Source organism: Aplidium turbinatum, chromosome 10 (genome assembly GCF_918807975.1).
Source record: "Aplidium turbinatum chromosome 10, kaAplTurb1.1, whole genome shotgun sequence".
Taxonomy (NCBI): domain Eukaryota; kingdom Metazoa; phylum Chordata; class Ascidiacea; order Aplousobranchia; family Polyclinidae; genus Aplidium; species Aplidium turbinatum.
This window is the reverse complement of record NC_137481.1, coordinates 10,394,370-10,466,458: the sequence shown is the minus strand read 5'-3', so window position 1 is coordinate 10,466,458 and position 72,089 is coordinate 10,394,370. Positions and strand designations below refer to the sequence as shown.

At 37.9% G+C, this 72,089-nt stretch overlaps 3 protein-coding genes across 4 annotated transcripts in view; all 3 read left to right on the top strand.

The window, feature by feature from the left end:
* Window positions 1-14,729: 14,729 nt before the first annotated feature.
* LOC145778500 (uncharacterized) lies at window positions 14,730-49,413 on the top strand. 2 transcript variants are annotated; one of them, XM_082589988.1, is made up of 16 exons: window positions 14,730-14,855; window positions 15,121-15,193; window positions 15,676-15,737; window positions 19,478-19,562; window positions 20,251-20,331; window positions 21,748-21,807; window positions 26,304-26,354; window positions 27,004-27,052; window positions 39,677-39,765; window positions 40,380-40,447; window positions 40,569-40,608; window positions 40,859-40,907; window positions 42,611-42,675; window positions 42,923-43,078; window positions 43,417-43,557; window positions 46,014-49,413. In XM_082589988.1, exons 1-16 carry the CDS (start codon window positions 14,788-14,790, stop codon window positions 46,131-46,133), a joined length of 1,257 nt encoding a protein of 418 aa, XP_082446114.1. In that variant the 5' UTR covers window positions 14,730-14,787; the 3' UTR covers window positions 46,134-49,413. The 2 variants fall into 2 exon arrangements, with proteins under 2 accessions (XP_082446114.1, XP_082446113.1); XM_082589987.1 differs by having other exon boundaries at window positions 46,008-49,413.
* A 1,861-nt stretch (window positions 49,414-51,274) lies between these two features.
* On the top strand, window positions 51,275-56,527 carry LOC145778733 (uncharacterized). Its single transcript, XM_082590293.1, has 4 exons — window positions 51,275-51,390; window positions 53,976-54,144; window positions 55,012-55,216; window positions 55,486-56,527. Exons 1-4 carry the CDS (start codon window positions 51,302-51,304, stop codon window positions 55,602-55,604), a joined length of 582 nt encoding a protein of 193 aa, XP_082446419.1. The 5' UTR covers window positions 51,275-51,301; the 3' UTR covers window positions 55,605-56,527.
* A 3,365-nt stretch (window positions 56,528-59,892) lies between these two features.
* Window positions 59,893-72,089, top strand: part of LOC145778948 (fizzy-related protein homolog) — a 15,926-nt gene continuing 3,729 nt past the window's right edge. The window contains exons 1-8 of the mRNA XM_082590536.1: window positions 59,893-59,956; window positions 61,078-61,202; window positions 61,945-62,239; window positions 66,554-66,684; window positions 67,505-67,581; window positions 68,245-68,379; window positions 71,121-71,235; window positions 71,445-71,681. Coding sequence (XP_082446662.1) covers window positions 59,893-59,956; window positions 61,078-61,202; window positions 61,945-62,239; window positions 66,554-66,684; window positions 67,505-67,581; window positions 68,245-68,379; window positions 71,121-71,235; window positions 71,445-71,681 — 1,179 coding nt within the window. The remainder of the gene's footprint in view (window positions 59,957-61,077; window positions 61,203-61,944; window positions 62,240-66,553; window positions 66,685-67,504; window positions 67,582-68,244; window positions 68,380-71,120; window positions 71,236-71,444; window positions 71,682-72,089) is intronic.

The window sequence follows — 72,089 nt, the reverse complement described above, 5'->3', positions numbered from 1 at the left end:
TTAACGCCCGAAAATGAAAAAGGCGAAAGCGCGTGTCAATTACGCTGTTGAGAGGTCGCCTTTTCTAGATATCCCTGCTGTGCAGCTAAAATAAGGTCTTGAAAGTGGGCACTCCTAGGCATCTTCCCTAGCAACGCCCATAGCAACAACTAATGGCTGGCCTTGTCTATAACTTAAGATCATCATTTTAAAGCAAACTTTTACTGTTAGTCATCCAAGACTATTGAGTATTGAACACAGCTTTAGTTTTCATATTTAATTGATTATTGCACTTTTGGGCAAGTTTTAGTCATCAAAAATAGAAAATAAAAAAAACATGAAAAAAAGTAAGAAAATTCAATTTCGTGGTATTGCTAAACAAAGAAAGTTGGATAAGGTTGGTTGTAAGTCTAACAATGGTGGTAGACTTGATGAACTGTTACTGAAACACAAGTGTAACCTTTCCTGTAACACCAGAAAGCCATCAAACAACAGAAGATCAAAGCCCTTTTTGCCAACCTTCTACTTCAGCAAAAATTTAGGAAAACAAGACAGTGGCAAAATCTGCATATTCAGAAATCTGCCAAATACTCAACAAGTTTTGACTTGACAAATCAAGAAAAAGAAGCTTTGACACATCCAAGGCCAGGAGAAAAACATTAAAAGCACTTAAGAAAAAATTACAAACCCAAGCAGAGGCAAAAAAAGGGTCTAATTATGATAAAGGAGGCTTTATTAAGGCGTTGAAAATCTTTATTGTTGTTTTTTGTAAAATGTGATTTTTGACCAAGTACCAAAATTTAATCTCAAATATCTCTATCATTTATTTGCCAATCGCTTTCAAATTTTTAACACTATCAGACAGAGTAAACATGCAAAGCCTCTGGTCAAAGAATTTTGGAAATTTTGTCCATGATGCTGTCGGCACCCATTTGTTTCATGTCCGAGGATCAAAAATTTTTGAAAAAATGCAATAATTCAAATATGATAACTTTTTATTTTCTCAAAACATCTTCATTTCCTTCCGTACAGTTTCAGTCTTGATACTTATAAACATTCTGTTCAAATTTGATTCAAATCCAGTAAGTGGTATTAAAAATATTTGTGTTTAAAATTTGTGTATTTTTCACCACTTGGTGGCGGTTTGGGGAAAAACGGCCACATTTTCAAAAATTGTTTTGCTTTTTTTAAACTATTTCATCTTCAAGCATCATTTTAAAAACAAGAAATGGGTTGTATGTTGAGAAATCCACATTTTAGTTTGTGGAGTAATGATGCAGTAACCCTTCTATTGTCCACTTCAAAACAGAGTCAGCAATCCCGTTGTTTTCTAGATATCCCTGGGCTGGATTTAAGGAAGCTTGAGCAATGGAACAAAGCTGTCCAAATCATCCACTTCTCACACTCAAAAGCATGGAGCACCATTAACAATCTCACTGGGCGTTTGCACACATCGACCCGCTCCTTCCAAAGGAGCAATATGGGTTTTGGCGCGGGAAATCCACTGTGATCAATTCACCCTCGTCTTGACTTTGGAATGCGAGGACTGTTTTGAGTCTAAAAGAATGCAGCAGACGCAGTCTTTCTTCTTGCAGACCTAAAAATCACCTAAGATATGCATCGCGACCTTATTTGAAAGCTGCTTTGCTTATTTCAAATAGACACATGGTCCATATGATTATAGAGCTTGCAGCTATAGAAACTTTATCATCACCATCGGAAACTCGCGGCAAAGCAAACTTAGACTCTTGCAATATGGTGTCTCACAGAAAGCAGTCTCAGTTCCATTGCTGCAATACATCCATCTGTTTTTTTTTTGTTTTATTATCTTTATCCTGCATTGCGGGAAAGCGGACTTGAGCGCTATGCATCGGTGTACGCCTTCCGACGTACACCTGACCCACGCTGCAGCCGACTGCAATGTCTGTTTCCGGTTGTCTACTCTATTTATGACTTAAATTTGGTAGGCCTACTACCCATTACTCGAAATCGATCACTGGGTAGAGGCAATTATCGTAAAGTTTCTTGCCCAGAGAAACAACAGCAAGTGCGGGTGGCTGGAGTCGAACACGCAGGCTCTCGACTGCGAGCCCAACGCGCTAACCACTCGGCCACTCCTGCCGACATCTGCATTTAGCGTGACTTACCAAACACAGTCTCCACAAAACTTGGCAAATAGAACTTGGCAATTCTCCATGGCGAGACGTCGTTAGAAAGTTTAGAAGACACCCTGAGCCAACACAAAAACAACTTTCAGCTTATTTCCAGGAATGCCAACTAAACTGTCCGCCTCGATAGCTCAGTTGGTTAACGCGTGACTTCTGGAACGAAGAAGTTTCAAGATCAAGCGGCGCTGGTTCGACTCTCGGGGTGTGCGCTTGAGCAACGCACGGGACTGCTCTCCATTCAGCGGCATCTAATGAATGGAATAATTCCCCGGCAACAAGACTTCAACAATCGGAAACTTCACTCTGTCAATCTCGGTGACCAGGCCTGAGTCAGTAATTCAAAGCCTCTACAAGTACGGTATGCGAAACTGCCAGAATTAAGCTCTGCAAGAAGCTTTCCCAGTCCGAGGATAAAGATTCAATCAATCAAAACTCAGTGAAACCAAAGTTGTGGCAGCAGCTTTCCCCTTACACAACTTGGCAGGTAATCATTAGCAGAATGTTAGGCTCACACCAACGGAAAGTTACTATCCTTATATGCCCTAAATCAAACAGTTTTGGGGTAACACAGGGCATTAAACAGATCGCTCACGTACCACCACCATCATTTGTTGTCACTGCTAAAGAAGCTAGCATCTCGCGTTGCACCACTGATGCGTCTGTCGGGCTACAGCTGGAGAACGAGGCTGACACTGTGTACACATAAGCCCTAGACCAGTGGTTCTCAACCTTTTTTCTCTCGTGGCCCATTTTTCATTGCATAAAATTTCAGTGGCCCATTAAGTTTTTATATGATATAAAAAACTACAAAATAGGTTTATAAACAAAAAACAGCAGAACATATTTCAAAGCGGATTATTTTTTTAACTGATCATTAGTGAGAGGCTTGCTCCTGAACAGCGGCGCCGCCAGACCTGCAACAATGGGGGGGCAAAATATTGGCAGTGCAAGACAGAAGCGTAGTTGACAGCCGGCGGGCGAAGCCCGACGGCGTGTTCGCCGTAGGCGACACTTAGCGGCGGGGGGTCTCCCCCAGAAATTTTTGAAAAATTACTTTCAGTTTAGTGCATTCTGAGAGCAATTTCAACAAAATTGTGGGTATGAATATTCCTGTAAAATGGTGCTGTCAGGTGGCATAGCAAAAGGATAAGATCATGTTTTCTTCGGCATTTTTCGGAAATAAAGCTAAGTCTCTGTGTTTTCTTGTTGCTAATTCCAGGCTCTGCTGAGATATTTGAATGTTTGGTATTGGCAAAACTCGCTCTTTTAATGCAGTTTCGATTAAAATTAGGCAAACTTTGTTTTGGAGACATAGGTTGATTGCTTTTTTTTGCGAGATTATTACAGTTTTATTATTTATCACTTTCTCCTTGGTTGATCCAAAAAGCGATCTTATTCCTGTAAGTCACTAACTTTTATGCTAGTCAACCCAAAGTTTAGAAAATGTAACGTCATAGAGGTCATACATCTTGATGAGTGTCAAACAAAAAGTTTTGAGACCATGAAGTTACTTTATTTCTGATATATTCAAGTTTTGTATAACGAATAGCTGTTTAGACGTTAATCTAGATCGAACAAGCGATCTCAGCAGTTACAGATGGCTTGCATCCTTGCACAGTTTGACGTGAAATTACATCATAGGCTGAAGCTTTTCTCGCAAACAATGTATTAACATCCGTTAAATTCAATTTCAAAGATTGAAGCCCCCAAGCCCCCCTCCCCTGGCTAGGCCACTGGTGCAAGACAGTGATATATTATTAATTTCTCTTGTTTTCTACTGCAATATAGCCTACCAAAAGTCCCACATTTTTGACATGTCTGCTGATCTGTTGAATAAAAAATTCAAAATAAATCACAGTTGGATTCCGTATGGGACTTGCAACTGCCTTGGCTAGCGAAATTCTGCGTTGCTTTTTTCCAGATTGAAAAACCATTTTTACAAATGCTTCACTGAAAGTAAAAATAATCAATTAAAACGCCAACCCCAGCCAGCTAAATCTGTTGATTTTACATCGATTCAACGTTGTGGGGCGTTGAATCGATGTACAAGATGCACAAGCTTGCTCGCGGGACGCAAGTCTTCCAATTTAAAGGCAATAAGCAACGCAATATCCTCAGAAATAAAAGAATGAAAAAAGAATTTTACTACAAGTGAAACGTATTTTAACGTCTAATAAAAATGGGAAAAACCAACTGAAAAAGGTGATCTGGTACTATGACACATCCTCAAATGGGCGATCTACCTAATACAGAAAGCAATATCACTAAGAAAATAAATCAATAGCTTTTTTTCCTTGGTCTGAACCTTAAAACATTTGACCAGGCTAACACACACAATAGTATTTCAATAAGATAAATTTATGTTATGGAACCGGTTTTCTTCCATTAGGAATCGTCAGCATAACTGAGTCGAAATAAAAATTAGCCTACATCAATAGATGTCAGCACAACTGAGTCGAAATAAGAATTAGCCTACAATATCAATAGATGTCAGCATAAATGGACCAAAAACAAACGAAAAATTACAAATTAATTAAATAAATAAAACTGTTCATGACCTCCAATCCTTCATATTCATTTCTTTATTTCTGCCTTTTCTTCTCTTCATAGTTTAAGCAAAACGCAACTATCGAATATTGTAATTTCAATTTGACTTAGCTTGAGTAAGTAGGCTATAAAGGCAAACGCTTGAAAATTCAAATAAAATTTACTAAGCAGAGGATTATAGAAATACTATGTCGGTGAAATCTAGAATAAATGCTTCTATTACATCATCATGCTAAACTTGCAATTGTGCAAAAATTTAAAGCAATCAATGCGGCAGAATAGGTGACAAGGTTAGGAAAAACTATAAAAACCATATCTATGATCAAAAATGGGAAAAACCAACTGAAAAAGGTGATCTGGTACTATGACACATCCTCAAATGGGCGATCTACCTAATACAGAAAGCAATATCACTAAGAAAATAAATCAATAGCTTTTTTTCCTTGGTCTGAACCTTAAAACATTTGACCAGGCTAACACACACAATAGTATTTCAATAAGATAAATTTATGTTATGGAACCGGTTTTCTTCCATTAGGAATCGTCAGCATAACTGAGTCGAAATAAAAATTAGCCTACATCAATAGATGTCAGCACAACTGAGTCGAAATAAGAATTAGCCTACAATATCAATAGATGTCAGCATAAATGGACCAAATGTTTGTAAATGGACCAAATGTTTTAAGGTTCAGACCAAGAAAAAAAGCTATTGATTTAACGTCTAATAAAGGTAGGAACATGTTGACTTTAGTTGCATTATTTCGTCATACTGCATTTTTTTGCACTTTAATGGCCTACGTATATAATCTAATTGTTCGCTCATTGTGTGTTTTAAACTTTATCGTCATTATGCCCAAAACATTGATGATGCCCAAAACATTGGGGGGCAGCTGCCCCGCCTGCCCCCCTCTGCCGGTGCCACTGCTCCTGAACATTGTTAAGCAACATATGAATTTTTGGAGAGATTGAAGATAGCGCACAATGCGCACCATGTTCCGCTTCAAGATGGTTCCGAGCCATTCAATTTAGCACTTTATCTGCACCAAAGTGGAAAAACCTGCTTTAAATAAATACGTAGACCTACTGCACTGCTGAATGAAAGGCAGCAGCATTTTTATACATTCTTTACCGATACGCTGATAAGAAGAACACACCCTTGCCCAAAATTCGCAGATTGATGAGGTCTCAAATAGGCTATGTCTTTACAAGTAAAGTCATAAATTCATGTTTTTTTTTTCGGGAGTCTGACAAGATGCTGCAATCTTTCAGACGATAAATTTATCTCCAAGTTATCTTCAATCACAGATGAAGTGGTCTCAAACATTGCAAAATCTCCCTTCACAGCTTTTCGTTTCAAGTTTTTGCACAAACGCATTTAGAGCGTCGATAAAGTCAAGTACAGTCGTATTCCTTCTTTGTACAGTAGCTTGAGGAGATTAAAACGGTTCAATTGGTCAAAAATATCAACTAGATAAGCAAGTTTAAACATAAAGGTGCCATCCTTAAAGAAAAATTCCAATTCGTACTTTCCGTGCATGTTTAGACATTCTTTTAATTCTTTCCATAATTCAACAACTCTTGCTAAACATTACCCTTGGTCAGCTATCGTTTTTTCGCTATAATATGCATCAACGGGAAATGGCATCTTGCTTTTTTGTGAATGATGTAGCCTAGTGCAGTGCTGCAAAAACAAACCGAGAGAATGCATGGCGCAGACCACATTTTCAAGATCAAATGAAGCGAAAGGCTTGCGTGTCTTGAATAATGGAACTAAGACTGGCTGGCAGCTGTTCTGTGACACTGATAGTTTTCCAGTCTACTCCGGAAACATTGTCAACCTGACATGGTAAGCTTCAATCAATTGAAATTTATTCTCCATCCAGCAGACACAGCGAAACCATCAGCCATTACAAAATTAATACGGTACCGGTAACTAAAAACTCCTATACTAAATAAAAAGATAAAGCTTTGGTAGAGAGTTTGCTTTGTTGAACCATAGAGAAGGTCGCGAGAAGCCCCCCCCCCTTTATTTCTCTAAATAAAAAGAATAACCTATGACACAACGACCACAAAAGGTCATCAAGTCTACCACCACTTTCAATGGATCTCCGCTGGGTCGCTAGGAAAATAGTTTGGGCCCGGTACCAATGCGATTCTCGTGCCGCAAATCAAGACCCTTCTGAAAAATCTCGCAATATTTAAAAAGAATATGTGGTGGTTTCTTCCAACTCTTAGGTCCCTTGAAAAGTTTACACGCCCCTAAATTTATGCTGGGTTCTGGAAAAATTTAAAAGTAGGGCCTATCTCTGGTCCAGGGCCGGATTTAGCCTAAGTGCAGCCTTAGGCAGATAAGAAAAGTGCTGCCCCCCAAAAAAATTTTTTGATGGTGCGCTACGATTTATATTTTCAATTCCTTACAAAAAAGTTATTTGCACTGTTTATTTGAATACATCAATGAATGTCATTGTATAATGAACTAATTGTTAAAAATCGCTTGCAGCGGGCTTTTTTTCTTGCAAACAAATCAATAATTTCTTTAAAGTCTGTGGAAATAAGTAAAGACGAGTTAATGCTCAAAAATGTGAGATCATTTATGTGATCATGCTTCAACATAGACCGCCGTGCGTTCTTGATCAGCTTCAAAATAGAGCATGATTGCTCTGCACTGCCTCCTAGCCTGCAACTTTTCCATCAACCTAACATTGACTAAAAACATTTTTTCTAGGCTCTTTTAAATTTACTAGCAGTGAAACAAACCAAACAAAGATTAATAAAATTGCACAGACAAAGCCTAGTACTCCATAAGCGAGACAGATAACTAAAAGAAGTGCTAAGTATTGTTGAAAACCAATCAAGCATGAAGTGCTCTAGGGGCGATGACTTGCCATACATGACTTGCCGCACTGTTTATAAATGTGATGTGATAACATATTTATTAATTGCTATATATCTGTTGTGATTTATTATTTCACGTGCAGTTATTATCAATGTAATATATTCGTATATTTTGTCGCCCCCAATAATTTGCCGCCCTAGGCAACTGCCTACTCTGCCTACTGGTAAATCCGGCCCTGCTCTGGTCTCTGGACTTCCCTGTTTACGCTACTGGTCCTCAGTGACAAAAAATTATAATAAAAAACCAAAAAAATATTATAGAAACCTCTTGGCACCAGAAGCTCACACAAAGAAGAAGTTTAGATTTGGCACTTGGCAACTCAAATTTTTTAAAGTTTAGCTTCAGATTTTGACATCCAGAAGAAACTATAAAAATTCAGGATAAAGATGCACTATTTTATCAAAACGGTAGTGAGCCAAGTCACTAGTCAGTGATTGTATGATTTTGAAATTAATTTGCAAAAAGTAAGCTTTTCGTAATTCTTTTTGTAAGTTCTGCTGGTGATCCTTGTGTATTGTGTTAAGTAATTAGCCTACTTGAATGATCATAGAGCATTCATATGTTACAACTTTTTAAAGACTGACATTTACATAAAAAGTTAAAAAATATTGCATCAAGGGTCGAAATATTTTGTTCAATTTTAATAGTGCAAGAGCTGCATACCGAGGTAGGCCATGTAGCCTATGAAAGGCATCACTCCATCAGGTATGCAAAATGCAAATGGACACAGAAGAAAAATTACACCAAAGTTGATACCGTATGCATAACAGGAAACTAGTTTTTTCATTGTTTTTGACAGATATTGAGTACTTTAAGAAGTTAGCTGTTGAACTATTTCCAACACAATGAAGATGTCTTGTTTATGTCATTGTCATTTAGTGACAAGTTGATATGAACATCCAGATATTTGGTAATATAATAAACACAGTGGCTATTCTTGTGGTAGGCCACCGTACCAGGGTCTGCTACTATTCGGTGAGTCCGATTCGGTGAGTTCCTAACCTCTAACCCCTAACCCTAAAACGGCAATGATAATTAGGCTACGGTACCCGATAATTTAAAAAAAAAATTAAAAAAATCCCTCGTTAAGGGATCGGACTCACCGAAATGGGCCATTCCGACCGTACCATATATTAGGAATATAACATTTGAGGCCATATACACATGTCCACTCGAGCATGACATATTCTTTTCTTACACTTTCTCTTTTAACAAAGAACGAGATAAGAACAACAATAAAAAAGTGGGTTTATTCAGTGGTGGCTCAATGGCTATTCTTATTATAGCCTACATTGTGAATACGGCGGCTATATGCACCTGTTCACTCAAGCACGATGCAAGTTTAGCGTGAATGTCCGTGGCTACTGGCGACTGCATCGGTCTCAGGTTCCAAAGGACGTCGGTATGGCATCACTCAGGAGCGTTTTTTTTAAAACTACTGTAGGCTATATCGATAATAATGCTTTTTTGCTACTTCCAGCTGTAACAGTTATGAATAATCAAGTTTGGTTGTTAGAATTTTTTTAATTCTCTTTGAATTAGGGAATTTCTCTTGGTAAATTTTCATTTGCCAAAAGGGGTTGACCACGTTTGCTGAACGAATAATTTGCAAGTGATCATTACTGCACAACTGTTTGCTTTGGGTCACTAAATCAAATTTCTTTGGCAATGGCTATTTCACCGGCTCCGGTCTTTTAATCCGAAACACTATTTGACCGATCATGACGTATTTTTTTCTTTTTCTCTTTTTAAAAGCAAAAGACGAGAGGAGAAGAAAAATTGCCTATATAGGTTCTAAATTCAATAGTTTTATTCAACTGAGTCAGCGACACGTACGATGTTTCTTGGGCTGGTATCCCCAAGGGTATGAGGTCGATCCTACCCAGAAGTGTTTTATTTCAAACTAAATTACCTGCTAAGAAAGGATGCAACCTAGTTCGTACTCTGAACAGTTTGTACCCTAAAAAGATCAAGAGAAAAAATTAAAAAAAACCGAAGTCGCTGATCGCAGTTTCCGCAAACAAACAAAAACTCTTAGGATCCTTACCGGAAATTTTAAAATGTTTGCGGAAACTCCGATCAACCCTAACCCTTTTAAAATGTTTGCCGAAACTGTGATCAGCTACTTCGGCAAACTCTTAGGATCATTAGGCCTAGTGGAAATTTTGAAATGTTTGCGGAAAAACGACTCTATTTTTTCTCTCGATCTTTTCAGTTTGTTTGTTTGCGGAAACTCCGATCAGCGACTTCGGCTTTTTTTATTCTCTCAATCGTTTCCTAACGCTAACCCTTTTGAAATGTTTGCTAAAACTGCAATCAGCGACTTTGGCAAACTCTTAGGATCATTACCGGAAATTTAAAAATGTTTGCAGAAACTGCAGAAAAACGGAAACTACGATCAGCAACTTCGGCTTTGTTCTATTTTTTTTTCTCTCAATCTTTTCAATTTGTTTGTTTGCGGAAACTCCGATCAGCGACTTCAGCTATTTTTTATTCTCGATCTTTTCCTAACCCTAACCCTTTTAAAATGTTTGCTGAAACTGCGATTAGCGACTTCGGCAAACTCTTAGGATCGTTACCGGAAATTTTAAAATCTTTGCGGAAAAACGGAAATTCCGATCAACGACTTCGGCTTTGTGCTATTTTTTCTCTCGATCTTTTCAGTGGGAAAATTTTAAAATGTTTGCTGAAATTGCGATCAGCGACTTTGGCTTTTTTTAATTTTTTCTGTCGATCTTTTCAGGGTACGAACTGAGGGTACGAACTAGGTTGCACCCGCTAAGAAACACTGCCTATTAAAAGTCAACTTGACATTGATGAAACCATTTTTTTAAAGAAGTATTGTAACTTTTTACAGCCACCAAACTAACTTGTTGAGAGGAAAAATGTAATGCGTCGTTCGGCAAACACGGTTACATCCTCATATGACGAATGGAAACTTACCCAGAGAAATTCTCAAATTCCAGCAAATTAAAAATACTCGAACATTATTACGGTACTCACATTTGAAAAGATATAAAAAATTGGGCTGTAGGCTACTCAAATTAAAAATTGACCACAAAAATGCAGCAACCTAACGATTGAGTCACTTCGGGTCAAAATTTAGTTAAAAAAATGCTTTCGGGTAGTATCGAACTCATTTCCTCGGGAACACCAGCCTGAGAAATATGTTACGCGCCACTGATCCAGTTGAATAAAATTTTTGGATTTACAAGTTATATAGGCACTTTTTTCATTTCTCTCCTCTCATCTTTTGCTTCGGAAGAGAAGGTGAAAGAGAAAATATGTTACGTCATGCCGGTCAAATAGTGTTTTAGATTAAAAGACCAGAGCCGGTCAAATAGCCACTGTCATTTTCTTTTCATGTTATTTGCTAACCAAGTTTATGAAAATGACTGATTTTACGTACTCTATTTTTCCTGTCAACGAGTAAGTTTGGTGACTGCAAAAATTAATACTACTTATTTCAAGAAAAATTTTTATCAAATGTATTAAAGGAAACTTTTCAGGACAGCTGATTGTAGTGGTAAACACTATGTTTTGCCCATAAGGCTAAGCTTGCCAGTATCGCACCACTAATTCAAGACACAAGGGTACTTGAATGCTGCGTTTACCAGTCAGTTTAACTCTTATCTTTGTGGAAAGAAAAGAGCCAACAAAACCAGCAAGCGCCAAAGGAGGACATTGTGATGAAGGGAGCGTTCTTCCTGGCTATCACCAGTCACCCACAAGGTTGGGCACTCACTAGTACAGCGAGCAGTTGAGATTTGCTAACCATAACGGTGTAGCTTCCCATCTGTAACAACACACCTGAGTGCATAATTGAGGTCTTGCTTAAGTAAATAATACATGGTAAATATAGCCTCTGCCAACTTCTAAACAACCGAATTTGTGTTCAAGACAACCAGCTGATACTGTAAAGCTGCTTTAAAACCAAAATAATATAAGCGTCCAGCGATATGGCGCTACATCAGCTTTCGTAGATGTGTTCAGGAAATCCCGAGATTGTAATAAAATTAATCCCGGGATCGGGATTCCACAGGGTCCCAACCCTAGTTGTGAATTGATTTAAGGACTTGGTATATCTGATGATCATCCTAGGAGTGGAAGATCTTGCACTGCTCGAACAAAGAGAGTGGTTAAGGCTGTCCGAAAAAGAGTGAGCAGAAACCCAAACAGATCCATCTGTCTAATGGCCAAGACATGGATGTGAGCAACTCTTCAATTAGAACCATTGTGAAAAAGGATTTTCAGTTGGTCCTTACAAGATGAGAAAATGGCAGTTCCTTACACCTCTCCAAAAGCAAAAAAAGACTTGAAAGAGAAGATTCTTCTCAGAGAACTAAAGGCATGCATGGCAGGGCAAGAGATCATTTTTTTTAGTCAAAAAAGTTATCACAATTAAAGCTCAGTTCAATGATCAGAATGATAGAATATATGCAAAGTCTTCAGCAGATATTGGGTCTGCTACTATATGGCAAGTTCCCTATTCGGTGACAGCCTTTTTCGGCGAGTTCCCTATTTGGCAATTTTTTGAAAATCCAACGACGCCTTCTGTTAATCCAACGATCGAATATTATTCAATATTCAGACATTGAATCAATGTAAATACGAACTGTTAAGCTGATTGGGTTCTTTGAACAAATGGAATGGCTTTTGTAAATGTTTCTCAGGTACAACTATACCTGGTTGTCAGTGGTCAGCAAAAGTTTACTTTTGTACACGATTGCAACATCTGGCGACGTTAAAACGATGTAATTGCCTTTACATTATGTTCAAAAGTTTTGTTGACATCAAAAATTCTTTGACTGTTTTAAGTTACCGGTACAGCATCGTTTTGTGAAAAAGGTTGTTTTGATGTGAAATATATTTGAAATATCATATAAAATCAACAAATAGCTTATTTAAAAAATGAATGACATGACGAATGACATAAACATGACACAAAGAAGGTGGATGACGTAGGATACATGTCAATTTTATGTGAGCGAACAGTTTAATTTAATATATAGTTCAAATATTTTTTGCTAAATTTCATTTTAATTTATTTTTCTTGGTTGTAATGCAACAGAACAGATATTGTGAAATAAAATACAAAATTCTCTAAATAAACAGAAGGCGTCGTTAGATTTACAGAAGGTGTTGTTGGATTTTCAAAAAATTGCTGAATAGGGATCTCGCCGAAAAAGGCTGTCGCCGAATAGGGAACTCGTCAAAATGGGCCATTCCGACAGATATTAAAGATTGTGTATGAACATTGAACAGTTTACCGTTGTCAAAAATTTTCTTGGTGTGGTCATGGTGTGGGCCACCTTCTGCTTCCAAGATTCTGGAGCAAGGAAATGTGGTCCCCCTCGTTGTCTGATTTGAATCCCATGGACTTCTGTGTGTGGTCGTTATTAGAGGCAAAGGCCTGTTCCGTTGCTCACCCAAGTGTTGATGCTCTGCAGCAATCACTCCTGCGGGATGGGCCAAAATACCGCAAGATGAGCTACGTGCCTTGGTCGAAAACTTTAGACAAAGAATTGAGATAGTTATCCAAGTGAAGGAGCGGCCACATTGAAAATAAATAAATTTATTTTTAGTATATTTAGCTCTTAATGTTCCTGTTTGATGAAATTTTATTTTCCATTAAAAAATCGTTTATATTGGTCCAAGGACTTTTTGTTCACCCTGTAGTATGGTGTGGTATAGGACAAATGTGTCTGTGTTAATTCTTTGTGTAGTTGCAAAAATCAATTCAGCATAATAAGGCCATGGTTTAGAATAGATGCAATAAATCTGAGGCTTGTTTTTCGGGTCTGCTACTATTCGGTGAGTCCGATTCGGTGAGTCTGATTCGGTGAGTTCCTAACCTCTAACCCTAACTCTTAACCCCTAACCCTAAAACGGCAATGATAATTAGGCCACGGTACCCGATAATTAAAAAAAAAAATTGAAAAAATCCCCCGTTAAGGGATCGAGGTGGCCCAACCTGCTTTAGCGGAATTGTTTAGTGTTTATACCAAATACCCTATCAGTACTCATGTTAGCCTAATCGATACCATAACAGTTAAACTTCCAAACTTAAACGCAGTGGCTATATTTATACCATATATTGTAAATACAGCCTATGAGGCTATAATCGTATGTTCAATGAAGCACGACACATTTTTTTTTCTTTCATTTTCTCTGCAACAACGAAGAAAAGCTGCTTTTATTGCCTGTGAACTTGTTGTTTCTTGCACCTGCTTTCGTGGCTTATGTCTTGTGTCTGCAATTGAGATTTGTTTTTTTTAACAACAACTTGATTCGCAGCGGATTATTTGATGATAGTGCTATTTTGCTGCTTCCAGCTGTCTTTTACGCAGCATTTTTAATTTTACCTTATGTTGTCGCAATGAGCAATTTTTTGTGTTTTTTTGATTATGTGTTTTGTAAGAAAGTTTAATTGTTAAGAGTTTTTTTAATTTTGCTAAAATTTGAGAATTCCACTTGGTAAATTTTTCTTTTGCCTAAAGGGGATGTGACCATGTTTGCCAAACGAACTTGCACTTGATCTTTATCACACAACTGTTTGCTCCGGTTCGGTACAAGTAAAATCTTCTTTCAATGAGATTTACTAGCCTAGTCTAAACAAATGCACTACATTTGTACTGTCAGTGTCACCAAATAAATTTGATGGCTATCTGGCTATAAAAATTAACAATATTTATTTCAAAATATCCTTCATCAATGCAGCCTATAATTTTAAGGGTTTGGTCTACCATTTTATGGTTGCCATCTCCATATGTTTATTCGGAATGGCCCGTTTTGGTGAGTCCAATCCCTTAACGGGGGATTTTTTTTTAAATTATCGGGTAGCGTAGCCTAATTATCATTGCCGTTTTAGGGTTAGAAGTTAGGAACTCACCGAATCGAACTCACTGAATAGTAGCAGACCCATGTTTATTATGCAATGCATGTACGACTTTATGTTTTGCAAAAAGATACAGAGTAAACGCATACAACATGCTTGAGCGCATATACAGATCAAACGTCTTGCTTGAGTAAACTAGGAAATATAGACTCAGAGCCGCTCAGAGGCTATATTCACAAGATGTGGTAAATATAGCCTCTGCAAAACTTAAAACTAGGTATTTTGTACCTTTCAGCTATATAATTGATTAAACCAAATTGTTCTCCAGTAGTTGAATCTCCAGTATTGGTTGACTCTGCATGATACACATCATGTACGGAAAGACAAAAAATAGTCAGGTGCCTTCAGACGCACAGGCAAGAGAAAGGTAAGTATTTTTTATATCATGCATCAAAAGTTTAACTCCTACATATTGTCATTAAGAGCTAAACTACTGCTCTGAATCTTGATGGTCAAGTCCTGGTTAAAAGCATAAGTTATGAATTGCTAATTCAGGTGATGATGAACAATTATCCAGGTCATCACTTGAGATTAGTGAAAACAACAGCCTTTGTTATGAAAGGTGAAATAGTACTTTTGACATTGACATTTTTCTGCACATTGCAATGGCTGGTACATGTTTTATTTTTCAGATTAGCGATTTACGTCTATGAATACTTAACTCATGTTGGAGCGCCAAAAACAGCTAATTTATTTCTACAAGAGGTGGGATACTGTGATAATAAAATGTTCATATTTATATTTTAAACTTTATTGATTTCCCGGTGCTATATTCTACTAAGCAAATCTTATGTACCCTAATGCTAAAGCTTTAGGAATGTCATTTGTATTAGCCTACCAAAAAACTTCACTATTTTCTTCGTAAAAGTAATGCATCTGTGTCTATATGATTGCATTGAAACTATCAGCTATGGTGTAATTACATCATTTTATTTTTTTCCATTAACATCTTCGACCTTAAAACAGCCATGTGTTGCCTGCAATAGCTATAAAAATTTTCACAATCAGTCTTTTATAGAAAGTCATTGTGTTTGGTTATCAAGTGTTTAGTGAAAGTATGTTGTACTAGGGTAGTTTTATTGACATTAACATAAAAATTCCCTAGTCTACTTTATAGCATGTCAGTGATGTAGTTAATTGTGTCTGGCAGACACTTGTTAACAGTTAAACATGCTTTGATTTTGCAGATTGGCTGGGAAAAAGAAATTGGGATTTCAGATGCACCGGGGTTTTTGCATTCGTGGTGGTGGTTAGTACGACAGGTTTTATTGTGGTTTATTGTTATTTAATGTTTTTGCAAGCATCAAGTAAACCTATTGATCCTGATTTTTGTTTTGATTGACGGTTAAGATCTTCGGCTATAGTCCAGTCAGTCCTCAGTTTCAAATTTCAAAAAGCCAAAAAAACGTCAAATGTGGTTAAAATTTTTAACTAATGTATTCCAGTCTGAAATATGTTTCCAAAGGGGGTGTTTTTTTGTCTTTAAACATCATGTTTGAACTTACACATTCTGTCCAATAGAATGAGCTATTTATTGTTGCACTGTAGATTAGACTGAAACAGAGTTTCTCACTGTAATCCGCAAGAAGTTTGCAAATGTGCTGTGAAGATTTTAACCCACAATGCAATGGTCTTGCTGGCGTTTCAGTCGTAGCGCGAAGCGAAGTTCTCGTTGTAAAGACGTTACCTAACTAACTGGATAGAAAATTGGTCAACTTCGATAACCACATTCATTGAATTGAAATCAATTGAATCGAAATATAGTAAAAACACAGAAATCGCCATCATTTGAAATACCATAGGAGGGGATCGTTACAAATTCCAAGGTTTTGTTTCTTCACTCCAAAGTGTGTTGTTTGAGCCTTAATAAAGATCTGTTTCGTGTTCCTGAGCTCCAAGAGCAAGCACTGCTCTTTCTTGCTGATGAATGGGCCGAGTTCAAGCATCATCTCGTTGATGATCACCAATAGAGACCTCATCATCTCATGATTAACAGACGTATTTCAGCCTTTGAACACACTTGGCCTCTTTGTTGAGCATGAGCTAAGGATTTTAGCCTCGAATTAAGATCAATCGCAAAAGCAGGCAGTGACTTCACATTGCAGTGAGAGTAAAAAAATTGCTGGTGTGCAACTGTGCATTGACTGAAATATAGGTGGCTTGAAATATGAACTTCTTGACTTCTGCCGTGTGTAATTCGTTTAACGCAGCATCATTTGTTCAAAAAATTTATGAAGATCTAATTTATCAAAAAGTAACCTACCGTACCGGTAATGGTATTAAGTCAATGTGCCTTGGTAGAATTTGAAATCTTTTTGTGTGCCATTCTTCAAAAAAGTTTGAGAACTACTGGGCTATATGATCAGCGGATGCAACACTTTGTAGCCGGTGTGAACTTTAATTTGTGTTCAAACAAATAAGCCCGTTGGTGTGCAAGGATTATAGCCGGCTTGGTGAATTGCTAAGTTAGTTTGAGCGTTGCTTGCATTTAGAAACTTTCATAATTAATTGCCAATGAGACTGTTTCTGTGCAGTGAGGCGTCTGCTTCGTCTTGCCGTGACTCTTGAGGTATTGCCTTGGGCAAGCGAACCGACTCGGTAAATGGTCAGAATTTAAAGGAGAAAAGCTGTGTCGTAGCTGATACCTGACAATTGCATAAAGCCACACCGGGTCAGACCTATTCCTTCGCACTGTTAGATGTAAAGAAAAAGTAATACGATGTTTAGATGATAACAGTTCGTGCGAATATTGCACCAGTAACAGCAATAGCGATACAAAATGATACCGCAAATACGCCCTCAGCCAGCAGAAGTTGTCGTTTCAACATCGCTAGACGTTGAAAGGATGTGAAAACGGCAACTGCTATTCATTGGCCTAAAAAAGTCATGTCAAGCGTTGATTCAGCGTGGAAAGAGGATCTCTGCCACAATAATCGTCAAACGTGTGCATTATGCAAACGTTAAGTTAGCTAGGAGTTTGATTTTTAAAATTCTTAAAATATCTATCTCGTCCTTCAGTCCGGTCAGAAATAACCCAAGTTAAACTCTTACTTTCTAAGTGTCCAAACACCACCACTGGCAATGTTTGTTTTAATCGAACGACACGCTACTCTGACATCTGTACCACTTTTACCGCTCGTTTAACGTAAGTAGACGTTGTTCCAGTGTAAAGTGACAGCAAAATTTGCATACTGTCACGAACTCAGCTCAGAGAACAGCGAAACCTGTCGTGCCAGACTGCCAAGGCTTGCTCAAACGGTTATGACGTAACTATAAAAGATAGTAAGGAGACATCAGCGTGTTGGGTGAACAGAGCAACGTTGGCTAAAGCACACTCGAAGCTAAAAGAAAGAGAAAGGGAATTCTTTCTCAGACGAGTGGGATTACTACACACCAGTTTTCAGCTAACAAAATCCACCCTTTTTGGACTGATTTGACGTCTCCAGACGTTAAGTCAATGTGAAAAGGATAAATTTTGTTAGCTAGCTAACGTTATGACAATTCCTACAAACTATCGCATTTCTTGCTCTCTCATGTGTTCAAGCATGATATCAATCCAGCGTATGTTATTTTTTGACGTTGAATCAACGTTGCTAGTTTTAGACCACAACAGATTGTGAAATTTGTCAACACGTCAGTTATGCGCCTGAGGTGGGAAAAGGTATTCCACTGCTATCGAACGGCTTGTATGCGCAAGCGCAAGGTGCCATGTGCAAATCGGGTCGATATTCTTTGCATTGCGAATAGAACCTTGTTTTATTTTTCTTCTGATCTTTTTTTTTTCAATTGACAAAAGTTTGTTATTTTTACATCGTTTCATCGGCTCCGTCAGATGACTGCATTTGCAGGTTGAGATGCAGAATGGTTTAGTTCCACGCGTAGTGTAACCTGATTGTAGGTGATCTGTTGACGTTCTTTTCACATTCGTGGTGAATACGTTTTCACATTACGAGCGTTGGTATTCTATAGAATGATAAATTCTGTGTATTGCACTGTCCGTGCGACAGTTAATTATCACTTGTCATATCGTCCAACTCACAGCAGTAGACGAGCACTCCCAAACGATATCATTAGTCTTTAGTTGTGACTGAAGTTTTGGTTGCCAATACGTGGTGCATTTTCTTTTAGTGCGAATGTATGATGATGGGTCATTGCTGTCAGACGAGACTAAATTGTTTTCTTTTGAGGGTTTGTGAAAGTCACTGGATAGCATAATGTCGACATGTAAGCGTGTGGGGATTTCTGCTCCCAAAACTACCATTGAGAAGTTTTCTGATTTAAAAACTAAAATCTGGTGGCATTGCCGATTGCGTGGCCGAATGTGTAATGATTGTCTTACCAATGTTCAAGTGGACATCGGTTCGACGCGCTATCAAAGCACATGTCTACGCCTCCGCAAGACACGTGACAAAGACATGTTACTTGAAGGTGGGCACAAAGATGGCTCTTGTGCTTTTATTTAAGTTCCGGTAGTTAAAAAAATTTAAGCACTTAACATAAATCTAGAAACGACTAGAAGTTGTATGCATTTAGGACTTTGGAAGTAACTTGTTTTTACTGTGTTTTACGAGCTGTACATATATGCACCCAGCCATCAAAGTTGTTATCTTGCCAGCAACTTCACCGGTTTCTCGATTGAATGTGATATCTCACAGAAAATGTGACAATACAGCTGGAGAAATTAAATTTGAAAAAAATAGATTTGCCCTATAACATGGCCCACTGTATTTACGGTATCTGTATCTATAGTGGGCCTTGCCATATAATTCAACTATGTAAAAGTAGCGGTGCTATTTCAATGTTGTTGATTTTTTCCCGCCTATTCAAAGTTGCAATATTTTGACTTTTACGTGTTTTAACAAAGAATTCTTCGTGTTTTCTCTTGTAGATCAACTATCTCTTCCAACGGTTCGTTGCGTGAAGATTTTGGGATATTTTGCTGAATCTTGAATAACTCCTTCAAACTAACAAAACTTCTTTTAATTTCAGCGTATTTTGGGATTTGTATTGCGCATCACCAGAAAGAAGAGATACAAGCGAACACAGCACTGAAGCAAAAGCATTTCATGATTATGTAATTTTTTATGATATTTTATCTTGTTAGCATCCCAGCGACTTTGTGATTGCAAGATTCCAATTTCCAATGTAACTTAAAAACGAGTCTTGAGTCATTCAATGGCCATGTTATTGCTCAATGTGTTGTGCATTTAGTAAAACACAAACTTAAGATTTGCTGTTCCAAGGTCATAGCACGCGACCTTGTTTATAATAAGATATGATGAAACATAAATAATAATAAAACAATAGGGTACTTTTTCGTCTTGTAGCGTTCCTATCACTTTTTTCGCATAATGACCCAGAGGAATATCAAAGCCCAAGAAAATTAGTACGTTTTTTTATAACTTTGTTTGGGCGGATCAAATATTTTGTACGCTTGATATCATGGTACTTTGATAAAGCGACGAAAGCATTGAACTTCACCAAAGAATTATTAGCAATATGAAAACGAAACATTTATTTGGCAGGAATACATTTCAACGTCTGATACTTAAGTCTCACCAGTCTGGAAACACCTATTTATGTTGGAATATTTAACAAAACCATGCTGCAGTATAAACCTGCGCTTTTAATGCGTTTCCCCAACAGACATAATTCTTTCAAACTTTTCTTCAGTTTTCAATTCTCTTTGACTTGCTGCTGACCTAAACGAGGTGCAGCAACGTTTGAAGACGTGAAAGTAATGCAACTGAATGTTTCGACAGAGTTCAACAAGTGTGCCTTCCATGACGTCGATGCCGGGTGACGTGATGAACCAACAGGGCGTCCATCCGGGATACTTTCCTGTAAGTGGAAAAGTTCACCTTGTTATTCTGCTTTTTTTTTTTTGCTTTAAATCTTCTCAGTTTCGGCAAAATCAACTTCACACAACGTTAATTGCGCCAAACGGAAAATTATCCTGTTCCGTATAAACTAACAAAACTATTTCTTGGCTTGTTCTTCACTCCCTTTCCATGAGCTGCATTCACAGTCGCAACCACAAAGATTTTTACAAGGCGATAAAACTTTAGTTTGCGACACAGTTGCGTTTTCAGTAGCTTTCCGAGAACCTCATTTTTCCGAGAAAGAGCATGGTTTCATTTTCATGTTTTTGGTTGTTTGCTTACTATGCTTTGCGTAGGAACACGAGTATTCGTAAGCCGTTCGTGCTTATACATTTCGTTTGGAAAGCTTTAAAGTGCAGCTATTTCAAAACGCAAAAATTTTGATTTTTTTATGTTGATTCACAAACAGTCAAAATTTGTACAAAACAATTGCACGAATAAAAACATTGAATCGTTTTTTTTCATCCCCTGAAAACTTCCCTCGAACTTCTAAAGAGTGCTTGGATCCTAGTTTGAAAACTACTGATCTATGTCGTAAGAAGAACAAGCTATAAAATACCATTGCTAGTACGTTTATAACCCTTGTTTTGAAACCCAAGAAATACCACCATGAAGTCTAGCTAACATGCTAAAGTTTAGTTTAACCTTCCATACAAAATGTTCATGAAAATTGCGAATGGTCTACAAAAAAACTTGTCAAACGGCCAAAAGTATAGAAATAGTTTTGATGTCTTGACTCCGATTTTTTTTCTAATTTTACAAGTTTCATAAAAGAATTTTTTTCACTTTTATAAAGTAGCTTCTATGAAAGGAAATTTTTTTCTCTGAAATACCGGACACAGCGAGTTTTTTTTTCTAATTCCTATCAAATACACTATAACTTTTTTTAATACTTACTTTGTCTTTGGTACCGTAGTACCTCATTTTTTTATGGCGTGCAAAATTTTTTCTATCGTTTCAAAAGAAATCCATCAGAATAAACAGCTTTTTTGAGCTTAAATGTTTTGCCACACCGTTGTATTATGATAAGCATATCTCTTCCATTGGCACCATTTCACATTTTTTAGATTGGTTGTTAATACAAAATAATTATTAAAAATTATTAAGTTAATTCAGCCACTGGATAACTAAATCACCACGTGCTTTCAGTAGGGAACGAAGCGGCTTAAACAGGCAGCTTTAAGGCATTTATACCATCTGTTGCCAAGTCTTTGAAAAAAAATCTTATTATGTAAACTATTTTATTTGGCTAAAAAGCATAAAAGTTTGTTTTATATTTTTCTGTTCGTTGGATGTTGAGTAAAGAGTCAAGATCGTGCAATTGGTCGCAACCTGTCATTGTTTACTCCAGTTTCTTCATTGTCATGTTCATTTCAGCCTGGTTCAGCCCCGTCGCCTTCCCCACACCACAATCCCAACAACCCCATGATGAGACAGGTGACAACAAGCATACATATTGTAACAATGCCTACTGGCCATTAAGAATATCTTTAGCTCATAAAAATATCTCAACTCTTGTCCGCCCTGTTAGCTCAGTGGTTACGTACCCAACAAGATCACGCGGTGCTGGTTCGACTCTCGGGACGTGCTCTTGAGCAACGTATTTCAGGACTGCTCTCTATTCAGCGGCATCTAGTGATTGGAATAATTCCCCGGCAACAACACTTCAACAATCGGAAAACTTCATTCTGTCAATCTTGGTAACCGGCCCTGTGTCAAGAGCCTCTACAAGAACGCGAAACTACCAGGAATAACCTATCAAGGCTTTGTCAGTCCGAGGATAAAGATTCAAAACCAAACCTTTCCGTGTTTATGACTTTATTTGAACATAGGCATTATATATTATCGCAAGAAAATATACTCGGCAGCGCAAAACCACCGTGCTTCGTCCGCTAGATTTTCGGGTTTTATGCAGTTTCATAATTTTCATCCAACAAATCTTTCGTTCTACCTTGTGAGCAATACTCCTCCAGAACAATGTATAGCAACTCGCAATTTTGACGGTTCCATCAGTACGCGACTTCTAATGCCGTTTGCTTCCAGCCACCTGTGCCGCCGGTTTTGCTGATTCACCTCCCACTTGCTCAACTTATTTTGTTTTACTGTTCATTGTTTATGCTTATGATTGTTGTCAGTATGAACTGAGACTCAGAAGAATATTCGTTCTGTAACTTGGTTGGCGATCGCAAGCCGCAGTGTCTCGACCATCCACCAGGTTCGGCATTGTCAAATGAAATTTGATGTTTCACTTTCTTTTTCTGACCTCAAGTGTTGTGTCAAGCTTCACTTTTTGTCCACAAGATGTCGCATCTGCGGCATATTGCAGAACTGTACACCATCTCAATAATCAGGTGTCAGGGAGAAGACTTTTTTCTATCTGAGAATTGATTGCGCTAATCAAGCAAAGCAAAGATGATTCTCAGTCAAAGAATTAAAAAATGAAACCGAATGCAAAGCCACGGAAATTGCTTTTTAGTTTACGCCAAATATTTCACATTTGAGAACACAGGAAAGTCGTACATTTCTGTACAAGGTTTTTACAACAAATGTAGCAGCAGAAAAAATGTAGCATTCCTGAAAGCCTGCATACTTGAAAGTTTAAATAAAAATGTAGAAATAGACTTATAGTCTTAGTTACCGCTTATTGAATCAAACTACACACAAAAGGTCGGTTTTAAACTGTATTTTTCTTTTCGGTGCTGTTTCGTAATGCTTTGTCCTCAGCACTGTTGTTCTGACAGCACTTTATAACTGGTAACACACGGAGCTGTGTTATGCTCAACCACCACTGAAGACTCTGCAGCCCGTTCATTCTGGCCGACGCTGCTCATTGGAGCATAACGCTGAAGTTAGTTTTTTTCGCATGGAGATAGAAATCAAATCGGAAAGGCCTTCTTGATTATCGTGTCCATAGAACAGTCTCACAAAGGTTTTGCCTTTATCCCACTTTCTGAAGCGTATGTGCTACTGTGCTAGGGACCTCTGTCAGGTGATAGTAGGCTATTGGTTTGGGTAGAATTTTGCTCCAAAAACTTGTTTATTTTGTTGTCTACTTAACTAGAACTTATTATCTGTTATATTGCTCTTTTGCACGAATATGTGATATTTACTCTAAATACAATAGCAACTTAAAAAGTACCGTGGTCTTATCCATTGTCCATGTTGCAGCTTTTCGAAGTTTTCGCTGATCGCTTGGTGTCTCCGCAGAGCAATACGATTGAGTGCAGAGCGCGGTTCATAGCAAGGTCGCATTTTTTCTTCAGTTCACGTGTTTTCTGAAGATAGGTTAGATAGCATGAATGGAGCCGTAATTAAGACAATTTTTTTTACCTTCCTTGTGCATCTGGCCATGTTTGCCCTATGAAGTCACTCAGTCAGAGCTTAGCCTCTGCATCAAAGTGTTATCAACACACACAGAGTCGTTATTGTCAAATCAGTTGTTTAAAACAGTTTCAGGCTCGTAAGTTCTGGTTGTGCGAACTGTAGCCTATCTATTGCTTTTCCAATCTGCGCACACCGACACGTACATTTGAGATGAAGGACACCCTCTTTAAATCACGGTTTCTCAAATGCATATGTTGATATTCGCGATTTGTACAAGCAGCACATCTTGCTATCAAAACACTGCGAAAACTGATTGTGTTTTCAAATCCTGTGTTTCATCAAGATTGAACGTTTCCACATGCCAATCTAACAGACACGCAGCAGAATTAACAGCATTCATAGTAACTGATTTGTTCGAGGCTTTTCCAAGTGAAATGGATTTCGATAATAATAATCGATGCATCGCGATTTTATTCGAACGTTTATGCAATAATTTCTCTCCTATCATTCATGAACCCCGGAAGCACCGACTCCTACAGAACGCAGCATCGTCATAAGCAATTTGACATATTGTTCCTTGGTCGAATTTCTTTAAGTTTCTTTCCAAGGCAGGCCACTCGCAGAAGTCCATTGAAATGACATCAGCTGTGAGGAAATGTCACTCTACTTGAAATGTCGTAAACACTGATCAGGTATTTCACTCCCACAAGAACACAGCGGAGTTAATCCATCTGCCAACATCCCTTCCATGACCACAACGGATGTAGTTTTTCAAGTCCGTCAAACATCGTTACTGCTGTTTTAGGGTATTGAAGTGTATTTTGTCTGAAGATAAGAGAAGAAATCGAAATCTTCTCTTTGCGTTCCAAACTTTTTTGTATGTTACCGAGCTCCACAACGGTTTTTCCTAGTGATTTATTCAACCTCTCTTGTTCCGATCTCAAACTGTTACTCTTCTTGAAGTGCAGTGATCCAAACTGCGTTGCGGTTTTCTAATTTAAATTTGAAGCTTTTAAAATTCCTTTTGCAAAATTGCGCAGTGAAGCTCAGCGCTTTTTAATTTCTCACCATTGTCGAAGAAAAGTATTCAACCCTGAAGCATGGAATAACAACACTCACCAGTCACCACGTGTTTAGCAGTCAAAGTGTATAAACCACTTAAACCAGTAACAGACACACCAGGTTGAGTTTTTTAGCAACCTCATCAGTATCACATTGATTTCACGAACACCAGCCGCAGCATAATGATCAGATTAGTGAAAAACAGTAGGGTTACCGTACTAGAGAGTATTCAGCCCAGTGCTATACCCAGGATTGCCATCGACATAGACCCCAAAATAAGGACAACGTTAAAATTAAATTTTCATACGAAACGAAACATACGTTTTTGAACAAATCTTTGCACTCATTCGAGCTATGATGTATCAAAGGCGATAGTTTTTGCCAGAAACGATCTGTTCCAGCAACTTCTTGTTCATAGAAAATACTTCCTGCATCTCATAACAGCTCTAGTCTAGGCTTAGGCTACCTTTACCTATAGCGGGGATTTCACTGTCATTTCACTAAGTCTGTTTCTTTTCTTGGTTCACTGAGCCGAAACAAGAGAGAACACCTGCTCCACAAACGCATTACTGACCAGAAGAGAGACGATGACGCTAACCAGCTTAGAGAGCAACAGAAAAAATTCGTCTCTAGTGAAGATCTTCATCCACTTGTCCTCGGGTTCATCCTTGCGAAACACAACATCTGGAATCTTCTTGAGCAGAGCAATGACAGCCGAGACATTATCGAAGAAGTCATGCTTCATTGCCATTGGCGGATCAATTTGTTTCGCTAACCCCTTAACTTTCTAGTTTCTAATACTCAATTGTTTGATCTCTTAGCAGGGTCCAGTTGATGTGTGTTGGAATGTTGGATGCTCCTCAAATTGATACCACTCATTGATATATTCCCAAAAAAACAAAGAAGATTTGTAGTTGTTAAAGTTGTAAAACAAAGACATTTCTTTGAAATAAAGACAATTAATTTTTCTAAGATATTGCCCTTTAAAATAAGGACAAATCTTAGAAATAAGGACGGTGTGGCAACCCTGGCTATACCTTACTACGCGTATTTGTCATCTAATCAGCTTTTATTGTAGTCATGCGGCTCATGCACGTTAAAAAGCAAATTAACTGAAAGTTTTGTCGTCACCAGCACGGCCTAGAGAATAGTCATTTCGATGGCGTTTGTTCGATTCCCATCTCTGCCATTACTTTTTTTTCGACTAAACTTCAAACCAAGAATCAACTCACTGGCTGAGTGCTAGTAGGCCAGTAAGGTCACAACGACTGCAATCAACTGGTCCATTGAGAAAGTTGTTCTATGTTTAAAGCGTCTACAGGTCTAAACACTCCATCTGCTACAGCGACCTGCAGATTACAAATACACATACCTTACACACTCTAAAACTAAAAATGTTTCGTTAAAGTATATGTAACGTTGAAAGCAAAATTGTCACAAAACGTTTGTGTTGACTTGTATACCTCGATGCAGTCTTCAATTTTCAACGCTTGTCATTTCTTTCTTGTCGCTGTTTTGAGTTGATTGATGTTTTACTATTTTCACAGCCTTTCATGTCGCCGAGATATCCTCCAGGAGCTCCAAGATCTGGAATGCAGGTGGGTATTCATTAGCGATGTTGTGCGTAGAAAAGTCGATTTTCATTAAAACCGCGCTACTGCTGACCATATGGTTACTTACAAAGTAACTCAATTTGTATTGCCCCCATGCAAAGAAAGGCACACGGTTCATAGGAACACATTATGGCAAAACAGAATCTTTAAATGGAATTTTTGCGAACTATAGGTCTCCTTTTTCATCGCTTCATTGTGTAACGGCATGGAAGCCTTGTAAGAAAGACACTTTCCGTAGCATGAATGTTGACGCAAGGCAAAACAGTACCAAAGACTTTTTGATGCTTATCTCTTTGACACTGTGATCACTACGCTGTGTAAATTGGCATTACTAAACTACTCATGTGAAATGTGACTGATACGATCTCAAATGTCAAGCAGCCAAAACTGAGTTACGTTGTCTGATTTTTTTTATCGACAAAATCTCCGGCGGAGGTTTAAGCTTTTGTGTTCCTGAAATATGTTCCACTTTCGCCCAAATGTGATGCGCGATTATGAGCTGTGCGTTGGCTTTCATTTTATTTGTCACGTGACCTTAAGGGACACCCTCACTCGCATACAACCTGCTGTTGCAAGTGATCGCGTTTCAATTGAACGTTGTGGTAGGCTATCATTTATATATATTTATGTTCAGGCACCGGGACCGCAGTCAATGCTGCAGGGCATGGATCCCCCTAGACAAGGTAATACTTCTACCTCGAAAGTAGTATAGTTCTAAATTGCAAATTTTCTTGTCGACAATAAAATATGCTCATTGTGGTATTTGGTTGCGTGAAGTGAAAAGTGAGCTGTAATTTATATCGAACTGATCTCGTTTTCTTGTCTGTTGAAAGTTCTTTGTCAACCTTTGGTGCTTCCGGAAAGATACTTTTTCACTATCAAAGCACATTGACGATGTATAATCCTTGAATAACAAAATGCTTCTATTTTGCATAAGTGTATAACAAATAAATAGACTGGACTTTCGACATCTCGCATGAATGCCGTAGATTTTGGTCAATTGCCAATCTGGTCTATGTTTTGATCGAAAAGTTCTACCAGTACGATGTGTACAATACAAACAGTCGTTCATAATAATCCGTAACTATATTGCAATGCGAAATGCAGTAGTTTATTACCAAAACATATTCTTTATCATCAACGCTTATCCTGTAGCTCAGTGAGCGCTAGGAGTTAAAGTTAACAAATTTCATTAACAAAGGAGCCACCCAACCAGCAAAACAGTCTCTATTTTCATTGAATCAACGTCTACAGCAAAAAAAGGACTGATTTGTCGGAAGGCTCACTTGCTATTACGAACAAATGACGTTGACGCTCCAACCTTCTCCAATCTCCTGTCTTAGGGTTGAGGGCAGGGTCACCATCGACATGGACCCAAAAATAAGGACAACCGAAAAATTAGATTAGCATTTAAAAAACGTTTTTGGATATACTTTGTATTTATACGAGCCGTGTCATATCACATTCCATACTTTTTACCAGAAACAATCTGCTCCAGCAACTCCTTGTTAAATTATAAATTGCTTCATGGATCTCACGGCAGCTCAGGTATAGGTTTATCTTTACTTGTAGCTGGGATTTGGCTGTCATTTCACTAAGTCTGTTCTTTTCCTTGGTCCACTGGGCCGAAACAAGAGAGAACACTCTTTCCACAAACGCCTTTAGCTTTACTGCTTTAAGTTTAATCTATGTGTCGATTGCACTGCACCCATTTCCCCATTAACAACCATTTCGCAATAAATGCTGCCTTCGCCGCAGCCTATTCTGCTATAGCCTAAACAGCAGTAACCTGGTACTGCTGTTTAGTGCTAAAATGACGTCAGCTGCTGTATCCTCGTACAGCAGCCTAAACTGCTGTACCTAAACTGCTGTACCACTGCCCTAGCTATCTCACCACTTAGAAGTCAAATCCTGTGACGTGTACGCCGTGGGAGTACCTTTCATTTATGATGTCATAAAATCTCGGCCCAAAAGCATACTTTTAGAATAGTATGCAACACCAGATACCAGAGAAAAACGATCGAAGTTCTGTAATTGTTGAAAATAAGACAAAATAAGGACGCAAGTCGAAAAACAAGGACATTTCTTACTTCTTAGAAATAAAGACGGTATGGCAACCCTGGTTAAGGGGCTCTGGTCTGGAGGTAGCCAACAATCATTGCGTACTTTGATTATGATTCAATTTACGCAAACCACGATCCCCGTTTTGGATGGGGTAGACTTTGCTGTTGATGTGGTAGTCTGCTCCCAGACAGCAAAATCCGTCATTTTTACATTAATTCAACATCTGCGGACGTTGAATCAATGTAAAAATGACGGATTTTATTGTCTGGGTTGTCACTTACAAATCTTGAAACGCTCTTTTGCCCATAATTATTAATATGTGAATCGTCGTCATTCGTGTGAAGTTCTTCCCCATTAGAATATACCTGCCCTAACAAGGGCACACGCTAAGAGGAGGCATCGCGCTATCAGATTGCTTTGTCTGCGACTGGTAGTTTCTGCCAGAGTGTGATGCAAGAGAGAGAGAACATATCAATGTGCAGAATATTTATAAATAAACCATATCTTCTCAACATTGTGTCAATGGTAATTGAAGGGCTACGTGAATTTCAAAACCAAAACGAGCAATTTAAGTGTTTTCTGTATTTCGTCAACCAGACACCCAGTGAATTTACATAACCCACTATCTGACCAACCACGCAAAACAGATTTCAACAACTTTTGAGGTGCTGCTTAAAGTTGGCCCAGTGTTACTCCTCTTTTTTCAAAAAATATCTCTTAACTGTCGAAATCAGCTTCTTCAAGTATTTCAGCCGGAAAGTGGATATTTAGCTGAAACGAAACTATATTTTGCTTGCTTTTTCACGAGTTCAATTCACCGGTTCATATAATTTTGTTAATTCTTTGATCGCTGTTTTTAAATACATTTTTCCTTAAATATTAAAACACATTCATGATTCTGTTGAAAGATATATCATGTTTGTTTGTGCTGCATTTAGAACAAACATCTGCTTTCTTGCCCGAATCGTTAAAATGATGCAACTCGTTTTTAAGATTCGGATTTTGTTTGCAAATTGACGGGTACAACTGTGCAGAGCTATACCCATTTGGGGCAATACCAAAAATTTTGGTGGAATTGCGTTTTTGGAAGATTTATCAGGTTTTCTGACCGTTCTTTCTACAAATCGGTAGATTGGGGAATGGGGATGGTCGAAATGAAAAGATAGTGTTTTGAAATACTCTTGCACTAAACACCCGTAACCTTATGATTGGCAGATTTTTGACGTGCGTTTATTTTTGTTCTCACAACGAAATCAGCTTTTCTTTGAACCGAGTATTTTTTTACAAAGTGAAGTTGACAAATCGTGTTTGTCATTACCCAAATACGGTCTTAAACTTTCAGAAACTTTCATCATATTTATTGGCAAGCTCAAACTTGTTCAAGCTGAAGGTTGACAGTTAAAAGAAAACAAGAAAAAGCGGGAGTTATTACAGGTTTCACCGAGTTAGCTCAAAAGGCTTGAGCGTGTACTGCAAAATCATAGCTGATTAAAGGACGAAAACTACTGTGATTCATATGCTAGCAACATGCTACCACTACCAGTGCAGTTTGCATCAGTCTACTCATTAAAAAAAAGGTTACGTCGATTGGAGTTATGCACAGAAAAATAATTTAAGCTGACTCACCATGAATGCTTCATTCGAACGTGTTTGCTGCTTCTCTCGGCTAGCACTTCTCTTAACGCTGTAGCCCCACGAAAAGTCACTTTCTGTTCACTTTTCAGCTTCTTCTTTGGACATCTTTCTTCGTTCTCTGGGGCCGAGAGTGTATCCTTTTACCACCCCAGAGATACCCTGATGTGTCTTGCAGAAAAACTTAAATTGGCTGGCATGGGAGACCATCCGCTCTTTGTTTAATTCATCATGCAAGGGTGCAATATCAAGTTTTTCTGTCTTTGACCATGTCCCTTCATCATATCAGCATAGCAGAGTTTTGTATTACAAAGCGTTGTTATTGATCTCGTAACAAGCCTGCAACATAGAGAACGTTGTTACCAGAACCAACCGGGCTGATGACATTTCAGAGCTGAATTGATCACCACGCTCTGACGTAGATAGTAATTATCTTTTCATCAGTTTGAAAGTCATGTCATCAACGAAGATTACAGTCATCCTGTTTCGTATTGAAAACGCTAGTCAATCTTTAATGAGATCTATCGCTACTTTTTTTTTCAAAATTTTATGTGAAATTGCATCGCAACCGTTCCGCGATTGACAAACTGCCTTCAATCACAATCTTTATGTGAACTAGTTTTATATTTTTAAGCGCTTTTCTGGCTTAGTGAGTTCAAATAGTGCCTGGATTGAGTCGGCATAGTTAAAAGGGTAGACTGTTCACTGTTCAGTGGTAGCAGTAACACTCGCTGCGACGCAACTAGAGCTGTGCTAAAATTGCCCAATTTCTTAACTAATAAACCAATGCTTTTTTACGTTATCATTTTGATGTTTTTATATTGAGTGTAGCAATTCCAGAAAAGCTTAAACGTTTGCACCTTATACGCTAAACCAATGTACACAGAACTGATTTGCTGGCTGTGTTGTAAAGTGCTGAGAATGAAGGCAACCTGAGCCTGTGACTATAGGGTTGTTTGTTCGAAACAAAAGTATTTCGAAAATACTTCGTTTCGAAATAAAATTCTTAGTCTTAATATCGTTTCATTTTGGAATGAGTGAAGAGTTTCGTTTCATTTCGAAGTCCAAGCCATTTCGTTTCGTTATGCGTTCGAAACGAAATATACTAGAATTTGGGCATTTAAAAAGTGCCAAAAACTCATACTTTAAACAAAGAATTGGCATCACGTTTTTCGAAGGTTTGATAATAATCGCAACTCACAAAGTAATCTAAGCTTACGAGGTACTCCTTTTTTCTCTTTATTATATTCGCCTCAGCCCGGTTTCAATTTTCCAATGTTATCCTCAATTTAGCGAAATTTGGAGAAAACTTTCAAGTCATCTAGAAGAAAAATTTTCAATAAAGAAATTTTCAAATCTGGAAAGTTTTATTTAATAAATATTTGAAGAAATTAAATAAAAACGAAATTAAATTAATTGCGGGAAACATCAAGCCACGTTGATACCGACAAGAGGGTGACACCAACACCCAAAAGGGGCCAACACCATTCACGACTCCGAAGATGATTTTTTTTTGGTGTGTTGGTACCATCGCATGAAATGTCGGTACGACGGTACGATAAGGTCAATTGTGAAGCTCTTTTTTTTAGACAGAATCAAGTCCTTGAGCTATCCTAGTGCCGATTTATAACGTCGCTTTATATTAAATACAACACCCCTATTCCTTCCAGTGATGCGGTGGAGAGATTTTTTTCTTGGAAAAAACGTGCTAAAGCGGACAGGACTCAGCGACTCGTATTTTAAATTTCTCGTGTTTTTGAAAGAAGCGTAGTAATAAATTTACTTGGAACGTGTTTTCTATAATGGCGTTGAAACAGCAGCGTAAGCAAATGATAGCCAGTGTAAACAAATGATAGCTTATCATTCGTTTTCAAGGTCAGTTTGACGCCACAAAGTGCTTCCTGTTTCAGTTTAAGTTAAGATAAAAGTAGCGGTAGCTCGCACTACTTTGCCCGAGTAGCGGTAGCGGGTAGCGCACTACTTTTAAAGTTACGGATGGCAACCTATGGTTGCATTGTATCACCCCACAGCTATGCGTTTAGAAAATGAATCTCTTTTATCTTAATTTTGTACGATTCTTTTGTCATAATCGGTTTGGGGTATCCCACCAGTGTTTTGGATTTTGTGGGTCATTTGACTGTTTTTCTTATAGATATCCTTGTTTCAATCCACTTTTCTGTTAATTCTACTAAAGTCGACTTGGCCAGACAACAATGCAACGTCTCCAATTACCACAAAGTTTTTAAAAACATTTCTTAAATGCTTCCTTGAAATTGAACCCAAACTTTCATGAGCCCTTTCAATAAAACAAAATTGAAGCTAAACGATGCTGACATCCATGCATCACGCAGCTACTTACACATCTTTTGCAAAACCTGTCCCTTGGACCTACCTTGTGCCTTCACTCTTGACATGAATTAGTATCAGTAATTCATTAACGTGACTCCGTTTGACAGTTTCCTTTTTCAGTACACAAGTGGTTTCAATAATAGCATTCACCGTTCCGTTCAACTGAGTGCCTGCGACAAATTAGCTCAACTCTATTATAATGCTATCAGGCGCGAATCTAAGAGTTTTTTTCGGGGGGGGCCAGAAAATTTGAAAATCAATTAAAAAGAAAGAAAAAGCTAAACAGATATGAACAATGATACTACGACATATACGATACGCTATAAAATAGACATTAAAACGACCATTTTCATCAATTGTGATGCCGAGGGACTAATATCAGCTGTTTAGAAGCATATCAAACCATATGATGCGAAAACATACAATTTCTACAATTTTTCACAAAATTTCGGGGGGGGCCCGGGCCCCCTGGGCCCCCCCCATAAATCCGCGCCTGAATGCTATCATGCTGGAAATCGCTAAGCGGCTGGGTTTGTTGGTTTAGCTTTTAACAAACGTTTGATGGACATTGAAAAGATAATTCAATCAGGATAACAATTGGTTTATCTCTCGTCAAACACATACAGTCCTTGTATTGACCTTCCTTCGAACACTTCATGCTTTTCAGGTTAAGTCTGTGATCAACGATATCTGAATATGGAGTGACGCTTTTACAAGCAGAAAATTGCTAATTTTGAGGCTTTGCCGTGACATTTTGAACAAAACACAAATTGAGTAGACAAGATACACTGATAGTGATATGCAAATGATACAGAAGCGTCAACTCAGCAATCTCATCATCGATATGGGGTTCACGCACAGACCCTTCCATTTATCAATGCATTACACAACACGCGCAGTGTTACTGTAAGTAACACTGTAAGTTACTGTAACTAACACAATATCGAAATGTCAAAATGACGACGTCTTTTGATAAAGTGGTGTTCAACAACAATTATTGTCGCGGCAGAGATGAGGCCCATAAGCCTGGCTAAATCGCTTGTGGTGGCCTTTTCCGCAATTAACTACCACTACAGTATGTCTAATTGTCTATGCTAGCGTAGCCTATTGGTATATGAAAATATCAGCTTTTCGTAAACACAAGGCTTGTCGCTCTTAACGCGTGGAAAGAATAACCAGCTATTGTCACCACAAAATTTTCAAAGCAGCACATGGTTTATGTGGTAGAGTTTACGCATGAGCGGTAGTTGTGCGTTTAGAATCGCGCACTTATTGTGTTTACCATCGCCGCTGCCTTTTATTAAGTTGATTTTAATCAGGTTTGACGATATTGCGTTCACATGATCCGAAACTCATTGTGGGCTATTTCATTCACAAAATCAAACAGAAATTTGATTGCCAAAAATTAATTAAATTCAGGTCGTTCAATACCAGTCCATACAATTACAAATTAAAATTTCATACGTTAAAATGATTGCACAGGCAAACTAACGATTTTTTTCCATTGCTACCGCCACTTGTCGTTGGTAGAACTGTAGGGTCAGACAATTTAAGTTTTTTTGTTTTTTTTTAACAAACCCACACAGAATGATGATGCTAGCTGCACTGAGCTTTATTTAGTTTTGAGTTAGTTGATTTTTTGTTGTTGTTTTAGTCAAACAATCTGTTTCTCTGATTTAAAACTGCAGTTGCTATTGAAAACGTAACAATTAAAGATACAAAACTGCGACGATATGTAGGTGGAAATCACCACTCTGAAGTGCCACAGTAACAACGAACAACCATGTTACAGTGAATTGTGGTGCAAATAACATCCAGTTGAGCTATCGTTGCTGAGTTTCTCACCACTTAACACGGGTCTGCTACTATTCGGTGAGTCCGATTCGGTGAGTTCCTAACCTCTAACCCTTAACCCTAAAACGGCAATGATAATTAGGCTATGGTACCCAATAATTTAACCCCCGTTAAGGGATCGGACTCACCGAAACGGGCCATTCCGACTTAACACAGCGGCGAAACTAAACCAGACCACTATCATCTGTACAACCAATACCTGGTACAACTCATTACTTTATATAGATTATAGAAGGATGGCAAAGCCATTGTTACTGGCATGTTCTGCTCTTGCAGTGATACTTTCTGTATTGTACCTCCAGCACAGCTATCTATGTATTTTCGAGTTGTTCTTCAACAGATTGGTCATGCTTGATCAGCTGCGATCTCCCATATGAACTGCCTCCATTTTGTTCTGTCTTTTGTTTTTATTAGTGCTTTCGGTATGCTTTTTATTCCCGTAATTTGCTTGATATTGTCGTAATATTTCATTTTTTGTCGTCCTTTTATTCTTTCTTCGGGTACTAGGATGTGGCAGATGACTCTTCTACCTTCTTGCTGCATTTTCTGAATAAAAAAAAAAAAAACACGAAAAGTCGAAAGTCATTGGCTTCCTTCCATTCATTAACGATCTTCTGTGACACAATCTCAATCATTTGCTTATTATTCTGCTTTTAATTTTGTCTTCATGTTGACTTTAGGGCGCCAATGCCTCAACAGAAATACAATCCACAGTCTGAGACGTGCACCTCTTTATAAATATTTTATTCACTTTAAGGTTTGTTAAGTAGGATTTTCGATTTTAAGCAAACATTGTTTTTTAGTGATTTTCACCTGCCGCTCAATAAATTATTGCGTTTCTGTTTGTCTCTCCATACAGAGGAAGTAGCTCGTTTTCATAACTTTGCCTCATCAATCACACCATGAGTCTGACCAATGGTCTGACCAGATGCTTTATTTTTATGATCCTCGTGAATTTCCTAAATCAATAAAAAACTACATATGGAATTTTTCTCATACTTCTATTTTGCTCTGATATCTTATTTCAAACCGAACTTCATATTTCACTTCTACATTTTAATATCCACGTTTTCATTCGGGGATTGCGGGTATTGAAACTCAGGGTAAATTAATTGGCTTCTTTCATTTCACGTCACTCAGCAACACCGTGTGTTTAATGGGATTTGAAATAATAGACTGTTGCTTATCCCCTGGGTAATGAAATCCGAATCATAAAAGACAATTTATTAGTTTGAATCGATGTACCACAAAACCAATTTTTGAAAACCTTGTCAACTGCATTGAAGCCGTAAAACTGAACGAAAACCGGACACTTTCTAATTGTTTTGCTATGGTTTTGCTTTATCTGGTTCACATCGGTGTTAGATTGTTGTCATACACTAGATTTTCTGTCAGTTCATATTTTCGGATGTATAAATTTTTATTTATGTTAAATAGAACATCAACGCTAGCAGCCCAACTTATGTTGTGTTGAGGGTGAAATTTGTCATCTGAATTTTTCCATCAGATATTTAAAATTTCAGGCACTGCTTATATTAAATGCAGGTCAAAGCGTAAGGTTTGTTTGTTATTACCACTCAATTCATCAGAGTTGTTGCTGTTTTGCAAGTGCTTTCATCTTATCTTTCCATTAAGATGTTGTTGCAGACGTTCTTTTTGGCCACAAAGTATAATTACTGTTGGCTCATAGTGTCAACAGAAACAGAACCCTTCTCATTATTTAACAATCCAGTGCTTGTTTTTTTGTTGACTAAATTTGAAAAAAGGCAATACCAAGACAGAGCTGATGCAACAAGCAACAAACCATTGGACCTGCTTTAACACTTGTTTTGCTATTTTATCTTGGTTCTATGTCAGACAAAGCCTCTCGTCGATTTACAACAACATTTGTTGAAAGTTTGAAAGCTTTTTGACATGCAAATTCTTACTCAACGAACCAAATTTGTAAACAAATGTCTTCCCAGATGTGAAAACATTCACTCAAAATCGTGGCTGTGCTTTCCTCAGGCATTACTTTGCTGTGACAGAGCCTGTTTTTAAATTAAATATTGGTCGTAAAACGCGTTCACTACAAGTTGTTTATATGTTCTCAGTTCACTTTTTCGAATGCTCGATACTTCTTAGCTTTTGTTTATTGGTAATCTTGATTTTTCAACCAGCGCTTTGCAAAGTTTAGGCAAATCTTCTCGTTATCAGTTTTCACATTTGCTTTCCCTCGCTATATCGTTTTTAAACTTTCGCATCAATATCATCTCCACTGCATTACTATTTTTGTCTCTGAGACCGACTTCGCAGCTCTGTTTCCTTTATGCCAATATGTGCCACTTATGACAAAGGTTTGCTGTCCACTCTAAAATTATGCTGTGCAGAAGGCTCACACTCAGTCCAAAGGTCTTTATCATTATTTTTTGCAAGTCAGCTTCTCGTGACACTAGAACCCGCTTCACTGCAGTTAGCACTAGCGTAATAATGTACTGTTAATAAAGTTAGTTATACTCACTGTGTAGTGTGTACATTTAACTTCCATATCCAACGCAATTTAATTATATTTCAAGGATCCCTTTGCTGGTAAGTGCGTTACCGTTGCCTGTGATATATAAATGAAAGACTTCTCAAAGTGAACCTGTGCCAGCTGGTATGAGTGAATTGAACGAACCAAAAATTTAAGCTAGCTTCTTTTATTTAATTCTCGTACGATCATGGTGAAGTTATATCAAAATAACGTAGCCGTATGGTACTTTCGGAAAAACCTTACTCTTTCAAGGCTTTGTCGTACGCTCAAATCCAATTTGTCACGTTAACTGCACTAGACATTTCGTTCTGGGAGAACCCATTAGTAGCCTGCCTGCTCCATTAGCCTAATGGCAGAAGCTATTGTATGCTTACTTCGACCGTGAATATATGTCTGATGCAAAACATTATGCAAATGATATTGAATGCTTTTATTTCGCCCTTTGATCATCTTTTATTGTGTCTGCACTTCAAAACAAACTCTCATACAAATTTGCTTTCTAACATCACGTTATTTAAGATAAATTTGCGCATTTGCTAGCTTACTCAATGCGCATCTGTTCTTTTCCAGCAGTAGTTATAACGTTCATCTGATGAATGCGAAAGGAAAAAGCAGAAACACACGAGTTGTTTTAATTCTTCACTGACGTTTCGTGTACCATGACAATGCCTATCCTCAGAACGAATACGTTATTTGCTTCTACGTTATTCACTCATACGTTATTTGCTCTGATGCATTGTTATGGTGCGCGAAACATCAATGAAGCAGTAAAACAACTCGAGATTTCTGCTTTCACTTTCGTATTCATTAGGTGAGCGTTGCAGTTATTGCGAGAAACAATTATCATCCTAATGCTCATCGAAATTTTTCAGTGTTCAGTACATCTTGTCCACATAACCATAATGCCTGCACTGAAGACCGGTTTTGCTTCTGTAATGCTGTCTTCCACATTTTCACTGGAAGCTCTTGAACTGAGTGTTTTCGCTGCTCGGAAATTTTTAACTTGCCTTTTTCTCGTCCATTATTATGTTATTCAGCTTCGTCTCTGCTGATATTATCTTGTAACATTATCTCTGATCACTTAATGACATGTCAAGTGATGTTTACAAGGCCCGAAGATTAAATTTTCTTGTCTAATTTAGTCCAGCGTGGCTTGCAACCGCATTCACGTTACCAAACTTTCTAGACAGCAAAATCAGTCATTTCTACATTGATTCAATGTCTGCAGACGTTCAATCAATGTTAAAATGACTGATTTTGCTGTCTGGGATTGTTCGTTACGTACAAGTGCCATTTAGTGGGTGATACACGAACACTACGAGTGAGGAAGGCACTGTGATGGGCCTTGTTCTCTTGCTACTATGTTCTACAAATCTACAGTATATTGCTTGCCGGATGTCATCGTGTTATCGCTAAAGCATTCAAAGCAACCTACGGTTTTTTGAAAAATCCTTTTTTGTTTACATTTTGAAAAACTTTTCTCGAAGACTATCCTGAAAAATTAACAATATTGGAAAGCTACATTTTTGACTTATTGATTTTTCTCTAAATCAATAATATGGACTCTTTTGAATTCCACTTATGCAATATCGTCTTCGCCAATGTCTCATAGATAGATGTTTGGAGGCTGAGCGTTTCAATTGAACCTCTGTTACAGTGTACAGTACAGCATAGCACTGTGCCGTACCTTAGCAGCGTCAAAGACTGCAAATAGCGGTGCGATTTCCGTGCAGAACAGCTACCACTATATTCACCCAGTAATTGAATGGGCAGCTCTTTTGGTCAAAAGTAAGGCCGTCGTGGATAGCAACTGACCACCGAACAGCAATCTTCTTTTTAACTGAATATATTCCTCTGCTAACAAAGCTCTCTAAAGTTTGCATCCGATATTGGCATAATCTACTTTTTCTGCCCACTTGTATGTTCAAATGATATTAATCCAGTGGCGTAGCTAGGGAATGTGCCGCCCGGGGCGAATTCAGATTTTTCCGCCCCTTCAAGAAAAAGCATGTGAAAATGAAATTTTTTTAATTGACTTAAAGTGGAATTATTGTATGTTTTGAACCAGTAGCGTAGCTAGGAATTTTGAAAGGGGGGTTTTAAGGGCCGGCGGGCGAAGCCCGACGGCGTCCTCGCTAAAGACGACGCCCAGCGACGGGGGGTCTGGGGGGCCATCCCCCAGAAAATTTGAAAAATTACTTTGGATTTGGTGCATTCTGAGAGCATTTTCAACAAAAATGTGGGTATAAATCCCCTAGTATAAATATTCCTGTAAAATGGTGCTGTCCGGTGGCATGGCAAAAGGATAAGATCATGTTTTCTTGTTGCTAATTCCTGGCTGAGATATTTGAATGTTTGGTATTGGCAAAACTCGCTCTTTTAATGGAGTTTCGTTTAAAATTAGGCAAACTTTGTTTTAGAGTCATAGAGACTGAAAGCATCATTCTCAGTATCGTGAGGTCACATGCGTGCCAAAGGGGGGTTGTAACCCCAAAACCCCTCCTCCCCCTTGGCTACGCCACTGTTTTGAACGTTACCATTCTGTTTGCTTTTATTTTCCGTGTACTTTTGCATTATCAACAACAAAAAAAACGTCCTGTCTGAGAGTGCCGCCCGGGGCGGTCCGCCCCCCCCCCCCCTAGCTAGGCCACTGTATTAATCGTAACGACGATGAACAACCAATAATAATCACGCCAATACACGCCGAATCCTATCAAAGAAATTCCGCTTCAGCGATTTACTGTCTTTCGATGCTTTGTATCAGTTTCACAGTTTTTCGCATTGCATTTCACTTCACTCGAAGGACATCCTGGTATAACCAACGGTATAACCCGATTTCGCGGCGCTAGTAAAAACCTTGCAATCAACCTTGAATCAACTCCTTATGTTGTTTCAGCTCAAATGATGGGGATGGGTCGCATGTCCCACCCACGAGGGATGCCATCCGGGTCAATGAATCCGTACGGCCCTGAGCAATTCCAACACGTGAGTTATCACTTTGTCCCCTAACAGCAACGCAATCGTTTGCAGACGTTGAATCAATGTAAAAAACGACTGTATACAGTGCATTGCTGTGTGGGATGTCTGTACGTTTCTGACTCATTCAGAAAGCCTTGTAGCAAGTTGCTGTGGTCATTCCCAACTTACCCAGCTTGGAAACAATTGATTCTTTTTACATTGACTCAACGCGTGTGAAGACGGAAAAATAGGCTTACTGATTAAACTGGCTAGATGTCAACATGGCGATAGGATTTTTGGTTATGACAAGTTCTGCAGCACATCCTCTGCAAACATTAAAATTTTCCAAACATAAGTTTTCCATATGTATTATAAGAAAAAGAGTGGATGTACCTACAATCTACATCTGTTGAATTGGCCCGTGAAGCAATTCCATATGTACTCCAACCACTTATGTGCATAATAATTGAATGAGACTGTTCACCAGGCATTTAGTTCAATAACATGTAAATTTTTACGTGCGGATGTGTTAAATTTATTTATTCTGCCTTATTTCTGAAGTGCACGTCAATGAAGCTTATTTGTATGGTAAGGCGATTGCCAATCGCTTCTAGCAATCTAACATCCTAATGTGTTCGCAGTCTTACGGAGGGATGCGTATGCCACCAAGCACCATGCCGGGCCACAGCGGAATGCCCATGGGACCAATGTATGTGACAACTTAGTCGTTTGGATGCACACAATTGATTCACTTAAACTTGAAGTGTTCTTCTTTTGTGACCTGTTTGAAACTTTGTGCCTTGTAGTCTATTTATTCCATTATTTTTTAGGCCTGGCCGTTCCTCCTGGTCTGGTCCCTCAGGCCCTCCGGTGAGTATATATAACAATGCCTGTTTTCTTGTTGAAAATAGTTGCATCTAGCAACGTTACATATGTTTTATCAATGTCGAAGAAACCACATTTTATGTTGCTTGTCTATGAAGGATATTTTTGCATGGGGCATTCCAAGTCCTCATTGTTTAAATGCTGTTGCTTTTTCATGAATTGATGTGCTTGTTTTTGTGCTCAACTTAATGCATTTGGGAGTCTGTATCATTCTAACAAATTTATCAATAAACAGGGACAAACACCAGGTGTTCCCCCCACCACTCCCATGATGAGAAGCCCAGGTAATAAAGTGTATTTCATTTCTTGTGATCGGCGTGAAGCGCTGGTATTCGTTTTCACCAACATCATGTCGTGGGCTTGACTTGAACATGTGGTCGTTTCTTAAACTTTGACAAGCCAGTTGTACAAAAGTGACATGTCTAAATATGACGACCTTGCAGTGCTGTCTCATTCGGTTGCGTGTGTTGCCGATTTTCTTTCCTTTCAAAGCCGAGTGATAGCGTGTTGCACCTGTCTTCCATATGTGTCTTGTTTGTCGGTCATGGGCACAACGCATCTGCTCTTTTGTGTCTTGTTGGGTTCCCACTTTCAAATTAGTGCTGTTACTTATTTTTGAGGATATCACCATTGCCACAACTTGAAAGGAGGATTTTCTTAACCACACGTGTTCACACTTTTTGTTTAAGTGTGTTTACTCCATTTGTTTTTACTTAAAGGCCCTAGGCCTCACATGCAACCCGGCCCCCATCCACACCGATTCCCCCAATCTCACGATCTCAAGAATCCAGGTAAAATCGTTGTCCCTCTGATGTTGCTCGATAAACCCAAACAAGCTGGGGGTGAAGTACGCTAGAGAAGAACGACTAACAACCCTTACTAACTCAGCCTAAACTGCCTCGTGTTTTAACTAACCCTATAACACAAGAGCATTAAAAAAGTTTCATAACATTTGAAAGGTGTCCTATTCATAAAAATTTGGTTGGCCTACTTGGTTGGTTTACTCACACCTACATTTGATAAACATTCTTCTGACTGGATACCAACCACGTTGAAGAGCTTGCTGATGCATAACACTGTTGACTTAGATCCGATTTAAGTCGGTGGATTATGAGCTGTTAAAGCAATGTACAAAGGACGGCTTTTGCTAGCTGGCAATAGTAACTAACAGTTGAGAGCATACATTTGGCAAACTGTTTTTTTTTCGCACATCGTTGACTTCATTGTGTCAGCAAAACTAACCCAACAGTTGATTTTTCAACTTTCAGTTATGAAAGCAAAACACTCAACAGTTGTAGCCAACTGTTTTTTTTGTTTTTTTTTTCAATAGAATAGATATTTCTGGCTCTAACCAAAAAGTGTTGCTTTGGAAGACGCGTATTTACGTCCAATTTGTATGAAGGCTCACTGAACACATTTATTCTTGTCGATTATTGTACTACCATAGCTTTGTCTCTGCATGTATTTTTTTTTCTACTTGCTTCAAATTGTGATCGCCTGTTTGCTTGCCAGAGTCATGTTTCAAAAGCGCTTTCTAGTTTTTTATTTTGAATGTGACGTCACGTGCTTCACTTTAATTGTTATCTTCATGTGGTTTTAAAATCACAGGGATGTCTGCCTTCTTTCACCAGAAAATGCTTTCAATACTCTCTTGTAAATCCATTATACAGAAATGATCAGAATACTATATCATTGCCAAGCTTTTTTTTCAATGAATGGCTTTTTGCGTGCCTGGAAGCCTACATGACGAGTGTCGGTTGACACTAAACGTTTTTGTTGCATTGGCTTGTTATAATGTGTCGCGTTTTGTTGTCGGTCTGCACATATGTACAAGATGTCTTTGCTCAGATGTCGTCGCCTATTTTCTCCACAACTCATTTTTAAACAGTTGCGATTTTTAAAGCAAATTTCTTAACTACGGTAGTAGTTTGCTATTAGCTTTCATTTACCACATCTTCGATAACGCATTCATCACGCTTATGTTTAGACGCAATGAATCCAGACTATGGCCACATGAATAAAGCAATGCAGCATCAACAAATGCCATCTTCTGTAAGTATGCATGGCCACGCAAAAACGCATGTGCTGATATTTGTGTGTTAGTGATTGTTGTCTGCGCGTTTTTAATGTCTCCGATACAAGTTTGCGCCAAAAAGTGCTAAAAGCAACGCGTATGTGTGATGCATGCAGCGCTGTATAAAAACAACATAGTAGCAGTTGCTCTTCCTGCCTTAAGAAATTTGTATCAATACTTCACCAGCTCATCATCACTTTTGATAACTCTGCTCTTTGTTTTTAGTTCGCGATGGGTGGTAGCGTCCCAGAGAGCATGCCATCGACCACATCCATGTCGGGCGGGCCAGGGCTGCCCGTTTCCACTCCTAACATGACACCTGGGTTGAACGGGCTCAACGGAACTGGACGTGACCCTGGCATGATGGAAGGGTTACCGAAGGTCACTGCTTGCGTCGTCATTGTCTGCGATATTTGACATTTTTATGAAGTAGAAAAGTTTAATTTTTTTGAGAATCATGTTTTCATAGCATTTTTACCTTGGCATCAACGTATCCGGAACGAAAAAAATACAATAAGCGATATACCAGTACGCCAGTGAACGGTAAAGATAGCTGTCAATGCGTGATTTTAATTTTGGTAGAGAGGTAACTCTTGCGTGATTTAGTTTTTGATCGATGCGGTAGAAATTTTGCAAAGTTAACTATCTACGGTCCCGTAAATGCTCTCTATGCAGTTTGAACCAACTATTCGTTGAAGTATTTGCTGCGATCTTTGCAGAGTTCCCCCAGCAACAGCATGCCGATGAATCCAATTGGTGGTCCTGGTGCTCCTCCTCCCATGGGTCCACCTGGCGGAACTCCACGCACGCCGCAAGATGGCGAAGGGGATTCATTTAATATGGGAACGTTTAATGATAATGTGAGTAACACCGCGCCGATTGGACCGTACTGAGTTCACCAAACCGCTGCTTTCGGCGTTGGCGATTCATGTGACAGCATGCGACTCGCCACGAACCTATATGACGTGATGCTGTGACGCAGGCCGAAATAAAAAGAAAAAGGGACGTGTTTCAATGTGGATATTGCCTGAACTGAATTCAAAGACGATGTAACTATTTTGCTAAGTATGGGTAGACCCTCACCGTTTATTGAAAGTCAGTGCCCCGTTGGATGAATCTTGCACGTTTAGTGCAGTTCTGATCTGTGTTGATGCCGATCTGTAAAAACGTTTTTTAAACCTTCGCATCTTTGAACTTGTCATTGATTGTTTGTTGAGCAGTTAGTTTCGCTTCCTCTCCTCCCTCATTTTTAAACTGCATATGAATGTTCTAGAAACATGCAAAACTGTTTTGATGTCGTGGTGTCAAAATGTGTTCCCTTTGAATGTATTTATTTGCTTGATTGGAATCTGATTGTGTTTTTTTTGCTTTCAATATTTGTTTCTTTTTGGAGTGACTTAACGAATATGTGTTGCTTGGTTTGAATAAACGCTTGGGTCAGGCAATAAAGCGAATGTTCAGTTGTTTTTTTTGAGATTTTACGGAGAAAACGAAATATCTTGCAGTCAACCTTGATAGTTCCATGCTTTCTACACTCACCCCATTTCAGAGATCGACATTAATTTCAAACAACCCAGACAACAAAATAGTTGTTGTTTGCATTGATTCTGCAGACGTTATGTAAAAAACGACTGATTTGCTGTTTGGGAATCACTTGGAGCCGAATGTAGTTTTTGTTAGTTACCTTGTTTTCCTGCCAACGATCATTATTACGCTGAATCAATAAAAAAGGGATTGCTGGCTATTTCTTGCTGGATGGTCAATGCTATGTTTAAAGAGGCGATTGCAGGCAGGGTGTCATTGTCAGAAATGCTCATATTCAAGTTGAAAACCTGGTTTTTGCATTTGAATGAACGTTTGCATGTCCATCAAATATTGGTTGGTCGGTTCTTTGTCTTCTTCATTTTTCTCATTCAAAGCATTTCGTTTTGCAGAAGCTTGTTTTTCAAAACTTTGGTAGGTAAACTGCTTGCTATGGTAAAGTTTCGTTTTCGTATTACCTCGGAAAAAATAGCTTAAAGCAAAACTGTAGAACAACAAACGAAACCATTTTGCGCTGATTTAACGTTTTATGATGTTATACCAGCGTAAAACGATTGAATTAACAAGAGGTTTTGAGATGCGTGCAAGTTGGCTTGGTGGAGTGGCGTTTCTGTTGTAACTTGTAACAGCATGACTTTCTATCTTAGAGTGGAGGCGTTTTTTACGTTGAAACGACATTAAAACAACCATTCCTTTTAAATTATGATATACTGTCAATTGTCCTCCAGCTCCAAGCCGATTTGACGGAAAAGACGTGTATTCTTTTCCGAACGACGCTGCGTGCTTGTGTGAATGGCTTTAACGCGTGGCATGCTGTGGCGAGTTTGTGTCTCGAGAGTGAATCAACACTGGATGTTAAGCTTTTTTTTGAGCATTGTCATTTTCATCTTTTTAGTATGGTTGGCCTTCATTTCATAAGCGAGGCATCACTTTAAGGCGAGACGATACTAACGCCAAAACCTGCAGGCTAGGAAATGATGTGCTTATTTTATCGAGCAACCTTTATTAGCTGAGATAACTCTTAATGCTTTATATAACTTTGCCTTGCATCAAGTGCAAACATGAGCTTTTAAAACTCTTCCTTCATATTCCATAAGGATGTGAGTCTCATAGCCAAGAACAATCGCGTTTCTTCTAATAGCATGATGTCTCGATGGATCCAACCAGCAACAGTTGCTGGACGTTGAAACGATGTAAACACGGCAACTTTTGCTGGCTTGGGTATTCCATGCATACCAGTGATTCCTCTACTCTTCATCATGATGCATTTTTTACATCTCAAAACAAAACTGGTAAAGTATTTAGCAGCGTTGGTTAAAATAATTTTTTGGCTGGAACTGGAACGAAAGTTTTTTACTTCGAAACAAAGACAAGGAAATTTGTGTCAAACCGAAACCAACTATTTCAAACGTGTTTGTTTTAAATAGTCCTAGCACTTTAATTTATCCCTTTCAAATTTGATTGTTATGGAGGGATCACTGGTATCAGCAACCTAACAACTTATATGCAACTGCAATTGCCCAGACAGTAAATCAGGCACCTTTAAAAAATGACCGATGTAAAAAGTGACTGATTTGCTGTCTGGATAAGCTCTAACAAATGTTTCAATACTATCTCTTCATCTAACGACGCTTTTTTTCATATCGGTGCTTGCTCGTCTGCTGCCTGATCTCACAACCTGGTGTCTCTCAATTGCACGTTGTTTGGCTCGAACCGCTTCTGCTTGCGGCTTCCATTAACGTCATCGCTACGTCATTGATGTCGTCAGCATCAGGAACAGAACGAGTCGGCGGAGATTTTGAAAATCAAGGAAACGATGCGGCAGGAAGCGAAGCGATTTGAAACGAACGAAAGCGACGGCAACCCGGCCAATGAGTTCGGGTTTATGTCGTGAGTTTGCTTCTGGTTGCAATGAACTCCAACAGGTGCAGCTTTGTGCTCAGCTCGTTTGTTCTTGGAGTTTACTCGGCATTGCAGGCGAACCTGTCTACTATCAGCTCTTGAAGATCGTATTCAAAGACTCGGGTTACCACCTGCACGACACAAACAGTTAAAGGTCTCTGAAGACAACAGATTATGTGCAGACCATCAGGATAGAGCACATTGAACCATCGCCTTGCCAGTGCAGTTGAGCTATCGGACTTAAGCTTTCGGGATGTCTGTTTGTTTTCATTGAAAATCAGGAACACGAATATTCCAGAAAGAGCCGTCCTGCTTGCCAGTTAAGAAACGTGTGTTCATTTCATGGACAAGAGATATCACTTATGTTATTCCTCTTTTGTATGACATTTATACGACGTCGTTTTACGTTGAACTTGCGCAATGCGTTGATGAAGATTGTTCTTCATCATGTTACAATTTTATCCAGTTTCGCTCTATTTTTACAAACGTTTTTCTGAGATTGAATCACCCTGTTGTTGATCGTAAAGTAGCTCATCAGCAAATTTTTTAATGCAAATGTACCTCGATCTGTGCTGAGGTCTAACCATCGTTAACAATTTTAATTTATTGTGTTTATACAGGTGGTTTCATTGCCCACCGCTTTAATGTGTAAATAATGATGCTGAACTTTTACCATGAAATATTACTACGTCGAGGGTGCTCGTAATGAACTGAGTGTTGTTGTTCATCACATCGTGTGGATTCAAGCTGCAAATAGATTTTTGTTGATTTTGGACTGAAATTTAGGCGGTTGCTTCTAATTTACCCGTCAGAAAGCCAGTCTGACTGTAACCCACTTGGGTCTGCTACTATTCGGTGAGTCCGATTCGGTGAGTTCCTAACCTCTAACCCCTAACCCTAAAACGGCAATGATAATTAAGCTACGCTACCCGATAATTAAAAAAAAAAAAAATTGAAAAAATCCCCCGTTAAGGGATCGGACTCACCGAATCGGGCCATTCCGAACCCACCTACCAGGATGCGAAAACTTTTGGTTATATTCAGCCTAGCTAGTGTTTGGGACAAAACTATTTCGAAATGTTTGTTCCGACCAAGTAGAGTGGTTTCGAACAGCCCTAGTTACCACACATTGGTGAACATTTTCTGAAGAAAATGCTTCAAATGAAATCGTACCAACAAAGTGTAGAGACGTCCTTGTAATGAAATTTAACGATCATCTCATTTTCGTGTTAAAATAGTTTTTTTCTTTGAAATCTGTGTTTACGACGTGCTGTTTATTTGGAGGTCAATACCACAAAACGACTGCCTTGAGTCTTTTTCTTATGTCAGGTTTTTCCAGAAGTTAACAAAGCCTGTGAAATTGTTCATATACAGTACACGTTTATCGTTCTGGTCATTGGTTTATCCAAGACAAGGACAATAAAAGTGGCCTAGTATACTGTATAAGACCGGGTCCTCGTTTTTGAATGGTATACCGCGCTGGAGTTTTGTGTGTAAATTGTTGAACTTGTGCTTAAACGTCATTTTTGGTAATCTACTAACCTTATTAAGTCTGAGATTCGTCTCTCTGGAGTCTAGAAGGAGCAGGCGGTTGACTGACTGGTTAGTATCATCCGGTCTGGGAATGTTTAAAATAACTTTGCTTTTTAAAGATATTCCAAGTGATAATTTCAAGGATGTAATCACATAATTTCTTTAGTTTGGTATGCGTTTCTCGCTTTCCCCTTGATCGCTTACACTTCAGTCTCTCCGACCAAGTCCAACTACCGATCAGTTGACAGTCTTGTTACTTCATCATATATTCGCTTTTTCAAAACTGACATCAGCTGGAAACACCCAGTCAAGGTTACATAACTTTCTCACACAAAGTGAGGTTCGTAAAGCACCAAAAGCGCAATTCCATCTAAATATTGCAAGAACAAAGCAAGTGTACCGGACAATTTGTAGGCTCGGGACTTTTAGTGTAAAACGAAAAAAAAAATGTCTAATTTTCACTGTGATTTGTATCCAAAAAAAATTACGTTGCCGATGAAAGAAGAACTAAGCTTGAGTCGGTGTGAAAATAACAAAATTATAACTTTTTTCATTAAATTCATCTATTTCATAAATAAATAAAAATGTGCGCATGTTCGACAAAATATACCGAAACTTTTCACTACAGTTTTATGTATTTCCTTTGCACTGCAGCTAAGTATGCGACATACACCTTCAAAGGGTTGAACGAACGCGGTTGCTTTATTCCACTACATTTGAATGCTTTTTTTTTTCTCGTTGTTGCTTCCAGAAAGCCAGTTTTTCCGACCAGGTAATTGTCTGACTCCGACAGATTCGTATCGTTTCGTGTCATCGTCGTACGTCGTTCGTCAATGGAATTTTTCTACATATTCCCAGACAGCAAATCAGTTATATTTTACGTCTGCAGACGTTGAATCAATCAATGTAAAAACTAAATTGATAATTTATGTCTGGGTTGTCTTTCTATACTTTTGGATGCTTTCTGCCGCTTTTCATAAATTAGCTATCGGCAGTGAATAACGTACCAAAAGTATACTTTTTTAGGCTTTTCTGCACAACTTATTATTTAACTTAACACCGAGTTAATGTCAATGATTTTTATGTTTATTCAGTGTAATACAGTGTTGTTTGACAGATGAAAAATATGTTTTTTGACACACAGCCAACTCAAACGTAGGTGCATCAGACTGGTTTCAAACCAGTATAAGTTGCCGTTTTTCATCGTTTCAACGTTGAAACGATGTAAAAAGGGCAACTTCTGTGGACTGGGTTCATTCTTTTGGAATCTTTACCACATTTACATATTATTTCGAAAATACGGATACTCATTCTTGGTTGTTGCTCGTGATAAATCGTGTCAAGTAGTCTATTGTGTGCTAATAAATATTTAATGTAACAAGAAACGTAATTATATTTATAATGACGTAGTTGAAAAATACAGTGTCCAAGTACTGAGGTGTTTTCTTCTACAACACATAGACTACTGTTGTAACTGTTACAACTATCTATAATACGATGTAGTGTATATTGCTGAAAGGTCCTCGATGGTTGTGAGAATATTGAACTGTTGTAATTTAAAATGATTTTTTCCCAGTCTTTTTCAATGCATTGTATTACCTTTGAACAATGCTGTATTATGTCGTGTAGTGCCCTTCGTCGATTTATTATTCGTCAGTGAGTTTGTATAATGTTTTACACGTTACATGGTCGGCTGTCAATAACATGTTATTCGTAATGAAATATAAATCCTTCTTTTGCGTTTTGCCTGGAATTTTTCTCCAATGTAGTTTTCAGTTTTAACAAGGTAGAGAAGTGTAATTTATTTTCCAAATAAGCTAAGTTCCAAAACGACACCACTGATTACAGATGATTGGAGGCGCTTTGTGATATTGAACACAAGTCTAATATCATATGATGTCGCTTTCTTGCTGTTTTTCATAATTCTCATTTGGTCCCTTCTCTTCATCGGCAACCTGTATCGTAAAATGACTGTTTTGACAAATTCACCCCAAAAAGGCGTAATATAGCATTTGAACAGCTTCTTATTTGCGATTTCAGCTAGAAAATCATTCCCTGTTTACATCATTACAACGTCTGCAGAACATGAATCAGTGTAAAAAAGAAGTGATTTGTTGTCTCGGTTATGATTACCCGGCGCAGCGCAGTGAAAGGTCATTATTTCACGAAATCACGCCTTTCAAGTGCATCTGCTCAAAACAAAACTTTTACAAAATTAATCCGAAACGAAATCGAGACAGCAAATTTGTGTCGAAACATCATCATCAATGGCCTACTGTAGCTACGTTTTAAAAATTCACAACGAACCTGCGTTTCTTTTAAAACAATGCCACAACGAAGAATTTTGCTTCGCAACGAAATAGTTTTGTTCTTGAGAGCTTCTCTAACTCGCTGCATCTATAACTGGCGCAGTAATCAACTCATTATTTATTGATCTTAATTTATCCGCTAGATGGAGTTGTTGAACATGTAACTGGATACCCAATTCTCAGTGGCGAGCTCAATCTCCCAGGTTACAAGATATGTAATGTTATGTCAAAACACAATGGATTACAAGCACACTGCAGCACAAAGCTGTGTTTTAAGTTTTACAATCCCATCAGCTTCGACTTCAACCGTGTTTATTTCAGCCAAAACCATGTTTTTTAAATTTGGTCGGAACACAGCACACTTTTATTGTCTCGCCTTTTGAATCTGTATAGAAATAACCAGTTTGTTTCTTTACTTATAATAAGTTTTCTGCGAGCCGACACCACAGACATTTCACTTGTGGTATTCATCAAACGTCTTTTATTTCATTGAGAGCTTGAACAAAGGTTGGTTGTCATTCATTTGTACGGGATCATTGCTGCTTCATTATTTTGTCAACAAGCTGACATTATTGAATGTGGCTTACAGACTCTGTGTATGACTTTCAGGGAAAAGTGTAGAACGAGACTACAGCAGATTAACAAATGTACATAAACAAATTAGCAGAAGCTTGCTTGTTTTTATTTTATAAAGAACGGAAATCTTAGCGCTTTGGTGAAAGTTTCGCTAGGCTTTATTTGGTCAATCAAATTTTGGTCTTACAACAACTTTTTGAGTCGCATCTCGTAATAATAAAAGTGAAGCAAGAAGTGAAGAAACTGAAGTTAAAGTAGGCTTGTAAGTCAGTTTCAACGACTTGGCTAAACGCTTTCAGAAAGAAAATCCAACCTATAAAAATTTGCTACAATGAACTAGGATCACCATGTCGGGTTTATGCTAAAAAGTCAAAAAAATTTGATACTTAGATGATTTTCTGTTCTAAGTTAGGCTGTTACCTAATTCTCAAATGGTCTATCGAACAATTATTTTATCAGAAAGCCTAGGCCTACCTAGTGTGCTAGTAAAAAAACTAGCGCTTAGCCAATACTTCTCCACATCCTTCTATTTAGGTTACATTTCTAATGGTTCCATATGCTCGGAAGAAGTTAGATTGTTTTTTTTTGTGCAAATAAATTATTGGAGAACTTTTGCAAAAAATAGGCTCCAAATTTTTTCCTTCCACAAGAAATGTCCTTATGCGTCATAATAATACAACCGTGCAATTATTTATTCTAATCTCCCAACAGCTTTAATTCGTTGCTCACAAATTCTTTTATCATGCCTAATTATTATGGACCCGGTCACCCTTACGGGTCACAGAGCATTCACGTCACTACCAACCCAGTATACAAAAGTAAAGACGGAAAGTAAGTTGAATTTTTTTAATTTTGATGTTTCGGTATAGGCTACTGTTGATTGAAAGTGCTAATTTAACCTTAAATAATTGTATTGAAAATTAAACGTACAGACAAGACTCAAATTCATGCTCTCTTGTTCCTAAAAAATGTTGCAGTGTGAAGTTTTGTCATGAATAGGGGAAGGTGGGTTTAGTTGAGTCATGTTTCAGATTTTTCCTTATAATTTTTTACCTATTGTAGATACACTTATGAAAGTCTAAGTGAAACAAAGGTAACGATGTATGCTTGCTACTACCCATTTATTAAAATGCTATCTCACGTTTAATTGTCATTTTTATTACTTTGAACACAGAGCACCGTTTGACTCAACCAACCCCGCATGCAGGGTTAGTTGAGTCAGTGGGTGGGGTTAGTTGAGGCGCAATGGCATTCATGAGATCATGAGATGCATAATTTTTTGGGGCTATTGGGCACCGTCCCCATCTGGCAGACTGGCACCTCTGATCTATACCATCAATGAACGTTTATTGTATCCAGAAGTGGGGAATAACCTATACTTTGTACTATGGGCCACAAAAAATATTAAAAATACCAGGCGTGCCACATGGCTCCTCCAAATTCGCCTGTTTCTACAAACTTTTCATAAAAAAAGAGTTTTCACAGCAACCAGTCACAATTTTCTTCGAATTTGCCCGACTTCATGCCATTTCTCTAAAAAAAATTTAAAAAAAGGTCTTCACCGCAACCAGGCCCAAATTTCTCTCGATTTCGCCCGACTTCATGCCATTTCTCTAAAAAAAGGTCTTCATATCGCCCAGACCCAAATTTCACACGTATTATTGAAAGTGACATGAAATCTAATACTTTTCATGCTCCCACAGGCCACATTATATTGCTTTGCGAACCACATTTGGCCCGCCGGCCGTAAGTTCCCTACCCCTAAATTAATCACAAGTGGACATGTAAAAACAGCACTGTTGTCGGTGCACGCCAAATGTGCCCAACCCCAACTGTTGCATTGGAAACATGTAGAACTACTACTTCCACCATAGGACAGCACGAGTTGCATCAAGTGCAGCAATAACGAATCGAGCAATTCCAAGAGTATTGATGGTGCCGATCATAGTCACCAAATCTCCTCTATCCCTAAAAACAATAGACCCAACTTGTTTCATGCCTTGTTTGTGGTTTGAGCATCCCATCTTTACTTTAGAAGCATCAGCTCCAGTTTCATTTATCTTCTTCAAACATCTACGAAACGTTTCTTTGTCCACACCAACTCTTTCTGCTGCCTTTCTTAACGACATACCATTTTGCACTAACTTCAAACCAGCTTCAAAAGTTTCCATAAGCCATTGTCCACGACCAGTTTTTTTTATAATTTTTAAGACTTAATTTGAAAATATTTTAAAGCTAAACAGAAAAGTAATAATCAAATAATAGCTCATTTTGTCCAAGTAACTGAATTAATAATGCGCGTTTAGCAATAAAATTCAGAAGTAAGATTTCAGCAGCCTGCAACTTGAGGTAGGGTTAGTTGAGTCACTGCCTCAACTAGTCCCGCAGCTATTGACTCAACCAACCCCAATCCTTCCTCGTGACAATTATTGAAAGTATTATCTATACGTAAAGCTTTATCAGTTTTACACAAATGCACTGTGCATAAGATAGCTATAAACTATATGAAACTTCGACGCTATCTTTGCTTACGCCTATCATAGCTTCAGCATCCTAATCAACTTTGAGCTGAAAATATTTACTTTTTAGTCCAAAAAATAGCATTTTGCTGACTGTATAACCTGTATAACTTACAAAGCTGCTAAAACAAGATGGACGCAGTTACCCATAATGCTTATTATTTCAAGCAATTAATCTTCACGAAGTCATGCTTGGTTAGTCAGAAAACAATGGTGACTCAACCAACCCACTGACTCAACTAACCCCACCTTCCCCCGCATTAGTTTACTTTAACTATTTTAACTCATTTTTATTTAAATCCTTCACTCCATGTTGTTATAGACTGGAGCCCCGTTGTTTCATGGTCTGGTTTAAGAAGTTTTTTTGATCTCACGCTTTGTCCATTGGATAGTTTGAGCAATTTAGCCACCTTTGGCCACTGGCCTCTCCGTTATAGCACACTTTTTGTAAAACTGCAACTTAATTACGAAGTTCTACTTTACGTTAATTCAATGTCTGATGAAAAAAAGAGTTTTGTTCATGAGGAAAAACACGTTTTGGAAGTTTGGCAAAGCGCATGAGATCGATTTAACAGGAACATCATTGTTCTTCGACACCTGTGTTAGCTTTTTTTATGATAAGGATGCTTTTTTAACTATGATAGCCTACATACAGAGAAAGGGAGAGAGATAACAAAACTAGAATGCATCATTTGCCTCTTGATCATGATAAGTAGAATATTGGATATTCAAGGATGCAAAAACATGGATCATATAGTAAAACTGTATTTCACAATATATTATGAAAAGTTTAATTTTGTTAAATAAAAGGTTTGCCAATATGTTAAGGCATTCTAATTTGTTCCCATTGTAACTAACTGACTTAATAGCACAAGATCATATAAAATTTTACTCCAGATATAATGTGGAGCATTTAAAAGAACTAACATCTCGCCCCACAACCGGAACTCCACGGATTAGCCCAAGACAAGAAGGCTCTTCCAACGGATCTTCTCCTCGATCTCCACGAGCCAAGACTGCTCCTCCTGGTTACAAAACAATGCCACCAATCAACAAAAACAAAAAAGTAACATCAATCGAATATATTTTAATTACGCTTACACTTCGGCAAGATTCACACCGAACATATCAAACTGTTGAACCATAGGCATACGAAGCCGAGCAACGTTATCAAGTTTAACATATTAAAGATTATTATATATTTACAAAAAATACAAAACTACGCAACAATTTGGCAAAATATCGAACGTTTTCGACATCACACGATGTCCTACACATCACACGATTAAAATTAAAAACATTTTTTCTTGTTTATAGTTATAATAACCATTGTATTTTATTCAGATGTAGTAAAAATTGTATATATGTTATTCCTGAAGAGGACATCGTGTGATGTCGAAAACGTTCGATATTTAGCCTAATTGTTGCGTAGTTTTGTGTTTTTTGTAAATATGTAATAATCTTTAATATGTTAAACTTGATAACGTTGCTCGGCTTCGTATGCCTATGGTTCAACAAGACAAACTCTCTACCGAAGCTGTATATGAAACTGTCTTCAGCATACAAAAACGTCGCCCGAAAAATGGCGCATGTTTGTTTTCTTTTACCATTCTCACCATGGGCAGGAATACAAAATCTGGTGTGAATAGTAAAAGAAAGCAAACATACGTCATTTTTTGAACGACGTTTTTGTATGCTGAAAACAGTTTTGTATGTTCGGAGTGAATCTCGCCTTACATTTAAAATGCAAACACTTAGCCTATAAGTTGGTAATAATTAGCTAAAAGTAGGCGCTACCTTTAATTTTTTTTTATACTGCAGCCAATGTAGCTTATCTTCCCGACAATATAAGCGACTTTGCGTGAAAGAGATTTCATTACAATCTAACTACCTGGTGTTACTACATGCTCATGAAATCTATCCTTTTTTCCAGTTAATAACTTTAAATTTTCGTCAAATGACGCCATGGTGCCGTGACATGTATCGATGGTTCACTCCCGATCCTAAGCAAGGTGTGTGGCATGACAGTCAAGATGTGGACCGCTATCGGAGGCTTGCTCTGAGAGAAAGGCTTCCGGCGCAAAAAATATATCACGTTGACAATGGATTAATGCCAAACTATTCCGGATATGTGCCAGGTAAGGGAATTCATGTTGATTGTAATGTTTAAATGCACCCAATTTCATAAAGTCGGAAGGGTTTTGATATCGATCTTTAAAACGTTCTGTGTCGAGTAGTTTTTCTCCAAATACATGGCTAGTCTATGGAAAGATTTTAGCATTACTCAAGTTGAAGAGGGTACGGTATTTGAAAGATTGCAGAAGCAAGTTTTTTTGGTCTTTCTTTCCAGCCTTTTTTGCATTAGTTTTTACACTACAAATTCTTAATAAACTAACACTTTCAACAGGTCAGAAATTTCGGTATGGAACTACTTGGGCAAGAGAAACTGTCAACGCAAACCGAATAGGACTTCCCAGGCCTTGGGAGTCAACTTCATTATTTGAAAATCGTCCGCTTGGCGCATAAAACAAACTTTATGCCATTGGCTATAAAACGCTACATGAACAATATTTTTCTAAACCGTTAGCTAATATTGTTTGCTTTGCTTTTTATCGTTGAATTGCGTGAGTTATTTGCTTATAAAATCCGGTGTCCTAATTATCTAGCCTACCACTTTGTGCAGACCCATCGCTTCTATAGCTACAGTGCTCAACTCACTTACCGTACTTTAATTTTGATATTCAGGGCACTTTAGAAAATGACTCCCTTAGTATAATATTGTTTACATTACTTATTAGTCTGTCATTAGATAGCAGCCTAATTAGCAATATTAGAAGTGTTGCAGGCTAGTTTTATTTAATCAAATTTATTTTCTATATTAAAATGACATCATATTTAATATTCCAAGTTACCGTTTCTCAAACATGTTTTTAGATTTTTTTACATTTTTTTCGCTTTTGTGTCTTCAAATATGTTTTATTTTGTTTGGTGCAAGGATTACGCTACAAAGTAAAATCTTAAAAACATGTAGATACTGTGGTACACAGGGGCGCCGGAAGCGGGGGGGCAGGGGGGACGATCGCCCCCCCTGCCCTAAAATTTTCTCTGAATGGGGGGCAAAGGGGGCAATGGTGCCTTTTTAAGGTTATGTGAGCTACTGCACATTTTTCAATAATAACAATTTCTGCTATTCGCTTTTAGCCTAATTACAATCTTTCATTTTTGCCTCAAAATAATATTCACACACAAAATTCTGTATCACAGTAGCATGATACCCTTCCGTGCCATACTGCATGTGTTCTTTGTACACCGGTATGTAGTTCTTTTACTCGATAATGAGCTATTGTGTAGGCCACAACTCACAAACATAAGTTATAGCAATTCTACCACTTCTATGCTTCTTCAAAGACGGTTTTGTCACAACTATGTTTGGTGCTACCACCAGCCGTGAAAATCAAACGGCAATGATTCGAGGCACCACTAACGACCGTTTTGCATTGCATAGAATCAAAGGTAGAGCCGGATAGCCGGGTATTGTTGATGGCTGACTTATGAGAAAAAAAATGTTCCTCGTGGTCTGGGTTTTAGTTAAAAAAAAAGATCTGAGTGATATAGAATTGTAGAAAAGTTAAGGAATGATAACTTATAAACGTCTTGGCAAAGAGTGTGAGAATCTGAAAGTTAAAAACTTTTAGAAGAAAAAGTATAAGTAAGCCGTTATGATATAGCATCAAATTAGGAAAGGTGAATGCTGAAGGCAGTTTTAGCGCCATGAGGCGTGTAAAAATGTAAAAATGTGGCTTCGTACCACAATGACAGACAAAAGTTTAAACAACGGACTGTTTGCGATTATTCACAAACAGGTGCTGGACACCATTGACTTAAATCTGTTGCAAATAAGCTCATTCGAGCAACCGGCGCGCGTAAAATGTACTTCGGATTGGTTTGATATTTGTCTACACTCTACTGTCGGCGTATATAAGTTACACTAGGCCTATACAGTATACAGAGATGTACGTATACGCCGCAAATTCTACGCCGCAGACTTGCGGCGTAGACTTTTTGTTTGCGCTAACGCTTGCGGCCACATTTTTTTGGATAGTTTGCGCTTGAGGCTACGCCGTAAAGTTTTCGCGGTTTTTTAGCGCATAGCGTCAACGCATACTTTTTAATGTCTTAGCTGTTGTTTGCATTTTTTTTATCAAGCTTTCCAAATTTTGAATAAGTTGAAAGAATGTTTTCAATGGGCAAAGACATATTGAAACCAAAACGCAACAAAACATCAGATGAACACTTTCAGATGCTTGTGTTTCTTCGTGGAAATTCAAAATAAAACTTGTTTGTTTCGAGTGGTTTATACCGTGTGAATGTTTGGCACCTAGCAAATAAAATGAGTTAACTCTAGTGTATGCGCTAACGCTGACGCCGCCAACTTTTTTTACAAGTTGCGTTGACGCATACGGCGTATGGTTTTTCGAACGTTTGCGTTTTTGCTGACGGCGTCAATATTTTTTGTATGCGCGTACATCACTGACAGTATACAAATTATCCCGTGGACACATTTTATACTTTGCAGCAGATTGTGACGCTATGAACGTGAAATTTATCTTTCGTTTCTTCTTGTTCAACCTATTTCAATATATTTCATTCATTTATCTTCATCTGTCTCAACTATCGAACTCAACAGTCGAACATATGTCGAACTGCCCAGCATTATCGCTATATCTTATTTTAAAACTTTAAAAAAGTGCCCTTTTTGCATAATCTTGCCCCCCCCCCAGTCAAAAATCGTTCCGGCGCCCCTGGTGGTACATAACCTATTCAAGATTTATTATTAATAATCAAAAAATTATTAAAATGATTTGCGGTCTCGGCAACAAGCCTTCGAAAAAGCACGACCTGGTAACTTTGCTATGTTGCTTTTGCAAGACCGATGAGTGGCCATCATACAAGCTAATGGTTGATCTATGATGTACCTAATACAGTAAGTAAGGTACCTAATTAGCTACCTTATGTACCTATATGTACCTAATTAGCATAAAAAACATAAAAAGGCTTTTGTTAAAAAAGCTTACAGATAAAATAGAAAAAGTTTCACAAGTTATTTTGTGGCAACTTTGGTATGGAAATTTCAGTTTGACACAGATTTTGAGTTGATCAAAAGCTATCTGTTAAAAATTCTACGTATCAAAAGAAGCATTCTTTATCTAGAATAATCTGAATTTAGGCCATGTCTAATTGAAAGCGTATGTAGGCCTACTGACTATCCGTCTAGCACAACGGTTATTAACCAGTGGTCCGCGCCGCCTGAGTCACTCCGCGGTCCTCCAAGGGGTCTTTGAAGCGTTTTCACGGGGTTTGTGAAGTTTCCGAATTTGCAGCATGATTGACAAACTGCAACATTGAAAAAAGTGGTTAGTGGCAGCAGTGGCCGAGTGGTTAGCGCGTTGGGCTCGCAGTCGAGAGCCTGCATGTTCGACTCCAGCCACCAGCACATGCTGTTGTTTCTCTGGGCAAGAAACTTTACGATAATTGCCTCTACCCAGTGATCGATTTCGAGTAATGGGTACGCCTAGTACCAAATTTAAGACATTAGCAGAGTAGACAACCGGAAACAGACATTGCAGTCGGCTGCAGCGTGGGTCAGGTGTATGTCGGAAGGCGTACACCGATGCATAGCGCTCAAGTCCGCTTTCCCGCAATGCAGGATAAAGATAAACAAACAAACAAACTGGTTGTGTTCTATTTGTGCATTACAGTGATTCTCAACTGTGCGTTGCGACACGGTGCGGCATTTGAAATTTGAAAGAGTGAAGAACAAAGGTTCGATTTCATATAGCCTAAACTAAAAGAAATCATATAGGCTAAATGAGTTAAATTTAAGGCTGTGCACTGTATATTCAACTCAATTCTTTTAAGACGACAGAATGCTGATTAATGCTTAATTTATAAATGCAAACGTTAATCAGCGGACTTATTTTAGAACTCATAATTTTATCACGACTGTGATAAAAACGAAGTAGCCTATGGATTAGCCTGCAAATGAATAAAGGGAGAAATTCTATGTAAAAGTCACCAATGCCATTAATTTTTAATGAAATTGTAGAAAAACATTACCGTAACGTAGCATACGGACAGGATGTCCTGACGTGTGCTAATTAGGCCTAAACAGATAGGCCTAGCTTACAGCATAAATTTGTCAATGTCATCAACTCATCAATCGTCATAACTGCGTCTTGAGTTCAGCAAGTTCTTCCAAGTGTGTCGCTACGAAACTTTTGAAACTCTTGCTTAAGTTAAGTGACGCGTTGTGATGGTTGGAAATAATAACAAACTGAATTGAACTGTTAAAAAAAATAATTTCACTTTTCAGTCTGAAAATATAATTATCAAACAGTGTTCAAGCGATCAAAATTGGTTGTTATTGCATATTTACGATTGTGAACTGTAGACTATTGTCAGGCAACAGTTAGGTACAGTTCACCACTGTAGTGAAGCAGAATAATTAATGATAATAAGATTGACTATCCTCTCTCTATGATCAGTACAGTGTATTTTAATTTCTGAAATTCTGACTGTCACAGTTGAAATAACACATGTAGCCTAATAGCGCCGCACACATCCAGAAAAAACAGAATCGACGCAATGACAGCGTTGATACTTGCTTGAAACCAAAATACTTGATATTGAGGAAGCTCGTTTTAGTTCGTTTGCAACATCTTCAAGCATTACAATTTACAATAGCTGTTTTTGGTTAAAAATAATAATAATGTATGTTTGCAAGTAAATTGATTTTCTCTCAGCATTTTATACGATGGAAGGTTTCAGTGCAGCCGCACAGAGGAGCGGCCGAGTTCGCTTTTGGTCTTCTAAAAACCGTACATGCTCTAAATTTTTCATTTATTCTGAAGGTTTTCCATAAAAACTTTCAAATTTAACAAGATAAGATTTTAAAACCATAAATATAATATTTTAAAACACACCTACTAGGTCCTCATCCGGAACAGCACTGTTCCGGTTGAATGACCATTTTTGTTTGAATGCGCAAAATTTGATGCATACGTCACAATTATTTTTTACGGTTGACTGCTATCAGTTGAGAAAGGCTCAGACTTCGGAGTTCGGAGACCAGAGTTCTGATTTCTGAAAGGGGAAGCAAACAAAGCGAAGAGTTTAAAAAATGTACTGTAACTAAAACTTAGCCTTGGCCTAGTAAGAAGTGAATTAGTTGGTAAGGTTGTTGCGCTTGTTTTTTCGAAAGCTTGAAGCACGTTTGTAGTTTGAACAATTCCTTTTAAATAAACGTAAACGTCAGCAAATCTGTTTGCAGGTTGACTTAGAGTTTTGGGAATTAGGCTACTGCTTTACCGTACCTTTTCATATATTTTTGAAGTGGGCTAACATTTACTTCATTGTGTTGTTCTTCTCAGTACTGTTGACGGGAGGTACTTTCACCGCTTATTTTTTAGATACCATACTGGTACGATACTAGGACGTTTGTCGTAGAATTATCGGAGCTGGTATACAAGTCCCCCCCCCCCCCCCCCCCCTTGGTAACTCATGACAAAGAGGAATTGACCAAAACATGTGGATTGAAATGTGTAAACAGTAAAGCAAAGGTAAAGTAGTTTCATCCTATATGTTTGGTCGAGTCCTGTCTTTGTCATGAGTTACCAGGGGGGGGGACTTGTATACCAGCTCCTTTTTTTCTTATATTCTGCTAAAAGTGTATTTGCATTGGGGGTCAGAATGATGGTGGTGGTAAGTATTACGCTAAAAAAGTTAGGAGCCACTGATCTAGGTTATGTCTACATTTTAGCTTAGGCTACCGATACTTTAAATATATTTAGCCTATATATGGAAAGAATTTAGCTTAAAAGCCTAGCTATTCATCCATAGACTCATGTTTTTGTGTATCAAAAGGTACTTCAAAGATAACTAGAACTTAGATTGTGGGTTTAGCATTTCTGCATATTTAAATTTTATAGAATATTTTTAGATATCAAGGATATCGCAGTTGAAATCAATTTTGTGGTTTATGTTTGGGCTAATTTAATAGATCAAGATTTTGAAAAGCGACTTTTGAGGCAACAAAATGGACCACCAATTTCACCAATCCTTTCTGTAAGTCTGTATCTTTAAAAATCAGTTAGTCTGTTGCTTTGTGACTAATTTGTTGTCTGTGCATTTACAGTATTCTTGCCATCTCATCTATCGGTGATATTGAAGCATCAGCTATCTCCAATGATTAGCTAGGCTATCTACCTATGTTTGTTAGACGAAGTGTATCATTTAGTTTCCACAGCCTGCCGGTATTTCATTTTTGTAGAAATGTGATGTAATCAGGGGCTCCGGACACTTCCTGAGAGTGGGGGGGTAGTTTAAACAGGGGCGGGAACGATGTTTTGACATGGACAAGGGGCATATTGGTTTATCGCATTACATATACTTCTGGGAGGTCGCCCCCAGACCCTCCTTTGCATTACTGAAAGCTTCAGTTTCTTATACATTTTGCATTAGTTACCCCCCCACTCCGATTGGTGGGGGGGTAATCACTCCAGCGGCCCCCCTCTAACGGAGCCCATGGTAATGCATTTTATGCTGTATTATTATGTAAAGTAAAATCATTAACACAAGCTTGAATGATGTTAACGCTGTGATACTGGTTGAAAAACAGCAGATGAGGCTAGTCAGGCTCATAAATCAATTCAATATTTCTCACCCACTAGACAATGGACATTTGTGAAATATTAACTTATTGTATAAGCTTCTATTGTTGAAATTTTGTTAGAATATTATTTACGGTACTGAAAAACAGATATTTTGATAAGCTTCCTCATAGTAATAACTAACATCCAACTTTTAGCCATCTTCATCTCCATTTAAAAGCCGCTACCATGCTCGCTCTCTTCCTCCATCTCCCAGTGGACTATCTCCTGTTAAACCAGATCGATGCAGTGATCGATTCATTCCTGCTCGGGCTGGTGCACGTTGGCACATAGACTTTAATCTCATGTCGGAAAATAAAAATAGTCAGAAAAACAACAAGAATCAATCCCACCAACAATCTTCCCTACCACCCCCAGAACCGCCACAGACAGAATCAGCACATTCGGTGAATCAATCAAGAAAGCAAAAAGATATTAATAAGAATGGAAAAGGTTTGTTGTTTGTTCTTGGCAAAGTTGTGTTTTAAAATCATTTTTCTGCCTTGGATTTTAGTTAACCTAGGCGAAGTACGTTTTATTGTATTGTTTATTTATTGACAACTCAACAGTAGAAACACATAAACGTTGTGTAGCCTAACGTGGTAGAAAAGTACTATTCAACACTCCTGGCACTACCCAGGGCCAGTGAGTAAGAGTTTGCATAAGGTATTCAATACAAATTCTTCTTTCCATTCTGTGATTGGGCATAGGTTATTGTTGGTTCTTTGCAAGATGTTTTTGTGAAAATCATTTGCTGTGATAAGCTATTATTATTACAAGAACTTCAAACTAATCTCAATGATTACAAGTGATTTTCACAACTATGAGTGTTTCACTTACAGTACTGGACAAATTATTAGCCATTTTGCTTTTTAAATCAAAATTTGTGGTAAAAGTTCTAAAATGAAGCTCGGTAACAATTTGGCTAATCCAATACTATAGTAGGCTACAATGCAATCATTGTCTTTATCCTTATAGAAAAAGCTTTATTCACAAATATACAAAAATAAAAGTTGTTATAGTTTTTTGCGCTGCACAGGAGCCTGCAGTCATCAGGTCTAAAATGCTTAAAAATAGGCAACTACAGTGATTTAAGTCCCTACAAAAAGGGTCAAATGAAGGTGTTGTTGGAGAGTACTTTTTTAAAAAAGAACAAACTTGCAAGAAACAGAATTTTTCCACTTGTACTATTGATCAAATTTAAAAGAAAATTAATTATGGTAAAGGTATGCAAGACAAAAGAATTACAAAATTTGAAAGAAAATGCAAAAACCTCAACCAGGCTTGACAGGAAAATGTTAAAGATGCTTCTTAATGAAAAGAGGATTTATTTTAAAGAAAATTTTATCAGTTTAAGCCATTCAGGGATTCTTAGTTCCCACAAAACTCAGTAGAAATTATGTGAAGTTGGTCTGAAAACTTATCAACCCAGAAGAAAAGCCTTGCCTGATAGAGAAAATGAAAGCATTTGGTTCTGCATGGGATGCGAATGCAGTGATTGCACTGTACAGATTGGGAACAGGTACAATTCTGCAGTATTCATTTTACACACTTTATTTCAAACCAACAACGCTGTTCGTTATTCAGGGTATATTTTCTGATGAATATCTCGAGCTGTTTTGTGTAACAGACTTAAAACAGGAAGGACAAGCATTTGACAGGGAGTTTCAATCTGCCTGTATCAAAAACATTCCCAACAAAATAATGGTGTGGGGTGCTGTTTCTATTCATTAGTCCAGCAGATTGTTTAGTTTAAAGAAAGTATGAACACAGCAAAGTATATATTGGGAACTCAATATCTCCATATTGAGTTCCCACTTGAAGCCACAAATTAGAGAGTATAGTCAAGTGGGGTAAAAAAAAATAGTGGGGGTATTGGAGTAAAAAAAACACTTACCATCTCACATCTAAAATGAGTAGATATTCACTCAACTTTTTTAGTGTCTGTTTAAGTGGTCTCTGGTGATTACTTTGAGGGGTAGAGGAAAAAGACTGAATTTCACAAAGAAGAGATATGTTAAATAGAGTAAATATGGCCAGCAAAGGGTGCAAAAAAAGGTTTGGAGGAGTTTAGGTTTTTGCTAAATTTTAGTGATAGGTAGTATGAATGTTTTAATGTTATATCATATTGTGAATACTATGTTGTGAGGCTACTAGATGCAACAAAGACTGGGGCCTCCAAATGTTTGTGTAAATTATTATTGAGGTGTTTTTTTTACCCCAATAAAATTCGTTGATTTGGGGTAAAAAAAAACAGTGCATTTTATGGAATATTTTGGCTTTGTATTGGTGTTATGTCAATTGCCAAGCAGTATATCACCAAAAAATACAAAAACAAACTTTTGGATGCATCAGTGCCAATGTATGCATCATGCATGTGTTATGCACAATCAATTGATGTTTGTTGGAATTGGGGGTCTGAGGTTAAGGTTAGTGTTGCGGGTTAGTCGATCAATATCGCAGGTTGAGAATACAGAGTGATCCATCGATCGATAGTGCACAACACATACAATCATTCATACACAAACTGTTGTTTTATTTCCTGTCTGTTGTTTTTTAGTTGTATGTTTATTCACAAACTGCTGATTGATTTTTTAGGATTCATGATCATCAAAATTTATTCGCCTACTCGCATGTTCAAACTAGAGCTGCAGATAAAATTCAGGATGGCGTGCATAAGTATACCAGACACAATTTTTTGTCTTGCTGCTGTTTTTATTACAGAAATGAGACTTTGCGATTTCACAATGTGTATTTCAATCAAAAGTGCATACAAAAATTGTGGGCAAAATCGTTTACATCATCATCATCAAGACCCATCCGGTCGGTTTCGACTATGGGTTCAGCATCTCTCACAGTCCTTGATATATGAGTTACACAAAGCTTCTTTCCTCTGGTGGAGAATCATTTACACTATATACATATGAAATCAATTGCAAAACATATGAAATCAATATTATAATAATAAAGAAGAAGAAGCTGCTTTACTAACAGGTGTTTTTTTAACCCATGAAATTTTTTTTTTACTCCAAAGCTGGGGTAAAAAAAAATTCAGGTATTTTGTGCATAATTTTCAAACCAGTTAATGCATTTAAAAAATTTCATTGGAGGATGATAGACATACATGGTCTGTATATTGTGACCAACTTTAGTGGTCATACTTGATAAGCTAAAAAATCTAGGACAACCTTTCTGAAAAAATTTTTTTTTTACCCCACTTGACTATAATATCTAGATTGGAGAAAAGCCATGCATACTCCAAAACGATTCAGCCCCCTTTCATACCGTAAAGAAGATTAACGGTATGTGTGGACTGTGGAACATTGAAAAGCGGTATGTCTGGAAGAATTGCTGCTCTAAAACCCCTTAAAAGTGGTTAAACAAAGTATTGAAATACTATTTTTTCATTTCATAAGCATCAAATAACTATTAGTTTGTGTAGATTTTAATTAAAAAAGAATAAACGAAAAATTGTCCTTTTTTTCAAAAGTGGTTAACAATTTGTCCAGTACTGTAGCTATGAATTCAAAGAAAATGAAGGGGTGTACCAGCAAACATCTATAGGATTGGCCCATGATACTAGAGAAGGATCCACAGAGGATACAAACTGATATGAATGAATCAACAAGTGAATAAAAAAATAACAGTTAACCGTAGCTATGCTTTGAAAAAAGGTGTTGTTGATTAGAGTAAACATTAATATCAAAGTTACTGTTGAGGCCCTGAATTGAAGAACTGAATTCTATTTAAAACGCAAACAATTAACAGTTGTTTTTCGTTTTGCTATTTTGTCAATTGAAAATTACAAAGCTTCAGAAATGAGCAAAGTGTAAACTTCTATTTGACAGGGTTGGAAAAAATCATGATTTTTTTAAAAAAATCAAAAAAATCGGATTTTTTTGATTTTAATCGGATTTTTTTGATTTAAATCAGATTTTTTTGATTTTTTTTATATAAAAAAGCGTCGAGTCCACTTGGAGGAAGAGATCATTTTAGTAAGATAGCAGAATTATTTTTAACCCCTTGATTGATTGAAAGCCTTTGCTTTGCAAGTGTTTAATCATTTTTATTATCATATTGTAGGCTAGCCTGTCTATTGCACATATTTTTGAGTAGGTGTGATATGTTGCTTTATACTAAATCATAATGTGCATATCGAGATTGAGGTACGTCTCAGACTGTCATCTCACTGCACTAAGATCTTTCCTTACGTTTGAGCACACATCACTTTGCTTTTTTGCTCAACTGATGCATAGCCTACAACCAGACTTTTTGCAAAGAAAGTTTAACTGTGTAGTATATGTTACCGACGTACCATACCAAAACAATAAAAGTTTAGATGACACAAAATTGCAGTTTATTTTGCATTGATAAGTTTGTACATAAATACAAGCTCGCCAGCTTTTGCAGTGCCCAATCAATTTCGAACTTCTGCTTGAACCAGACCAAAAGTGGAAAAAACTTGCTCAAAAACTATGTTTAGTGAACAACACTGTTTGTGAACTGCCAAGTCAACTAAGTTGCCTTTCAAAACATGCATAGCCTATAGCCTTAAGTATTTAAATATGACTTTTGTATTACAGAGAAGCAGTGAAACGTTTGTTGATGTATATATTTATTTTTATTTTAGCAAATGAAAAATCATTTGATTTTTTTAATTGATTTTTTTGATTTTTATTGTTTGATTTAAATCATGATTTAAATCAATGATTTAAATCATTTGATTTAAATCAACCAACCCTGCTATTTGATAATGTACCTTTGCAGATAGCTTGATGTACCAGTGTTTACTGAAGAACGAATTGTTGGGTGCTGAAATCGACAGGCTAAAAGATGGCCAGGCTGAAGACAGGAGATTTTCAGGAACCCCAACTTCTGAGAGAAAGAATTTGTTCAAAGTAAATATGTTAATTCTTTTTTACTTTTCCAAATCCACAAATACAACAATTAGGTTGTCATATCTTGAACAATATTATACAGTGTTGTATTTGATTTTGTATTCTTTTAATGTTTTTATTTTCTCAAAGTTAGAATTAGTATTTTTATCTTAAAATATAGCGTTTAAAAAAATGGAGTCGTTAAAACGTAACGAGTAGGTGTTGAATTCGAAACAAGAAAAACATAAGTCGGTGCTGCAAGTAGCAAACGTTGCCATTTTTGCATAGTTTCATCATCTAGCAACGTAAAAACAGTGCAAAAATAATTACTTTTGTTAGCTTGGATGCAACAACTTTGAGGGTAGGTTAGCAATCTCAATTCTCTTACGTTGCTGCTGGACTAGTGTGCTGGTTGTTAATTTCTATGCAACATAACACTTGTTAAAATGCAAATACGGTATTATATTATATAATACATTCATTTTTAAAAATGCACGTTCACTTTATTTCATGATGAACATATTGGTACAATATGTCTATTGCTATTTTGCCTCCAACACAAGGGAGCAGTGTGAATGCCATTTGTTATGCATCTGTTGTTTTTTTTAATTCATTACTGCATTGCAATCTGTGCTTTTTTAGGTTTGTAAATGGCCAGAAAAAATCTAAATCTGAATTATCCATTTAATAATTATATCGCTTTAGTGTACGCGGTCGTTGTTCCCAGACAGCAAAATCTGTCATTTTTACATTGATCCAATGTGTAAAATGTCGGATTTTTCTGTGTGGGGTTGTGTTGATTGCATGGAACGGAACACATAGAGATTGTTTGATTTTCCAGTATTCATTGCGAATGAAAAAGGTTGATAGCAACGAATCCACTTCCCCATATTCTCTTTCACCTATCGGTTGTAAAAGGTATGTGGTGTCTAACTGTCGCGAGTTCTTCAACCAAAGTTTCATTGAAAATGCGTATATATATACAGTATATCCAACTGTAATTGTTTTTAGAGGGTTGACAAGGGCTAAATTTATTGCCGAAAACGTTTGAATTTTTTGTATCGTTCATATAATGCAAAATGCCATGGTGTTACTTGGTTTCGTCTGCTTGTGGCTTAACAAAGTAATCTCTACCAAACGTTTATTACAGGAAATGATGAAAGCATAATGAATGTTATCTTTCAATTTTTATCGTCCATTTACGAAAAGTGCAATATCCTGTTTCAATAACTCTCATTATGCCTCATGCAGCTGCTGCTGCTGTGTGTAAACTTAAATTGCACAAAATGGTTAATTCATCTGCTGCATAGCATGCATTGCTTATCATGCAGCAACAGTCAACCAGCCTCATTTTAATGATGGGAAATCGATTTCGCTAAAACGACATCTTCAGTCTTACAACGTGAATGGGTTAACTGTTGCGTGGTTAGGAATGCATCCTATGCTAATTGATAAGAGCCTGTCAACGGCTTCAAGCAGTTTTCATGGGTTAGGTTCTCAGTATCAGAAAGGTTTTATTTGACATTTTATTACAATCGTTTCTTCTACTATTGTCTTACGCATGTATTTCACGTTCCTCAGTCAAACGTTACTGCGGTCTCCGCGCAAACCGATGCGTAAAGTTCCAAAAGTTCCCTTCAAAGTACTAGATGCCCCTGAGCTGCAAGATGATTTCTATTTGAACCTGGTGGACTGGTCATCAAGTAACGTGCTGAGGTTGGTTTTGCACGGAAATAACGACATTGTCGAAACAATTTTGAAATGTTTCAATGAGACAAGTGTGTTTTGACGGGTAGTTTTTTCAAAACAGAAAAAGTGTAATTTAATGCGTTAAACTAAGTCCCCAACATTACACATATTAGACTGCTATCGTTAAATTGTCATTATTCAGAGAAAATATTTTGAATGAGTCTCTGTCATTAATGTCTCTGCTACTAAGTATTACGTCGCGACTTGTGTCATATTCTGACAGTGGGAAGTCGTCATGTTTTCAGCATGACGTACTGTGACGTAAGTCAGAGAAGAAATGCGTGCACTTATTGTTTCATTGAGTTACCATATGTAGCGTCTTTCTTTTGGTAGCCAGAAAGTGACGTTTCACCTATCATACCTTTCACCTTTTTTTTGCTCAAAAAACATTGAAAACCAGCCACTTATCCACACAGTAAATCTGGGTAGTAACGTTATCGCATTAACAACGTTGTGACAAACTTTTATGCAGATGATTGTATAGGTCAGCAATTTGGCGTCATGGAGCAAGACTGTCATACTTTTGTGTATTCAAATCTTGATACGTTTTCAAGCTCACTCGATTACCTGCTATGAAGCAGATATTAGTTCGAGCTGCAGAAAAGCCAAGCGGTTGTACTTTGTGTGCTGCCATGATGGTTTAATGTTCAGCTCATCTGACACCGACATGTTTATTGCGTTCTCTTGTTATCTTCATGCTCGTTTGCATGCCAGTCGTGAGGCTGCCTTTTATCAGTGTTGTACGTTGACGCCGTCAATTTGACGGCGTCAACTTTTTGTTGACGCTGAGGCTAGCGCCGTCAATTTATTTTTCAGTTGACGGAAGTGATAGCGCCGTCAACTATTTTGCTGATTTTAAGCGTCAAGCGCTAAGCGTCATTTTTTGTTTTCATGGAAAATCTCGTTTCACAATAAGAGTTTCACAATGTATTCTGGCCAGCGCGACTCATCTGAATTACCGGCTTTTGCGTTGGTTGCAATGGCTCCCTGGGATACATGCGGAAGAAGTTCGCCAAATGGTGATCACCCTTGTATTGAGAACGAGGGATCAGAGACAGAAAGCGAAAAATCCAAGAATGGCATCGCGGACGTTGAATATACTTTATTTCAAGGGCTCTATGCCCCTAAAAAGAGCGATGTTGGTGCAGTGGACCTCGTTAAAAGAGTTATTCATGCTAAACTATCACAGCACGCTTGGAACAGTGATACCTTTCCGACTAAACGTTTTCAACTTGTTTTTGAAATACAACACACCAATACCAACCAGCGCTGCTGTGGAACGCATGTTTTCACTTGGAAAGGACAATATGCGCAGGGGCGCCGGAAGCGGGGGAGAGCAGGGGAAGCGGATGCCCCCTACCCTCAAATTTCTATGGATGGGGAGGGAAAAGGGGGCAATGGTGCCCTTTTAAGGTCATGTAAGCTACTGCACACTTTGCAATATAACAATTTATGCTATTCGCTTTTAGCCTAATTATAATGTTCTATTTTTGCCTCAAAATAATATTCACGACACAAAATTCTCCATCACAGTAAGTTTTATTACATCAATATAAAATAGCATGATGCCCTTCCGTGCCATTGTTCTTTGTATAGCGGACACTTGTATCATTACTCGATAATGAGCTGATAGATGAGCATTATCGCTATATCTTATCCTAAAACTTACAAAAAAATTGGCCTTTCAGCAACAAAAATGCCCTTTTTTCATACTCCTGCCCATCCAGTCAAAAATCGCTCCGGCGCCCCTAAATATGCGTCCCAAACGCAGCAGATTGTCAGACAAACGTTTTGAAATGCTTGTTTTTCTGCAAGGAAATAACTAATAGGCTGAGCAGCTAATTACAATACAGTCTCAAAACATAATCATCATCATCATCATTTTCAGCCTGTGAGAGCCCACTGCAAAGCGTAAGCCTTCCCCTTTTCATGCCAATTTACACGATTATGTGCTAGTTGGTACCAATTGGTTGTATTGCATTGTTTGTCAATGTCGTCCCTCCATCTCACTTTTGGTTTTCCTTTCTTTCTTTTGGTTTCTCGTGGTGTTCATGTTGTTAATTTTTTAGTCCATCTATTGTCCTGATATCTTGCTATATGACCTGCCCAGGACCATTTTAGTTTCTTGATTGTGCTTAATAGGCTATATCTCGTAATTTCGTTTGGTTTCTGATCCATTCGGCAAAACATAATACCTGCTCTTTATTTATAGCTATTGTTAGCCTGAACTTGGTTGAAATATTTCCGTTTTATGAGACGCTGGCAAAAAATAGCGCTAGAAATTAGCGCTGACGCTGACGTCGTCAATTTCTTTAAGAGCTTACGCAGTCCTTTACGCCGTAAAGTTTTTAGGCAATTCGCGCTGACGCTGACGCCGTCAAATTATTTCAATGACGCGTACAACACTGCCTTTTATTAACGTCACTGCATCAATCAGTCATTTTTCATTCGACTTCGCTGCTGACACAAGGCGTTGAATAATAGCTTTCGTAATGTTAGTTGTGTCTGCAAACGTTGAATCAACGCAACAAGAATCAATTCTGCTACAGGTTGTTCTGTTGATTGTCGACCTTCGCTTGCCCGGTCGAATTTTTCTCTCATCTGTGCGCAAAAGATAACGACTGAATGCATTTCGCTCCCTTTGATAGGCAATGTTTTTAAAATCATGTTTGTATGCGTTTTGTTGACATATTTTTACATGTGATCAGCGTCGGCCTTGGTGCTTGCGTGTACCTATGGAGTGCCTGCACCAGTCAGGTGACTCGTCTGTGCGACCTCGGCTCCGAAGGAGACACAGTTACCTCCGTCAACTGGAACGATAAGGTGAGCAAGATTTCTGAGAATCCGCATTGCTTTTGCTTCTTGTCACTGCCAATGAGGAAATGAAGGTATCTGTCTTTAAGGTTTCAACCGTAATTTTTTTTTGTCATTTAAAAAAGTCCATCTTTAAGCTTAAAAATAGAGTAATATTTTTGTTCTAAGCCTGACAAAGAGTTGTTCTCACTAACTTGTTTTATTTTTGTTTACTTTAGGGTAGCCTGGTAGCTGTAGGAACCCACAAGGGGTTCGTGCAGGTTTGGGACGCGCTGGCAGGCAAGCGGGTATTGCAGTTGGAGGGCCACACTGCTCGTGTTGGCGCCCTTGCATGGAACGGTGACCAGCTGTCGTCAGGCAGCCGTGACCGAATGATATTGCAACGTGACGTCAGATCTCAATCAGCCGTTGCCAATGGCAACTCGGACAAAAAGCTTGCTGGCCACAAGCAAGAGGTAGGTTAAAGTTAAATGATCTTTTTAAAATAGCCTATAAATATTTTGATACTCTGTTGCCACTTACCAGGGCCAATCGTGAAAAAGATCCTAATGCAAACATCAGTTGTTAAATTTACGCTGTTGGAAAGTAGCCTACTGGTTTTAGGCATTCACTGCATTTAGTTTAACCTCTAGGTATCTTGTTGCGTGTTTTAATTCTGATTCTTGCTGCTTTACTCTATTCATTTTATCAGTATGTTTTTGTGTTGTGCCATCGTTGCTGAACAGGTTGTGTTAACCTGTTTTAGCCACCTTGATAAAGTCAGTCGTGCTGACTGACGAAACGTCGGAAATACAAAAGCTAGTTATCATCTTTAACATCACGAGGTAACCTAGTAAATAGTCACCAGAAGAACGCAAATTAAT

What these genes read in the sequence shown, in the direction of transcription:
- LOC145778500 (XM_082589987.1), top strand. Translation starts at nt 14,788, where the DNA reads ATGATACACATCATGTACGGAAAGACAAAAAATAGTCAGGTGCCTTCA. An exon ending in TTTTTGCATTCGTGGTGGTG is followed by an intron (nt 15,738 to 19,477) that starts GTTAGTACGACA and finishes TTTTAATTTCAG; the next exon opens with CGTATTTTGGGATTTGTATT. An exon ending in ATCAACAAATGCCATCTTCT is followed by an intron (nt 42,676 to 42,922) that starts GTAAGTATGCAT and finishes CTTTGTTTTTAG; the next exon opens with TTCGCGATGGGTGGTAGCGT.
- LOC145778733 (XM_082590293.1), top strand. Translation starts at nt 51,302, where the DNA reads ATGCCTAATTATTATGGACCCGGTCACCCTTACGGGTCACAGAGCATT. An exon ending in TACAAAAGTAAAGACGGAAA is followed by an intron (nt 51,391 to 53,975) that starts GTAAGTTGAATT and finishes ATTTTACTCCAG; the next exon opens with ATATAATGTGGAGCATTTAA. An exon ending in CAATCAACAAAAACAAAAAA is followed by an intron (nt 54,145 to 55,011) that starts GTAACATCAATC and finishes CCTTTTTTCCAG; the next exon opens with TTAATAACTTTAAATTTTCG.